General features: G+C 44.5%; 3 protein-coding genes and 1 pseudogene across 6 annotated transcripts in view; 2 read left to right on the top strand and 2 right to left on the bottom strand.

Moving 5' to 3' along the window:
- The window catches only part of LOC112259069, an 11836-nt gene extending 9709 nt beyond the window's left edge, over window positions 1–2127 (bottom strand). The window contains exon 1 of the mRNA XM_042317188.1: window positions 1903–2127. Coding sequence (XP_042173122.1) covers window positions 1903–2020 — 118 coding nt within the window. The 5' untranslated portion in view covers window positions 2021–2127. The remainder of the gene's footprint in view (window positions 1–1902) is intronic.
- Window positions 2128–6130: 4003 nt separating this feature from the next.
- LOC112259070 lies at window positions 6131–9034 on the top strand. 3 transcript variants are annotated; one of them, XR_006082662.1, is made up of 6 exons: window positions 6131–6291; window positions 6486–6652; window positions 7045–7155; window positions 7326–7478; window positions 7579–8635; window positions 8842–9034. XR_006082662.1 is itself a non-coding variant. In XM_042317187.1 (6 exons), exons 1-5 carry the CDS (start codon window positions 6174–6176, stop codon window positions 8176–8178), a joined length of 1149 nt encoding a protein of 382 aa, XP_042173121.1. In that variant the 5' UTR covers window positions 6131–6173; the 3' UTR covers window positions 8179–8181; window positions 8224–9034. The 3 variants fall into 3 exon arrangements, 2 of the variants coding, with proteins under 2 accessions (XP_042173121.1, XP_042173120.1); XM_042317187.1 differs by having other exon boundaries at window positions 7579–8181; window positions 8224–9034; XM_042317186.1 differs by having other exon boundaries at window positions 7579–9034.
- A 13599-nt stretch (window positions 9035–22633) lies between these two features.
- On the bottom strand, window positions 22634–27750 carry LOC121845619 (mpv17-like protein). 2 transcript variants are annotated; one of them, XM_042317190.1, is made up of 5 exons: window positions 27194–27750; window positions 26468–26898; window positions 26070–26140; window positions 25108–25137; window positions 22634–22912 (listed from the first exon to the last, which is right to left on the bottom strand). In XM_042317190.1, exons 2-5 carry the CDS (start codon window positions 26787–26789, stop codon window positions 22679–22681), a joined length of 657 nt encoding a protein of 218 aa, XP_042173124.1. In that variant the 5' UTR covers window positions 26790–26898; window positions 27194–27750; the 3' UTR covers window positions 22634–22678. The 2 variants fall into 2 exon arrangements, with proteins under 2 accessions (XP_042173124.1, XP_042173123.1); XM_042317189.1 differs by having other exon boundaries at window positions 26468–27750.
- A 6410-nt stretch (window positions 27751–34160) lies between these two features.
- On the top strand, window positions 34161–65729 carry LOC121845620 (annotated as a pseudogene).
- Window positions 65730–71706: the final 5977 nt, after the last annotated feature.

Below are 71706 nucleotides of genomic sequence, written 5' to 3'. Positions count from 1 at the left end.
ACCAAATTGAACATGTTTCATTATTTATTTGAGGCTAAATAGATTTTTATTGGTGTATTATATTAAGTTATATTAAGTGTTCATTCAGTATTGTTGTAATTGTCATTATTACAAATAAAATAAATGTTAAATCGTCCGATTAATCGGTAGCGGCTTTTTTTGGGACCTCCAATAAATCGGTATCAGTATCGGCATTGAAAAAACATAAATCGGTCGACCTCTAGGCCAAACACACCAAAACAGTCGTGAAGAGGGCACGGCAAAATTTTCCCCCTCAGGAGACTGAAACGATTTTTCATGGGTCCCCAGATCCTCAAAACATTCTACAGCTGCACCATCGAGAGCATCCTGACCGGTTGCATCACCGCTTGGTATGGAAACTGCTCGGCATCTGACCATAAGGCGCTACAGAGGGTAGTGCGTATGGCCCAGTACATCACTGGGGCCAAGCTTCTTGCAATCCAGGGCCTCTATAATAGGCGGTGTCAGAGGAAAACACAAGCCATAAGAGTGCTGAACAATTAATCAAATGGCCACCGGAGTATTACATTGACCCCCTCCATTTGTTTTGTACACCACTGCTACTCGCTGTTTATTATCTATGCATAGTCACTTCACCCCTACCTACATGTACAAATTACCTCTAACCTCTACCCCCACACACTGACTCTGTACTGGTACCCCCTGTATATAGCCTCATTATTGTTATGTTATTGTGTTAATTTTGACTTTAGTTTATTTGGCAAATATTTTCTTAACTCTTCTTGAACTGCACTGTTGGTTAAGGGCTTGTAAGTAAGCATTTCACAGTAAGGTCTACACTGTTGTATTCGGCGCATGTGACAAATAGTTTGATTTGACATGATCATAATTGACTGTAGCACATATAAAACGCCCACAAGCTACCAGTGGCTGAAAACACAATTGCAGCGGGATGTACGAGTGACGAATTTCCGGGCAAGGATGGTCCATTTAAAATGAATTCCTTCCTCCCTCCCCCTGCAAGTGTAAACTCGTCAGACGTCATGATAAGTCATCCGAAGTGTCCACTTCATTTGAGGGGAGAGTGTGTTTTGAAGGCAGCCTTTATTGTACAATCCTTACTGTTGACCAATCACCGACGAAGTGGCTTAGACTTCGGCTTGCCTCTAGAAAAAAATGTTGTGTGCCCGAACAACAGACCGAAAGGGTGAACCAGACACGTGTTAGGGGCTATAAAGCTGAAGCGTCCCTTTAGAATGGTAGTGAGAGGAAATCCAGTCGCGGGTAGTGGGAGCGGATGGAAGTAGCGGAAACTGGGCCGACATTCTGCTAATTTTGTCGTCGATGAAACATCTGATCTCAATACAATTTGAACGTCCCAAAAGTACAATATGTTACGAGCACAGTGCGCTAAGTTTTATAGACTTGAAGCTTTGCCGAAGTTAAAAAAAAAAAAAATGCGTTTAGGAGTGCAAGGTCGAATTGAGTTTGTGCTTGGCCCACTATGCTCATACTGTAAACAGCACAGATGAACTAACTTCGTTTTGGAAACAATTTCCAAAACAAACGAGAAAGCCTAAAATGTCATAATATGTGCACGAATTTTCCAAACTGTTCGGCTGGGAAGAATCCCTGGTTCATCGTCCGTGCTTCAGCTGATGACACCGAACATGGAAAGACTGGCTGAGACGGGCAAAACCCCACTCCGTTGCCAGCAACATTGCATCGCAATATTGCCCCCCCAGAAATGGCCAGTGTATCATTAGCCGTCACGTAAGTAACTTAGTTATTTCAACAGTAATTCATGAAAATGTCTAATTTATTGGGCTAGTGTATCATCAGCTTTAGGTCATTTTAGATGAGTAGCAAAAAGTAAGCTACTAGCTACCTAATGTTAGCTATTTAGGCTATATAACTTACCCTTTTGCCCAAAACTTTTGTCCTTTCTCAATGTTATGAATTTCAGTGACGTTTCCAATTCTTGTTCCCGAATGTATTTTGTAATTTCGTCCTCAAACTTGAACTCGAGGTATGCCATTTCGAAAATACGGCGTTTTCCACCATAGATAGTAAGCAGTGTACTGGCACGGTTTCTAAACCTAGAGACGCAACATCGCGATACTTCCGGGAACGCTTGCGGGCCAGGACGACGCCTCGATCACACCAACAGGTTTCCCCTCCCCCGTTTTGAAACACCAGAAGTACATTCATTTCCGATTTAACGCTGTGTATGCATTACAGTATTGCTGAGGCAGTTGTGTGGCGTATTATTTATTTATATATATATATATATAGAGAGAGAAATGTCCTTGTTTTTGAAAGAAAAACACTTTTTTTTGTCCATTAAAATAACATAAAATTGATCAGAAATACAGTGTAGATGTGTAATTGATTCAAACTGTAATTGATGTGTAATTGATTCAAACTGTAATTGATGTGTAATTGATTCAAACTGTAATTGATGTGTAATTGATTCAAACTGTAATTGATGTGTAATTGATTCAAACTGTAATTGATGTGTAATTGATTCAAACTGTAATTGATGTGTAATTGATTCAAACTGTAATTGATGTGTAATTGATTCAAACTGTAATTGATGTGTAATTGATTCAAACTGTAATTGATGTGTAATTGATTCAAACTGTAATTGATGTGTAATTGATTCAAACTGTAGTTGATGTGTAATTGATTCAAACTGTAGTTGATGTGTAATTGATTCAAACTGTAGTTGATGTGTAATTGATTCAAACTGTAATTGATTCAAACTGTAATTGATGTGTAATTGATTCAAACTACATAATAGTAGGCTGATACACAGCCAATACAGTAGGTGGCAGCATGCCCCTAGAACAATTGTTAGAAGAACAACTATAACAACATTTGGCCTCACACTCCAGAACAGTAGGTGGCGCCAAGTGGTTTGTGCTGATTGTACGGAGATTGTGACAGCCTGGTTAAATGGTGTCCCTTGACAAGGCAAGAACAAGATGTATGTCAGTAGTGCAGTATTATCATAAGGAGACTTATACTTGGAAATGGAGGAGGAGTGGAGGGAAAAAGAGTGGCAGAGGAGGTCTAAGAGAGAGATGGAGGAAGAGGGTGAACTTGAGTCGGGTAAAAATGGTGGGGGGAAAAGGAGGTGGTCGGTGTGGTGAAGTTATCGGAGCCCGAGGCGTGCACCGAGAGTCAGGATAAAGATGAGTCTGTGACAGCAGGAGTGAAGTTTTTGGAAAAAGTGGACGCCTGCCTTTTGGCTGATCCATTTGTGGTTTCAGGGTGGGTGAAAACGGAGTTGGGTGCGGGTAACCAGAAGTGGTAATTGTATGTGTTTCTGCTGGTCAGAGGGAGCAGGCGCTACATGTTAAACGAATGGGGGCAAGAGGTGTGAATTGTTTTGCTCTCCAGAAAATGGCGCCATTGAAAGGAGTGATTACTGGGGTAGTGGTAAAAGCTGACCAACTGAAAGGGAAGATTCCCGGTGTTTGTGACGCTCGTCGTTTGATGCGTGAGTGGAGAAACAAGAGTCATTGTCTGTTCTTTTGAGTTTTGATGTTGAGTCTGCCCGACAAAGTGCTGTTAGGATATGTTTTCCTGTACAAACTTTTGTGCCGGTTACATTACGTTGTTTCAGGTGTCAAGCTTGTGGGCATGTGGCAGCAGTGTGTAGGAGGGAGGTTCCGATGTGTGCAGAAGGGCATGAGACAAAGAAATGTGTAGCATTGGGGAAAGTAGTGGTATGTGTTAATTGTAGCAGTGCCCATTGGGCTGGGGATTAGAAATGTCCCGTGCGATAGAGGCAGGTTGAGGTTTCCAGGGTTAGAGTAGTGCAGAAGTTGTCATACACTGAGGCAGTGAAAAAAGTAGAGGAAGATGGGTCAAGGGGGAGGGATCCTGAGAGGAGTGGTGTGAATAGTAGATCTGTACCAGTACAGAGGGATAAACCAACAAGTGATATACAGTTGAAGTCAGAAGTACATACACCTTAGCCAAATACATTTAAACTCAGTCTTTCACAATTCCTGACATTTAATCCTAGTAAAAATTCCCTGTTTTAGGTCAGTTAGGATTACCACTTTATTTTAAGAATGTGAAATGTCAGAATAATAGTAGAGAATTATTTATTTCAGCTTTTATTTCTTTCATCACATTTCCAGTTGGTCAGAAGTTTACATACACTCAATTAGTATTTGATTGCATTGCCTTTAAAATTGTTTAACTTGGGTCAAACATTTCAGGTAGCGTTCCACAAGCTTCCCACAATAAATTGGGTGAATTTTGGGCCATTCCTTCTGACAGAGCTGGTGTAACTGAGTCAGGTTTGTAGGCCTCCTTGCTCGCACACGCTTTTTCAGTTCTGCCCACAAATTTTCTTGTAGGATTGAGGTCGGGGCTTTTTGATGGTCACCCCAATACCTTGACTTTGTTGTCCTTAAGCCATTTTGTCACAACTTTGGAAGTATGCTTGGGGTAATTGTCCATTTGGAAGACTCATTTGCGACCAAGCTTTAACTTCCTGACTGATGTCTTGTGGATATATTGAAGCAACATCTCATCATTTTCCAGCCTCATGATTCCATCTATTTTGTGAAGTGCTCCAGTCCCTCCTGCAGCAAAGCATCCCCACAACATGATGCTGCCACCCCCGTGCTTCACGGTTGGGATGGTGTTTTTCAGCTTGCAAGCCTCCCCCTTTTTCCTCCAAACATAACGATGGTCATTATGGCCAAACAGTTCTATTTTTGTTTCAGCAGACCAGAGGACATTTCTCCAAAAAGTAAGATCTTTGTCCCAATGTGCAGTTACAAACCGTAGTCTGGCTTTTTAATGGTGGTTTTGGAGCAGTGGCTTCTTCCTTGCTGAGCGGCCTTTCGGGTTATATTGAAAAAGGACTCGTTTTACTGTGGATATAGATACCTTTGTACCTGTTTCCTCCAGCATCTTCACAAGGTCCTTTGCTGCTGTTCTGTGATTTATTTGTACTTTTTGCATCAAAGTACGTTCATCTCTAGGAGACAGAATGCGTCTCCTTCCTGAGCGGTATGACAGCTGCGTGGTCCCATGGTGTTTATACTTGCGTACTATTGTTTGTACAGATGAACGTGGTAGCTTCAGGCATTTGGAAATTGCTCCCAAGGATGAACCAGACTTGTGGAGGTCTGCAATTTTTTTTCTGAGGTCTTGGCTGATTTCTTTTGATTTTCCCATGATGTCAAGCAAAGAGGCAATGAGTTTGAAGGTAGGCCTTGAATAAGATCCACAGGTGCACCTCCAATTGGCTCAACTGATGTCAATTAGCCTATCAGAAGCTTCTAAAGCCATAACATCATTTTCTGGAATTTTCCAAGCTGTTTAAAGGCACAGTCAACTTAGTGTATGTAAACTTCTGACCCACTGGAATTTTGATACAGTGTCTGTAATTGTTGGAAAAATGTATTGTGTCATGAACAAAATAGATGTCCTAACAACCTTCCCTAATCTATAGTTTGTTAACAAGACATTTGTGGAGTGGTTGAAAAATGAGTTTTAATGTATGTAAACTTCCGACTTGGAGTTTTGGCATTTATAGTAATCGTTATCAACTGTTCTGCAGGGATGGAACGTAAAGTCGCAGAAAATAGAAGTTGTGGTGGCAGCTGCAGAGAGGTCTTTGGGTGTGCGAGACTTGACATCAGAATAATTACAGGGTGTGTTAAGTGGTGGTATCCCATCCTTTCAGGCTGTTGGCCTGAAGTAGGACTAAATATATATACATTTTATTTTAACTCAACAAGTCAGTTAAGAACAAATTCTTATTTTCAATGACGGCCTAGGAACAGTGGGTTAACTGCCTTGTTCAGGGGCAGAATGACCCATTTGGACCTTGTCAGCCCAGGGATTTAACCTAGCAACCTTTCAGTTACTAGCTCAATGCTCTAACCACTAGGCTACCCTGCCACCCCAATAGTGGAGAATGGTATTTATTAGGATGTATTATTATTTTGTGAGTGTAGTGTGAAATTGTAGGGCATTTGTTGTATATTATATATATATTTTTTAGCAAAGTATAAGGGAGTTACTCCAGTCTATTGGTAGCGGTAGACCTCCTCGGAGAAGAACAGTAGGGGGCAGTGTATGCTGCTAAAGGTTGAATGCGATCCGCCAACCCAATCTCAAAGAAGAAGAACGTAATTCGCTAACGCCGTATTTTCGAAATGGCATATCTCGAGTTCAAGTTTGAGGACGAAATTACTAAATATATTCGGGAACAAGAATTGGCAACGTCACTGAAATTCGTAATATTGGGAAAGGACAAAAGTTTTGGACAAAAGGGTACGTTGTCTTGTCTTATTTAAATTTTATAACTAAGTAGCTAACTTTTGCTACTCTCATCTAAAATGATGCTAAGTTAGCTAGCTAGCATAACAGTCCATTCCAAGCGCTCGACCAGAGAGAAACTTTGTTAGTTTCCCCCACAAGCCTATCATTCTAATAGTAATATATCATATTGTTGACCTTTTTAACAGATGCACAGCCTTTGGCACGGAAAAAACTCAGCTGGGAGAGTAAAAGTATCCCGTTCAATGGTGTTCCGTTTCAAGTTGTTGGCACAAAGACGTATGAATGCCACCAGGGCAAAGACAGACAGACAAAAGCCAAAGAGAAATATGCTGCTGAAAGAGACAAGAAGGAAGTAAGTTCATAGACGGATCACTGTCATTTACACCACACACTTTATATAACATTTTGTTAGAATCATGTTGAAGTACTAACAGTGGAATGTTCCTCAATAAGATGGGACTTTAAAGGGTTGTCCTAACGCTGTGGTCACTAAAGAGGCCATGGGACTTTAATGGGTTGTCCTAACGCTGTGGTCACTAAAGAGGCCATGGGACTTTAAAGGGTTGTCCTAACGCTGTGGTCACTAAAGAGGTCCTAACGCTGTGGTCACTAAAGAGGCCATGGCACTTATTGCAAGAGTATGTAGGTGGGGTTAGGGTGGTGAGTTTCCCTGTACACTGTAAAGAGCTTTGGGTGTCTAGAAAAGTGCTATAAAAGTCAAATGTATTATTATATCTTCCGTAGCTTGAAGACCATGCCTTTGTAAAGAGACGGAAACTGGTACAAAATACCAAAAAGGTGGACTGCAAGGCTATAATAAACATCGCCCACGTTATTCGCTTTCCTGATTTTAAGGTAAACATGAAAACTTATATCAAGGTCTAGGCCTTCTGTTGGTCTGTCTAAAAAAAAAAAAAAAAAATGTATCAGAATTGAGCTGGATATGTACACACAACCTGTGAATCAGCCTAACACCGTACATAGTACCAGTACATATGTAACAAATACCCCTTTTTCATGTCTAGATTGAGGAAGGTACAGTGCGCTCTAAAAAGGAGGCCTCCCAAACTCTGAAGGCAGCACTAAGTGAAACACCCAGCTCCGTGAAGGCAGAGGTTGTCTACTGCGTCAGGTTCCCCTCCCTCTCTGAGCACAGCTCACATGCAGTTGTTGGCGAGGTAAATATAACTATAGAACCTATATAATAGACTGTTGGTTAAGTTACCCCCTGACCCACTGGCCCCTTTATGATAAACCCATGTGTTCTTTCTCCAACAGGCAGCTCATGTTAGGGAAGCTGTAGATGCCAGGCTGAGAGAGAAGATTGAGCAGCTGACTCTGTCTGGTGTGAGAAAGATGACTGAAATGAAGTGTCATCTGAACACCTTTGTAGTGGAAGAGCTTTTCCATGGAGAGCAGCCCCCTCCACCTACTCGCAGGCGCTATTACCCCACTGACAGTGACATAAGAAATGTCATGTTTAAGACCAAGCGGGCCACCGGAGACTCCAACATTGACCGTCCATACGAAGGTCCATCTGGAAGAGGAAAGAAGAGGTCCTCTAGGAAGCTGTTGCGGTTACGGAGGCAATGTGCAGGATATCTTAAAGAGATCACAGAACTCACTTATCATCTCCAAGAGGAACAGTACGTGACTGACCTGTCTTCACAGCTCAGAAGTGTGCTGCTGGATATGAAGGCCCATGTTCCACAGGATAAAGACCTTCCACTGACCTTTTCTCCAAGGAAGAGAAAAGCTGAGATGGACATGGACCTCATTCCAACCAAGAGTGCATCACACCCTTTCATAGATGGGTTAGAACAGCATACAGAGGACATAGTGAGTGTGGATACCTTGTTGGCATTGAGCCTAGGTTAGTAGGGCTGAGTGGATACCTTGTTGGCATTGAGCCTAGGTTAGTAGGGCTGAGTGGATACCTTGTTGGCATTGAGCCTAGGTTAGTAGGGCTGAGTGGATACCTTGTTGGCATTGAGCCTAGGTTAGTAGGGCTGCGTGGATACCTTGTTGGCATTGACCCTAGGGTAGTAGGGCTGAGTGGATACCTTGTTGGCATTGAGCCTAGGTTAGTAGGGCTGCGTGGATACCTTGTTGGCATTGACCCTAGGGTAGTAGGGCTGAGTGGATACCTTGTTGGTATTGAGCCTAGGTTAGTGGGGCTGAGTGGATACCTTGTTGGCATTGAGCCTAGGGTAGTAGGGCTGAGTGGATACCTTGTTGGCATTGAGCCTAGGTTAGTAGGGCTGTGTGGATACCTTGTTGGTATTGAGCCTAGGTTAGTAGGGCTGAGTGGATACCTTGTTGGTATTTAGCCTAGGTTAGTAGGGCTGAGTGGATATGTTGGTATTTAGCCTAGGGCTGATGACTGTGTGGATACCTTGTTGGCATTGAGCCTAGGGTCATAGGGCTGCGTGGATACCTTGTTTACATTGAGCCTATGGTAGTAGGGCTGCGTGGATACCTTGTTGGCATTGAGCCTAGGTTAGTAGGGCTGCGTGGATACCTTGTTGGTATTTAGCCTAGGGCTGATGACTGTGTGGGTTCTGCCTCCAATTGAGTATATTTTGGGTAGTGTAACTTTTATTTCAACTAATGTTACTGTAACGGATGTGAAATGGCTAGCTAGATTAAAGTTATACTGTTACATTAACAACTTCATTAAAACATGTTTTCTCATCTGTACAACAAATACATGACTATAGTACGTCATTTAGGAGGCATATATAAACACACGGTTCCACTCATCTGCAGCTACTCTGCACTTTATTGTATTCTGGTCTGTCCTGATGCCTAGTCACTTTACCCTGCACATTTATCTCTTTGATCTGGTACTTCCTGTATATAGCTGCACATTGATCTGGTACTGGTAATCCCTGTATATAGCTGCGCATTGATCTGGTACTGGTAATCCCTGTATATAGCTGCACATTGATCTGGTACTGGTAATCCCTGTATATAGTTGCACATTGATCTGGTACTGGTAATCCCTGTATATGGTGTTATTATTGTGTATTCTATTCCTCTTGTTACAATCCCCATGTTTTTTTAAAAACTTTGAATCGTTGTGAAGGGCTGTAAGCAAGAATTTCACGGTTAAGTCTACACACCTGTTATATTCGGCGCATGTGACAAATAAAATTTGTTTTTGAAGTGCCCAAATAAAGTAACAGGGTTGACCTTAAAAGTGTTGACGTTTAATCTTAAATCAGACCATTTCTAAATATGCATTAATGACAGTTTCTTTGAAGCTGTGTATGTTTTACTTGTGGATTTTTTTTAAACAAAAATTTAAAATCAAGATGTATCAATTTGTTTTTATTTTTATAATGGCATGTACATATTGGAGTAAACCTATTTTGGGTTAAAACAACTAACACTCGAGTAAGGGCCAACATGATTAGCTTGCAACCTGATTGAGTGGTTGATCTGGTTGAGTGCATTGTTTTACAACTAAGTATTCCCTTTCCTTGAATAAGCAACCTGGTCTCAGAGCATTTGGTATTATTCTGTACGTAAATCCAAGATACTCATTTTACTATATGTTTCATATGGTATATATTAATCTGGAGATGTCCACCCATTCCGTATGATATCTTACGAAGTACAATTAATATTCTATTTTACGAATTTGCAGAAAATATGCTATGTTATGAATTCAAGCTAGGTGGGTAATGTTCGCCAGGCTAGGGGTTAGGTTAGGGGAAGGGTTAGCTAACATGCTAAGTAGTTGCAAAGTAACTAAAATGCTAAAGTTGTCCGTGATGAGATTCAAACTCGCAACCTTTGGCTGTGTGTTCATACACCTACCCAGCCCCCTGACTTCAGTAACTATACCAAACGTAACATACGGTGCATTCAGAAAGTATTCAGACCCCTTCCCTTTTTCCACATTTTGTTACGTTACAGCCTTATTCTAAAATTGATTAAATTAAATGTTCATCAATCAACACACCTTACCCCCTAATGACAAAGTCTAAAAAAAATAAATGCTAATGATAAAGCGAAAACAGGTTTATATACATTTTTGTTAATTTATTTTTAAAAAAATAAATCTAAAATGGATACCTTATTTGCAGAGGTTTTCAGACCCTTTGTGATGAGTCTTGAAATTGATCTCAGGTACAGCCGGTTTCCAGTGATCAGCCTTGAGATGGTTCTACAACTTGATTGGAGTGCACCTGTGTTAAATTCAATTGATTGGACATGGTTTGGAAAGGCACACACCTGTCTATATAAGGTCCCACAGTTGACAGTGCATATCAGAGCAGAAACCAAGCCATGAGGTCGAAGGAATTGTCCGTAGAGCGCCGAGACAGGATTGTGTCGAGGCACAGATCTGCGGAAGGGTACCAAAACATGTCTGAAGCATTGAAGGTCCCCAAGAACAGTGGCCTCCATCATTCTGAAATGGAAGAAGTTTAGAACCACCAAGACTTTTCCTAGAGCTGGTTGCCCGGCCAAACTGAGCAATCGGGGGAGAAGGGCCTTGGTCAGGGAGGTGATCAAGAACCTAATGGTCACTCTGTCAGAGCTCTAGAGTTCCTCTGTGGAGATGAGAGAACCTTCCAGAATGACAACCATCTCTGCAGCACTCTACCAATCAGGCCTTTATGGTTGAGTGGCCCAGCCAGAACCTGGACTTGAATTCGATCAAACATCTCTGGAGAGACCTGAAAATATATCTGCAGAGATTAATGGGAGAAACTGCCCAAATACAGGTGTGCCAAGCTTGTAGCATAACAAGAAGACTGATCGCTGCCAAAGGTGCTTCAACAAAGTAATGAGTAAAGGGTTTGAATACTTATGTAAATGTGATATTTCAGTTTTTTTCATAAATACATTTAGCCAACATTTCTAAACCTGCTTTTGTTCTGTCGTTATGGGGTTGGGGGAAGAAAAAAACAGTTATCAACTTTAGAATAAGGCTGTAAAGTCAAGGGTTCTGGATACTTTCTGATTGCACTGTATCATACTAATTTGAGTGTCCTGGACTTCCACGTACTATGTTACGTCTAGTCTTTGAGACCAGGCTGGAATAAGACATCCGATTACCACTTTTGCATTTAGAACAGGCCACCGTTGGTTTTATTGTAGCTAATAAATAACCAAATCAATGAGGTAACGGAAACGTATGGCCTTTCTCTCAATTGGATTTTGCTCAACTCCTTCGTTCTCGCTCTCTTGTCACTTTTTTGATGAAGATCATATGTAAACGACGAGAGGGAATTGGGATGAAAAATGTGCTTGTATGAAATTCTCCACTCGCGCATCATCATGCAAATGAGGTTTAAAGTGGTGGATTCCGAAATAAATTAGGAAAGTGATACAACCCAATTAAGTTAGTTGTGCAAGACGCTTTGTATGTAACCAATACTTTTCTTAATCAACGTGGCAGGTTAGGAGAATGAGGTTATCTTAACCTGCTATGTAAACGTACCATCAGTATTGCCTTGTTCACGTGCTAGTCGGAACAAGGCAGTTAACCCACTGTTCCAAGGCCGTCATTGAAAATAAGAAATAGTTTCTTAACTGATTTACCTAGTTAAAGGTTCAAAATAAAATTTAAAAAATACACGGGATAATGCCACTACATTGGCATGCGTGTCATCACACTCCATCTGATTGGTCGGGTAGATGGGCCTTGCGGTGTGTTAACTAGTGACGACCGTTTCACTGGTACCGTAAAATCATTTTTCATCAGACTATTTATTGCTAAAGTTACTGATTGGGATTAAATAATCTGATTTCTAGATCTTTAGGTAATAAAGTTATATTTTTTTAGTCCACTGAATGTGATCACTGGAATACATTCTTATGTCCTACTCTTCTAGCACACCTACCTGTTTTGTCATGAGCCTGTCCATGTTGTTATGAGCCTGTCCATTTTGTTATGAGCCGAGACTGTCCATTTTGGTAGGAGCTGAGACTGTCCATTTTGTTATGAGCCGAGACTGTCCATTTTGTTATGAGCCGAGACTGTCCATTTTGTTATGAGCCTAGTCTAGCCTGTCCATTTTGTTATGAGCCTAGTCTGTCCATTTTTAAAAGCAGCCCAGAATATTTCAGTCACTATCTCAGAGGATGTGGGCTAGAAAATAGAGGTTGCGTGCGGTTATGCAATGATCTTTGCCTATCCATGTGTTGTCAATGACATACGAGGAGACTGCATGCCTAAACATATCCCAATAAAATGTTTTTGCTGACAGTGAGGAGACTGCATGCCTAAACATATTGCAGAAACTGTTAGGGGACAGTGAGGAGACTGCATGCCTAAACATAATGCAGAAACTGTTAGGGGACAGTGAGGAGACTGCATGCCTAAAGATATTGCAGAAACTGTTAGGGGACAGTGAGGAGACTGCATGCCTAAAGATATTGCAGAAACTGTTAGGGGACAGTGAGGAGACTGCATGCCTAAAGATAATGCAGAAACTGTTAGGGGACAGTGAGGAGACTGCATGCCTAAAGATATTGCAGAAACTGTTAGGGGACAGTGAGGAGACTGCATGCCTAAAGATATTGCAGAAACTGTTAGGGGACAGTGAGGAGACTGTAAAGGGATATTGCAGAAACTGTTAGGGGACAGTGAGGAGACTGCATGCCTAAAGATATTGCAGAAACTGTTAGGGGACAGTGAGGAGACTGCATGCCTAAACATAATGCAGAAACTGTTAGGGGACACTGCAGAGACTGCATGCCTGTTTAGTGGGGCAGATGTCTCCACCTGTAGCCGAATGGAAGAAACTACAGTTAATATTGAATATAGCATTCTGTCAAGATTATTTCAATGAAATAATGAGAACTCTCCAATACCTTTAACTTTAAATCCCTTTATTTGGACCCACTGTTAATCTGTTCATTTATACAATGGGTGTCTTTCCACAAACCATCGTAAGAAAATGTGTTACCAAGGCATTTCCATTCTTTTCACGAATCACACACGGATCATCGTTAATAGTCAAAACACACACTGTTCATCATTATAGTCAAAACACACACTTGGATCATCATTATAGTCAAAACACACACTGTTCATCATTATAGTCAAAACACACATGGATCATCATTATAGTCAAAACACACATGGTTCATCATTATAGTCAAAACACACACTTGGTTCATCATTATAGTCAAAACACACACTTGGATCATCGTTATAGTCAAAACACACACGGATCATCATTATAGTCAAAACACACACGGTTCATCATTATAGACAAAACACACACTTGGTTCATCATTATAGTCAAAACACACATGGTTCATCATTATAGTCAAAGAACTTGTTCATCAACTTATAGGTCAAAATTAAATAAATGAAAACAACGGTTCATCGCCTACACTGGTTAATAGTCAAAACACACACTAATCATTAAGTCAAAACACACACGGTTCATCATTATAGTCAAAACACACACGGTTCATCATTATAGTCAAAACACACACGGTTCATCATTATAGTCAAAACACACACGGTTCATCATTATAGTCAAAACACACATGGTTCATCATTATAGTCAAAACACACATGGTTCATCATTATAGTCAAAACACACATGGTTCATCATTATAGTCAAAACACACATGGTTCATCATTATAGTCAAAACACACTTTGCTTTTAAACAACAAATTATAAAATCCCAATGTCGATGCATTCATTGGGACAGTATCAGATGAGCAGTATTGCATTCTCCATGTCGGCAGAGAGTAGACAGTAGGCCTTCTCTAGGGCCCTAGACCACAGAGAGTAGACAGTAGGCCTTCTCTAGGGCCCTAGACCACAGAGAGTAGACAGTAGGCCTTCTCCAGGGCCCTAGACCACAGAGAGTAGACAGTAGGCCTTCTCTAGGGCCCTAGACCTCAGAGAGTAGACAGTAGGCCTTCTCTAGGGCCCTAGACCAGAAACAACACAAACAGCCCAGAGACCATAACTCATTCATGCGGTGATGTCAGTGGGAGACTAAATGGAAATGTGACCTAAATGGAAGTCAGGGTTGAGACCAACCTGCTGACCGCTATCCATTCCTTTCAGAATGACATGACGTGGTTAGGCCATGGGTAGAGGGGTTAGGGGCTGTTTCTGGACAGGGCCCCGCCAGGTTCTAGGAGTTCAAATACTTTATTTTCCAGGGGTCGGAGGTCAGCCAAGCAGGGATGTCTGGGTCACTTTGCGCCTTCAGAGATTACCAATGTGATCCTGGTTAATCCACATGCTAACTATCAGCAGGCAGGGCCCCACACTGTTCTCTCTCTCACTCACTCAGCGTAGCCTAGTGGTTAGAGCGTTGGACTAGTAACCGGAAGGTTGCAAGTTCAAACCCCCGAGCCGACAAGGTACAAATCTGTTGTTCTGCCCCTGAACAGGCAGTTAACCCACTGTTCCTAGGCCATCATTGAAAATAAGATTTTTTTATTAACTGACTTGCCTGGTTAAATAAAGGTAAACATTTTAAAAAACTCACTCACACACCAAGAGAAATCTACAGGATCTGCTCTCTCTCTCTGAATAGAATAGATGATGTTTACACCACAGTAAACCATGACGTCTGGTCTGGGCCACCGTGTTGGCATCACCACCACCAGCAGATTAAACAGATCAGTGCCTGTCTTCACCTGTCAATCACAGACGCATGGCACCCTATTCCCTTCATAGTGCACTACTTTAGACCAGGTCCTTGGCACCCTATTCCCTACATAGTGCACTATGTTAGACCTGGGTCCTGGTCCTGGGTGCCATTTTGGATGCACTCTTAGTGACCTTCAGTGCGAGAGCAGTTGAGGTCAGAATGAAGTTGTTTAGCTTCACGTCCACCACACTAAGGGCTCAGATTACGCGGTTGCCAGGGGATTCCAATATCACAAGGTAAAAGAACACTACACACTGATCGACTGATGCTCCTGTGTGGTTTATTGAAACAATGTGAGGACTGGGAACACACTGTAACGAGACTCCCATTAGTGACCCTCAGAGACATTTAGAGTTGGGACGTTGACACGACACCACAATATTCTAAAGGCAGCCATGTTGGTTCTCCATTAACATTTCACAGGGAATATTTAAACACGATGCTATATAACTGGATGTCTAGAATTTAGAACAATATTCAAAGAGTTCTTTAAAAAAGCTAACTGAGCTTTTCTAAATATATGGCTCTGCTGTCCACTTCATTCATCGCCCTTTGACCTCTTCCTACTGCGCAGCACCCTGACTGTGTGATCTATCCAGGTCACGGCAGTGGCACCGCTGTCAGAGTACATTGTGTTCTACCCCAAGCTAGCCTGCGTGCCAATCTGCTTCGGCTCTTCTGCCCGAATACTCCTGGTGTTGTCATGCCAACAATGACAACGGAGGAGCAGGCCAAATCTCAACCAGATCTGGGGACCAGGCTGACGCCAAGCGGAGCTGGAACTCACAACGTTGGACCTAATGGGCAACATCACACGTCACTCGTAGTCAGCCGACAACAGTCTTCGCCAACAGAGCAAGAGATTAGTCTGTCTCTCCATGACAGATGGCTTTACATCTCAGTGAAGGTCACTGATGAACTCCAGCCAACATGCTACACCAGTGGTCCCCAATCCTGGTCTTAGGAACCCAAAGGAGTTTCCCCCCTGAGCACTAATACACTTCATTCAACTAATCAACAAGCTTTTTATTATTTCAATCAGGTGTGATAGTGCAAAAACAAAAATGGTTCCCAAGGACCAGGATTGGGAAACACTGACTACTACACCATGTTATGGTGAGCCTTCACCCTGCTGACTACTACACCATGTTATAGTTATGGTGAGCCTTCACTCTGCCGACTACTACACCATGTTATGGTGAGCCTTCACTCTGCCGACTACTACACCATGTTATGGTGAGCCTTCACTCTGCCGACTACTACACCATGTTATGGTGAGCCTTCACTCTGCCGACTACTACACCATGTTATGGTGAGCCTTCACTCTGCTACTACTACACCATGTTATGATGAGCCTTCACTCTGCTACTACTACACCATGTTATGGTGAGCCTTCACTCTGCTACTACTACACCATGTTATGGTGAGCCTTCACTACTACTACATGTTATGATGAGCCTTCACTCTGCTGTTATGGTGAGCCTTCACTCTGCTACTACTACACCATGTTATGGTGAGCCTTCACTCTGCTACTACTACACCATGTTATGGTGAGCCTTCACTCTGCTACTACTACACCATGTTATGGTGAGCCTTCACTCTGCTACTACTACACCATGTTATGGTGAGCCTTCACTCTGCTACTACTACACCATGTTATGGTGAGCCTTCACTCTGCTACTACTACACCATGTTATGGTGAGCCTTCACTCTGCTACTACTACACCATGTTATGGTGAGCCTTCACTCTGCTACTACTACACCATGTTATGGTGAGCTTCACTCTGCTACTACTACACCACCATGTTATGGTGAGCCTTCACTCTGCTACTACTACACCATGTTATGATGAGCCTTCACTCTGCTGACTACTACACCATGTTATGGTGAGCCTTCACTCTGCTGACTACTACACCATGTTATGGTGAGCCTTCACTCTGCTACTACTACACCATGTTATGATGAGCCTTCACTCTGCTACTACTACACCATGTTATGGTGAGCCTTCACTCTGCTGACTACTACACCATGTTATGGTGAGCCTTCACTCTGCTGACTACTACACCATGTTATTGTTATGGTGAGCCTTCACTCTGCGACTACTACACCATGTTATTGTTATGGTGACGGTAGGCAATTAAGGTCACAGTTATGAAAACTTAGGACACTAAAGAGGCCTTTCTACTGACTCTGAAAAACACCAAAAGAAAGATGCCCAGGGTCCCTGCTCATCTGTGTGAACGTGCCTTAGGCATGCTGCAAGGAGGCATGAGGAGTGCAGATGTGGCCAGGGCACTAAATTGCAATGTTCGTACTGTGAGACGCCTAAGACAGTGCTACAGGGAGACAGGACGGACAGCTGATCGTCCTCGCAGTGGCAGACCACGTGTAACAACACCTGCACAGGATCGGTACATCCGAACATCACACCTGCAGGACAGGTACAGGATGGCAACAACAACTGGCCGAGTTACATCAGGAACACACAATCCCTCGATCAGTGCTCAGACTGTCCTCACAAGGCTGAGAGAGGCTGGACTGAGGGCTTGTAGGCCTGTTGTAAGGCAGGACCTCACTGGCAACAACGTCGCCTATGGGCACAAACACACCTTCGCTGGACCAGACAGGACTGGCAAAAAGTGCTCTTCAGTGACGAGTCGCGGTTTAGTCTCACCAGGAGGGGATGGTCGTATTCGCGTTTATCGTCAAAGGAATGCGCGTTACACCGAGGCCTGTACTCTGGAGCGGGATCGATTTGGAGGTGGAGGGTCCGTCATGGTCTGGGGCGGTGTGTCACAGCATCATCGGACTGAGCTTGTTGTCATTGCAGGCAATCTCAACGCTGTGCGTTACAGGGAAGACATCCTCCTCCATCATGTGGTACCTTCCCTGTAGGCTCATCCTGACAATGCCACCAGCCATACTGCTCGTTCTGTGTGTGATTTCCTGCAAGACAGAAATGTCAGTGTTCTGCCATGGCCAGTGACTAGCCCGGATCTCAATCCCATTGAGCACATCTGGGACCTGTTGGATCGGAGGGTGAGGACAAGAGCCATTCCCCCCAGAAATGTCCGGGAACTTGCAGGTGCCTTGGTGGAAGAGTGGGGTAACATCTCACAGCAAGAACTGGCAAATCTGGTGCAGTCCATGAGTAGGAGATGCACTACAGTACTTAATGCAGCTGGTGGCCACACCAGATACTGACTGTTACTTTTAATTTTGACCCCCCCCCCTTTGTTCAGGAACACATTATTCCATTTCTGTTAGTCACATGTCTGTTGGAACTTGTTCAGTTTATGTCTCAGTTGTTGAATCTTATGTTCATACAAATATTTACACATGTTAAGTTTACTGAAAATAAATGCAATTGACAGTGAGAGGAGGTTCCTTTTTTTGCTTTTTTTTTAGTTTAGTAACAAGATGCACAGCATTAGTCAACAATCTCACACTGATATGCTAAAATCTATATATCATTATGTTAATGTCCTTTGTGTTTACATTGTGCATGCTGACAAAGCATGAACATTTGAATCCTGATCTTAGCCTGTGAGGTTTGAGGCTAATATACCTCTGTCTGTACAGTAAGTACCTCTACTAACGTGATAACTTCTACTTGAAGAGGCGAAGAAAAGGAGGTATGACTTGAGCTTGGATTTTTATTTCTCTATCTATTCATTCAATGTAATGCCATGACACAACTGTTCTATGTAACAGTAAACACAGGTCACAAATGTTGAGTCCAATATGTGTAATATTAACATCTTTTATGTAGATTATACAGTAGGGTGGAACTGAGTAAATCCGAGTGTCCCCGGATTTCTTTCTTATAACCTTCAGATTCCAGGAATATTTCAACCGGGATTTGTGGAAAACCTGGGAATTTGGGGAAAATTCCACAGTAAGGTTTGACTTAAGTAAAGAATGTTGCAGATCTTCACTACCTTGATGGGATGCAAAATTCCTGAACATTTCCCAGACTCCCAGGGTTGGAAAAACAAAAACTGGAATTGGCAAGGAATAAGGAGGAAATCCGGGAATCCTCCAATGGGTATTTCTGGAAAACCTAGGAATTTGGGGTATTTTGCAGCCCTAATGGTATGTATACCTCTTGTTCATGGATATGTGTACGTTATAAGGTAACCGGGTCGATGGCAACCTGGTAGGTTAAAATAAATAAATAGACAATTCAAGTAACAGGACAGCGTAGCACTTTATCCTTCAATGGTCAATCTGGAGATGAGTTATACAACACAGTACCAGTCAACAGTTGGGACACACCTACTCATTCTACGAATTTAATTTAATTTTTTATAACATTTTTAATTTTAATTTTATTTTTTTTACATTGTAGAATAATAGTGAAGACATAAAAATGATGAAATAGCACATATGGAATCATGTAGTAACCAATGTTGTGTTAAACAAATTAAACAGATTCTTCAAAGTTGCCACCCTTTGCCTTGTTGACAGCTTTGAACACACTTGGCATTCACTCAACCAGCTTCATGAGGTAGTCACCTGGAATGCATTTTAATTAACAGGTGTGCCTTGTTAAAAGTTAATTTGTGGAATTTCTTTCCTTCTTAATGCGTTTGAGCCAATCAGTTGTGTTGTGACAAGGTAGGGGTGGTATACAGAAGATAGCCCTTTTTGGTAAAAGACCAAGTCCATATTATGGCAAGAACAGCTCAAATAAGCAAAGAGAAACGACAGTGATTTAAAGGCACACGTAACCAGCATGGCTACCACAGCATTCTGCAGCGATACGCCATCCCATCTGGTTTGCGCTTAGTGGGACTATAATTTTTTGACCCCAGGCTGTGTAAGGGCTATTTGACCAAGAAGGAGCGTGATGGAGTGCTGCATTAGATGACCTGGCCTCCACAATCATCCAATCTCAACCCAATTGAGGTGGTTTGGGATGAGTTGGACAGCAGAGTGAAGGAAAGTAGCCAACAAGTGCTCAGCAAATGTGGGAACTCCTTCAAGACAGTTGGAAAAGCATTCCAGGTGAAGCTGGTTGAGAGAATGTCAAGAGTGTGCAAAGCTGTCATCAAGGCAAAGGGTAGCTACTTTGAAGAATCGAAAATATAAAATATATTTAGATTTCTTTAACACTTTTTTGGTTACTACATGATTCCATATGTGTTATTTCATAGTTTTGATGTCATCACTATTATTCTACAATGTAGAAAATAGTAAAAATAAAGAAAAACCCTTGAATGAATAGGTGTGTCCAAACTTTTGACTGGTAATGTATAAATATATATATACACACACACACACACACACACACACACACACACACACACACACACACACACACACACAACAAAAAAAAACATGCAAAAACACACACAGTTTCTCTGAGTAAGAACTAACTAAATCTAGAGCAGAACATGAAGGGCTCTTGTTACCAACAGAAGGCACAACCGATGGGACATAGAAATTGAGAGCATAGAATAAACACATTTTACATATATACATGAACATCAAATACACACCCTGAAGAACCTCTCTACAAATCACAACATCTAACACCTCCTCTCCCTGAGGAACACCCCTGCAAATCACAACATCTAACAACTCCTTTCCCTGAGGAACATCCCTGCAAATCACAACATCTAACACCTCCTCTCCCTGAGGAACATCCCTGCAAATCACAACATCTAACACCTCCTCTCCCTGAGGAACATCCCTGCAAATCACAACATCTAACACCTCCTCTCCCTGAGGAACATCCCTGCAAATCACAACATCTAACACCTCCTCTCCCTGAGGAACACCCCTGCAAATCACAACATCTAACACCTCCTCTCCCTGAAGAACCTCTCTACAAATCACAACATCTAACACCTCCTCTCCCCGAGGAACATCCCTGCAAATCACAACATCTAACACCTCCTCTCCCTTAGGAACATCTAACACCTCCTCTCCCTGAGGAACATCCCTGCAAATCACAACATCTAACACCTCCTCTCCCTGAAGAACCTCTCTACAAATCACATCTAACACCTCCTCTCCCTGAGGAACATCCCTGCAAATCACAACATCTAACACCTCCTCTCCCTGAAGAACCTCTCTACAAATCACAACATCTAACACCTCCTCTCCCTGAGGAACATCCCTGCAAATCACAACATCTAACACCTCCTCTCCCCGAGGGACATCCCTGCAAATCACAACATCTAACACCCCCTCTCCCTGAGGAACACCCCTGCAAATCACAACATCTAACACCTCCTCTCCCTGAGGAACATCCCTGCAAATCACAACATCTAACACCTCCTCTCCCTGAGGAACATCCCTGCAAATCACAACATCTAACACCTCCTCTCCCTTAGGAACATCTAACATCTCCTCTCCCTGAGGAACATCCCTGCAAATCACAACATCTAACACCTCCTCTCTCTCTCTCATCCACCCAACATGTTTGTCTTCCAAACAACTTCAGGGGACGTCCATGTATCTCAGAGTAACTTGTTCTGTTTCACGTAATGTATTGCACTTCTACACCTGTACAGTCTGAATGTCTGTAAGCAGTGTGTTCCGTGTCCGACTGTTGTTTTCTGGGTTGCCCCTGACGGGATTGATAAAGTTGCATTGAATTGAATCAGTGATGTAACGTCTGTAATGTAGGCCCACTGTACGTGTTGCTGGTATAGTATTATGTGGAGGTATTAGGCCCACTGTACGTGTTGCTGGTATAGTATTATGTGGAGGTATTAGGCCCACTGTACGTGTTGCTGGTATAGTATTATGTGGAGGTATTAGGCCCACTGTACGTGTTGCTGGTATCGTATTATGTGGAGGTATTAGGCCCACTGTACGTGTTGCTGGTATAGTATTATGTGGAGGTATTAGGCCCACTGTACGTGTTGCTGGCATAGTATCATGTGGAGGTATTAGACCCACTGTACGTGTTGCTGGTATATTATTAGGTGGAGGTATTAGGCCCACTGTACGTGTTGCTGGCATTGCAATAGATGGATGTATTTGTATATGTACAGTAGGCTTAAATTATATAACTGTGCTCCAACGATGCCTCTTCCTCGCCCCTGAGGATATCAATAAAGTTATTTTCACTCGTCCTCGCCCCTGAGGATATCAATAAAGTTATTTTCACTCGTCCTCGCCCCTGGGGATATCAATAAAGTTATATTCACTCTTCCTTGCCCCTGAAGATATCAATAAAGTTATATTCACTCTTCCTTGCCCCTGAAGATATCAATAAAGTTACATTCAATCCAACTGATTCATTTCTCACTATGTGTTTTTGTTTTGTTTTTTGTAAGGTGTGAGAGCCTGCCCTGGCCTCACATGATGACGTTGTGTTCCCACCCTCTAACCAGGCCCTCGTTCCTTGTCTTGTTGCCCTTGAAGACAGGGAGATATAACAACGTTTTGTTGAAATTCAATTGAAATAACATTTTTAGCAGTTCAGTTCTCAGGTCCTCTTCTGTTTCCTGTTTCCTGAATTGAATCGAATCTCATTGAACCAATTCAGTTCAGTTCTCAGTGCTCAGGTCCTCTTCTGTTTCCTGTTTCCTAAATTGAATCGAATCTCATTGAACCAATTCAGTTCAGTTCTCAGTGTTCAGGTCCTCTTCTGTTTTCTGTTCCCTGAATTGAATCGAATCTCATTGAACCAATTCAGTTCAGTTCTCAGTGCTCAGGTCCTCTTCTGTTTCCTGTTCCCTGAATTGAATCGAATCTCATTGAATCAATTCATTTAGTTGCCAGTGCTCTGCTGCTGTTCCTCCTCTTCTTTCTGTTTCTGGCGGGCGAGGTGGGCCTCCCGGGCGGCCTGCAGCCTCTGTTTGGGATACAGGACGAAGGCGAGGGCCACGCTGGCCGTACCGTCCCCACTCTGCCGGGAGAAACACAGGAAGGTGGCCCACAGGAACGCACAGCAGCCCATGAAGACTGTCCTCAGGTACAGAGGCATCAGGATGAAGTTTAGGAACTGGGGAGGGAGGGTGAGTGAGAGTGAGTGAGTGGGGGGGGGGGAAGGAGAGGGAGGGGGTGAAGAGGGAGGGAGAGTGAGGGGGTGAAGAGGGAGGGAGAAGCAGAGGGAGAGGGTGAAGAGGGTAGAAGAGGGAGGGAGAAGCAGAGGGAGAGGGTGAAGAGGGAGGGAGAGTGAGGGGGTGAAGAGGGAGGGAGAAGCAGAGGGAGAGGGTGAAGAGGGTAGAAGAGGGAGGGAGAGAGGAAGGGGGAGATAAAAACAGGTGTCAGATTGAAGTGCTTCAGAAAAGAACACTAGTATTGTATTACAGCACATGCACCACTGACTGACAGACCAATACTGGTTCATAACATGTGACAGACCAACACCTCACGAGGCTTCTTCTCTCTAAGCTGAGACCTTGAAACTGAGGTATCTTTCGTTCTCAAAACAAAGGTCTGGGCGTACTGACAAATTGCAGCTAAAGATAGTGAGAATTCTTTCAGTCAGTCACTTACATGAACACAGACATTAGTTATTAGAACATCACATGAATAGAACACAGACATTAGTTATTAGAACAGCACATGAATAGAACACAGACATTAGTTATTAGAACAGCACATGAATAGAACACAGACATTAGTTATTAGAACAGCACATGAATAGAACACAGACATTAGTTATTAGAACAGCACATGAATAGAACACAGACATTAGTTATTAGAACAGCACATGAATAGAACACAGACATTAGTTATTAGAACAGCACATGAATAGAACACAGACATTAGTTATTAGAACAGCACATGAATAGAACACAGACATTAGTTATTAGAACAGCACATGAATAGAACACAGACATTAGTTATTAGAACAACACATGACTAGAACACAGACATTAGTTATTAGAACAGCACATGAATAGAACACAGACATTAGTTATTAGAACAGCACATGAATAGAACACAGACATTAGTTATTAGAACAGCACATGACTAGAACACAGACATTAGTTATTAGAACAGCACATGAATAGAACACAGACATTAGTTATTAGAACAGCACATGAATAGAACACAGACATTAGTTATTAGAACAGCACATGAATAGAACACAGACATTAGTTATTAGAACAGCACATGAATAGAACACAGACATTAGTTATTAGAACAGCACATGAATAGAACACAGACAGACATTAGTTATTAGAACAGCACATGAATAGAACACAGACATTAGTTATTAGAACAGCACATGAATAGAACACAGACATTAGTTATTAGAACAGCACATGAATAGAACACAGACATTAGTTATTAGAACAGCACATGAATAGAACACAGACATTAGTTATTAGAACAGCACATGAATAGAACACAGACATTATAACAGCACATGAATTATTAGAACAGCACATGAATAGAACACAGACATTAGTTATTAGAACAGCACATGAATAGAACACAGACATTAGTTATTAGAACAGCACATGAATAGAACACAGACATTAGTTATTAGAACAGCACATGAATAGAACACAGACATTAGTTATTAGAACAGCACATGAATAGAACACAGACATTAGTTATTAGAACAGCACATGAATAGAACACAGACATTAGTTATTAGAACAGCACATGAATAGAACACAGACATTAGTTATTAGAACAGCACATGAATAGAACACAGACATTAGTTATTAGAACAGCACATGAATAGAACACAGACATTAGTTATTAGAACAGCACATGAATAGAACACAGACATTAGTTATTAGAACAGCACATGAATAGAACACAGACATTAGTTATTAGAACAGCACATGAATAGAACACAGACATTAGTTATTAGAACAGCACATGAATAGAACACAGACATTAGTTATTAGAACAGCACAAACAGAAAAAATTCCAGCACCCTATTATGACATCAGATCATCACTTCCGCAGAAGAAGGTGGTTATCTCTAACAGTAAATAAACCATCATACTGAAATAGAACTCTGTGTGTGTGTGTGTGTGTGTGACATTACTGTATTGACACAGCACAGGGTCAACCTGATGTTTATAGTAAATTCCGTTGCATGTGTATAAATTGGTGGGGACATTTCAGAGCATGATGTTATGTCTTCACACAATATAGTTTATCATCAATACACTGGGATATTTACAGGACAGTGATACACTGTCTGTCAATAGCATCCTTATCATTTACCTGCATGAAAGGCCAGTACATGAGTCCAGTCTGAAATTCAAAGAGACAAGACACATGTTAATAATCAAACCAAGTCTAATAAAGTATTCCAAGAGCTCCGTTCTAGCACAGATCCTTCACATCATAAACTGACTAGCAGGTCTGGTCAGTCTGCCTCTCATGTATGTCTGTCTTCCTTCCTGTCTTCCTGTCTGTCTGTCTGTCTGTCTGTCTGTCTGTCTGTCTGTCTGTCTGTCTGTCTGTCTGTCTGTCTGCCTGCCTGCCTTCCTTCCTTCCTGCCTGCCTGCCTGGTTCATCTCTCCGGTTGTATTTCCTTCATAAAGTGGATTGTGAGACTGTGAAAACAAAGCAATTTAAATAAAGCTTGATTTTCCACTCATATAACAATCAGAGACTTCTATTCTATATGTCCAGATCTATAGATCTACCACTCAGATCAATGGGACTTCTTCTAGCAGCATCCCTCTCTATATGTCCAGATCTATAGATCTACCACTCAGATCAATGGGACTTCTTCTAGCAGCATCCCTCTCTATATGTCCAGATCTATAGATCTACCACTCAGATCAATGGGACTTCTTCCAGCAGCACCCCTCTCTATATGTCCAGATCTATAGATCTACCAACTCAGATCAATGGGACTTCTTCCAGCAGCACCCCTCTAACGTTCTACACTGCCCTTTCATTTGATTTCAATAGGGGGAATATGTTCTACCCAGATGTCAGTATTATTTTACAAAGGTTGTTTGGGCCTGGAAGAGTTGGGCTCGACTGGCAGTAATAGTCATGCATTGCCGTATCCCTGGCCGCCTGCCCATTGCTGCGCAAAAGCGGTGCCATAATCTGGGTTAATCGGGGGTGAGCTCACACCAGGCGGGCGGAAGGTGACTTTCCTTCTCTGTCTGTATGCGTGGGCCGGCCGGCCTCTCGGCCGGTTCCGGTTCGTTCTGATTTCATCTTACCTTGTACGTGTTGAGGAACTTTTCTCTCCAGTCCTCGAAGACGTCGTCTTTATTCTCCAAGAAACTCACTCCTGCAGATGAAGACGGCGAGAGAGTACAAACTGTAGGTCACACTTGTGCCCATTTCACGCATCACTCAAACCTCGTGCATTTTGCACGACCTTTTGAACGAGTACACGTTAGAGCACTGTCCGTTCATCACGTTCAGCATTTACAAATACACACATCCAAAATTAGGCTATAGGAGAGTAGCCTAACCTAGGCCTATTACCCAATGGACATAACGCGATGGTCTGTTTCTCTATATAAGGTTATTCTATGTAGGACACATTAAACAATTGTTGTAGGCTACAATAGATACACTTCAATTCAACTCCCCACATTAAAATGCACGTTACCTGTGTAGAAGACACTCGTTGCCAAGGGTGATGCAAAACTTTGGTCCAGGAGCAGTTTGCGGAAGAGCATTCCGGGAGATTTTCCCGGGAAACGGCTTTCCAAAGCCCGTAACCAGAAATAATTAAAGTTTCCATGGAAGCTGATGGCCACTATGGCAACATTTCTGGTGTGTTTCCAGTCCATCTCTTCTCTTTGTGCGATCATTTGATGAACAAAGTCGCCGCCGGCAAACAGGCAGCCATACAGAGTAACGTTGGCAAGCCATGGAAAGCGTTTAACCGCTTCTTTTAATACGACTTTCCTAATTTTCAACACGTTCATTTTGAACTGCGGTGTTCTACGACAACAGAACAGAGTAGAATATAATCGTGCAGTCCATTGTTGGGTGAAACTTCAAAAGTAAAGTTGTCTTCTGCCTTTCCAAACCCTCCTAGGTGAAGAAACACACACGTTGAGAGAGGCACCGGTCGGTCAGTGGCAGAACAGCGGCCCTGGAGCAGGTTATAGGTTAAAGTGCCCTACCCAAGGGCACAATGGCGGGATAGATATTTTAAAGTTCCTACTATTCACACACTTGGCATGCCAGCTAAATGTAGTCTACGCTTGTATACCTGAGATTATTATCTGATGTTAGTGAGCAAGCAGAACTCGACAATACATTCATTTTAGCCAAAAGGTTTAGATGTTACTTCCAACCATTAAAGTACCGTTACACGCATTCTTACATCTGCTTGTTTAAGTGAGAAAGTTAAACGGCTCCATCACAAACGTCCCACAAGATCGTGTTGTAAATCACCAAATCTGCCACCATTCCGTTGGGTCTCTTCATTTCGGTATCGAAACAGGAATGGTCCATATTTAGCTCTCCGGTCATAGCTCATCTAGCCTATTTAAAGATTAGGACTACACACATTCTATCCTTATAACGACGGACTAATTTGATAATAGGAAGAGTATCGAAATAGGTTACATTTAAAGCATTTCATTCGTCCATTCTAGATCATCCCGTCCCTGTATACCGACGTCCCTGTATACCGACCAGTACCGTACAGTATCAGGTTGCTATCTACGAAATCCATCCTCTGCGTCAACCGCTAATCTAGAGGATTGTCCCGTGAGGCGCTCAGATGTATAGCGCGCTTCAACAACTCCACAAATCACAATGACCCCTGTTAGTTTTTTAGAGTGGTGGGCATGCGGATTTTAAACCAATCAAATGTGTTGTTAATCTGTGAAGCTGCGAGCACTGGACACCGTACTTCACTTTTACGCGCATGTATGGTGGCCGGCGGGTACTTTTACGCACAGCTTGTTCGCTCTACCTCTACCCCTCCCTCTACCTCTCAGATGTTTGACATCGGAAACATATATTTACATTGCCAAAGCAAGTGAAAGGGATAATAAATACAAGTGATATAAACAATGAAAAATGAAAAGTAATCATTACACTCACAAAAGTTCCAAAGGAATAGATACACTTCAAATCTCTCTGTCGCGCGCAATCAACATGTAAAACCACCTTCTATATTATTCTGATTGGATAAGCATACCAAGTTGTTGTTTTCTAAGAGGTTTTCTGCCTGAAATGCTTTAACCAACGATGACAAGTTTTGACAACAGTTTGATTTATAAAACCTTAGAGCTCAAATAAATACAATGTCTTTTGCCGACCTATCATCGATAGGTGGTCTTGAAACGGTATACAGACAGAGAGCCATTTCTGTCTATCACCACTAGGGGGTGCTCTTGAAACGGTATACAGACAGAGAGCCATTTCTGTCTATCACCACTAGGGGGTGCTCTTGAAACGGTATACAGACAGAGAGCCATTTCTGTCTATCACCACTAGGGGGTGCTCTTGAAACGGTATACAGACAGAGAGCCATTTCTGTCTATCACCACTAGGGGGTGCTTTTTCTCATCACAGACAAAAAATACTTTACGATTGACAAACATTTCAGAACGTTAATATGTCGGGGAGAGGGGTTGTGTTGTGAGATGTTGTTTTATTCGTTTAAAAAAAGAAGAAGCTAATTTAGCTGTTTGTTTTGACTTACTAATAAAACAAATGTAGACTGAACTGTATGCTATTTTGATACCATAATAATAGCATTGTGTTTTAGTCCACGGATTGATAAAGCCTCATGGTGATGCACCATCGAGAGCCATCCTGACCGTTTGCATCACCGCCTGGTATGGCAACTGCTCGGCATCTGACCGTAAGGTCGCTACAGAGGGTAGTGTGTACGGCTCAGTACATCACTGGGACCAAGCTTTCTGCCATCCAGGACCTATATAATAGGCGGTTTCTGAGGAACGCCCAAAAAATTGTTAGAGACTCCAGTCATCCAAGTCATAGTCTCTTCTCTCTGCTACAGCACGGCAAGCAAAACCAGAGCACCAAGTCTAGGACCAAAAGGCTCCTCAACAGCTTCTACCCCCCAAGCCATAAGACTGCTGAACAATTAATCAAATGGCCACTGGACAATCTACATTGACCCCCCCTCTTGTACACTGCTGCTACTTGCTGTTTATTGTCTGTTTATTGTCTGATGCCCCTGTATCAGTCACTGACTCACCCCCACACCTCACATGTACAAATGACCTCACTGACTCAACCTGTACCCCTGTACACTGACTCAGTACCTGTACACTGACTCAGTACCTGTTCAGTACACTGACTCAGTACCTGTACCTCAGTACCTGTACCCCGCACACTGACTCAGTACCCCCGGACTCACCTGTACCCCTGCACACTGACTCAGACTCAGTACCAGTGCTTTTTATTATTTTTTACTTTAGTTTATCAGTAAAGCATTTCACTGTGAGGTCTACACTGTTGGTTAAGGGCTTGTCAGTAAAGCATTTCACTGTGAGGTCTACACTGTTGGTTAAGGGCTTGTCAGTTTTCACTGTGAGGTCTACACTGTTGGTTAAGGGCTTGTCAGTTTCACTGCATTTCAGTAAAGCATTTCACTGTGAGGTCTACACTGTTGGTTAAGGGCTTGTCAGTAAAGCATTTCACTGTGAGGTCTACACTGTTGGTTAAGGGCTTGTCAGTAAAGCATTTCACTGTGAGGTCTACACTGTTGGTTAAGGGCTTGTCAGTTAAGGGCTTGTCAAAGCATTTCACTGTGAGGTCTACACTGTTGGTTAAGGGCTTGTCAGTAAAGCATTTCACTGTGAGGTCTACACTGTTGGTTAAGGGCTTGTCAGTAAAGCATTTCACTGTGAGGTCTACACTGTTGGTTAAGGGCTTGTCAGTAATTTCACTGCATTTCACATTTCACTGTGAGGTCTACACTGTTGGTTAAGGGCTTGTCAGTAAAGCATTTCACTGTGAGGTCTACACTGTTGGTTAAGGGCTTGTCAGTAAAGCATTTCACTGTGAGGTCTACACTGTTGGTTAAGGGCTTGTCAGTAAGCATTTCACTGTGAGGTCTACACTGTTGGTTAAGGGCTTGTCAGTTAAGCATTTCACTGTGAGGTCTACACTGTTGGTTAAGGGCTTGTCAGTAAAGCATTTCACTGTGAGGGTTAAGGGCTTGTCACATTTCTGTTGGTTAACTGTTGGTTAAGGGCTTGTCAGTAAAGCATTTCACTGTGAGGTCTACACTGTTGGTTAAGGGCTTGTCAGTAAAGCATTTCACTGTGAGGTCTACACTGTTGGTTAAGGGCTTTCACTGTGAGTCTACACTGTTGGTTAAGTAAAGCATTTCACTGTGAGGTCTACACTGTTGGTTAAGGGCTTGTCAGTAAAGCATTTCACTGTGAGGTCTACACTGTTGGTTAAGGGCTTGTCAGTAAAGCATTTCACTGTGAGGTCTACACTGTTGGTTAAGGGCTTGTCAGTAAAGCATTTCACTGTGAGGTCTACACTGTTGGTTAAGGGCTTGTCAGTAAAGCATTTCACTGTGAGGTCTACACTGTTGGTTAAGGGCTGGTTAAGGGCTTGTCAGTAAAGCATTTCACTGTGAGGTCTACACTGTTGGTTAAGGGCTTGTCAGTAAAGCATTTCACTGTGAGGTCTACACTGTTGGTTAAGGGCTTGTCAGTAAAGCATTTCACTGTGAGCATTTCACTTTCACTGTGAGGTCTACACTGTTGGTTAAGGGCTTGTCAGTACTGTGAGGTCTACACTGTTGGTTAAGGGCTTGTCATTTTCACTGTGAGGTCTACACTGTTGGTTAAGGGCTTGTGAGGTCTAGTTAAAGCATTTCACTGTGAGGTCTACACTGTTGGTTAAGGGCTTGTCAGTAAAGCATTTCACTTTCACACTGTTGGTTAAGGGCTTGTCAGTAAAGCATTTCACTGTTGTTGTTAAGGGCTTGTCAGTAAAGCATTTCACTGTGAGGTCTACACTGTTGGTTAAGGGCTTGTCAGTAAAGCATTTCACTGTGAGGTCTACACTGTTGGTTAAGGGCTTGTCAGTAAAGCATTTCACTGTGAGGTCTACACTGTTGGTTAAGGGCTTGTCAGTACACTGTTGTTGTTAAGGGCTTGTCAGTAAAGCATTTCACTGTGAGGTCTACACTGTTGGTTAAGGGCTTGTCAGTAAAGCATTTCACTGTGAGGTCTACACTGTTGGTTAAGGGCTTGTCAGTAAAGCATTTCACTGTGAGGTCTACACTGTTGGTTAAGGGCTTGTCAGTAAAGCATTTCACTGTGAGGTCTACACTGTTGGTTAAGGGCTTGTCAGTAAAGCATTTCACTGTGAGGTCTACACTGTTGGTTAAGGGCTTGTCAGTAAAGCATTTCACTGTGAGGTCTACACTGTTGGTTAAGGGCTTGTCAGTAAAGCATTTCACTGTGAGGTCTACACTGTTGGTTAAGGGCTTGTCAGTTGTCAGCATTTCACTGTGAGGTCTACACTGTTGGTTAAGGGCTTGTCAGTAAAGCATTTCACTGTGAGGTCTACACTGTTGGTTAAGGGCTTGTCAGTAAAGCATTTCACTGTGGTTAGGGCTCAGTACTGTGAGGTCTACACTGTTGGTTAAGGGCTTGTCAGTAAAGCATTTTACTGTGAGGTCTACACTGTTGGTTAAGGGCTTGTCAGTAAAGCATTTCACTGTGAGGTCTACACTGTTGGTTAAGGGCTTGTCAGTAAAGCATTTCACTGTGAGGTCTACACTGTTGGTTAAGGGCTTGTCAGTAAAGCATTTCACTGTGAGGTCTACACTGTTGGTTAAGGGCTTGTCAGTAAAGCATTTCACTGTGAGGTCTACACTGTTGGTTAAGGGCTTGTCAGTAAAGCATTTCACTGTGAGGTCTACACTGTTGGTTAAGGGCTTGTCAGTAAAGCATTTCACTGTGAGGTCTACACTGTTGGTTAAGGGCTTGTCAGTAAAGCATTTCACTGTTGGTTAAGGGCTCTACACTGTTGGTTACACTGGGTTAAGGGCTTGTCAGTAAAGCATTTCACTGTGAGGTCTACACTGTTGGTTAAGGGCTTGTCAGTCAGCATTTCACTGTGAGGTCTACACTGTTGGTTAAGGGCTTGTCAGTAAAGCATTTCACTGTGAGGTCTACACTGTTGTTGGTTAAGGGCTTGTTGGTTAAGTTGTCAAAGCATTTCACTGTGAGGTCTACACTGTTGGTTAAGGGCTTGTCAGTAAAGCATTTCACTGTGAGGTCTACACTGTTGGTTAAGGGCTTGTCAGTAAAGCATTTCACTGTGAGGTCTACACTGTTGGTTAGGCTTGTCAGTAAAGCATTTCACTGTGAGGTCTACACTGTTGGTTAAGGGCTTGTCAGTAAAGCATTTCACTGTGAGGTCTACACTGTTGGTTAAGGGCTTGTCAGTAAAGCATTTCACTGTGAGGTCTACACTGTTGGTTAAGGGCTTGTCAGTAAAGCATTTCACTGTGAGGTCTACACTGTTGGTTAAGGCTTGTCAGTAAAGCATTTCACTGTGAGGTCTACACTGTTGGTTAAGGGCTTGTCAGTAAAGCATTTCACTGTGAGGTCTACACTGTTGGTTAAGGGCTTGTCAGTGAGGTCTACACTGTTGGTTAAGGGCATTTCATTTCACTGTGAGGTCTACACTGTTGGTTAAGGGCTTGTCAGTAAAGCATTTCACTGTGAGGTCTACACTGTTGGTTAAGGGCTTGTCAGTAAAGCATTTCACTGTGAGGTCTACACTGTTGGTTAAGGGCTTGTCAGTAAAGCATTTCACTGTGAGGTCTACACTGTTGGTTAAGGGCTTGTCAGTAAAGCATTTCACTGTGAGGTCTACACTGTTGGTTAAGGGCTTGTCAGTAAAGCATTTCACTGTGAGGTCTACACTGTTGGTTAAGGGCTTGTAAGTCAGCATTTCACTGTGAGGTCTACACTGTTGGTTAAGGGCTTGTAAGTAAGCATTTCACTGTGAGGTCTACACTGTTGGTTAAGGGCTTGTCAGTAAAGCATTTCACTGTGAGGTCTACACTGTTGGTTAAGGGCTTGTCAGTAAAGCATTTCACTGTGAGGTCTACACTGTTGGTTAAGGGCTTGTCAGTAATTTCACTGTGAGCATTTCACTGTTGGTTAAGGGCTCTACACTGTTGGTTAAGGGCTTGTCAGTAAAGCATTTCACTGTGAGGTCTACACTGTTGGTTAAGGGCTTGTCAGTAAAGCATTTCACTGTGAGGTCTACACTGTTGGTTAAGGGCTTGTCAGTAAAGCATTTCACTGTGAGGTCTACACTGTTGGTTAAGGGCACTGTGAGGTCTACACTGTTGGTTAAGGGCTTGTCAGTAAAGCATTTCACTGTGAGGTCTACACTGTTGGTTAAGGGCTTGTCAGTCAAGCATTTCACTGTGAGGTCTACACTGTTGGTTAAGGGCTTGTCAGTAAAGCATTTCACTGTGAGGTCTACACTGTTGGTTAAGGGCTTGTCAGTAAAGCATTTCACTGTGAGGTCTACACTGTTGGTTAAGGGCTTGTTTTTCACTGTGAGGTCTACACTGTTGGTTAAGGGCTTGTCAGTAAAGCATTTCACTGCATTTCACTTTCACTGTGAGGTCTACACTGTTGGTTAAGGGCTTGTCAGTAAGCATTTCACTGTGAGGTCTACACTTTCAAGGGCTTGTCAGTAAAGCATTTCACTGTGAGGTCTACACTGTTGGTTAAGGGCTTGTCAGTAAAGCATTTCACTGTGAGGTCTACACTGTTGGTTAAGGGCTTGTAAGTAAAGCATTTCACTGTGAGGTCTACACTGTTGGTTAAGGGCTTGTCAGTAAAGCATTTCACTGTGAGGTCTACACTGTTGGTTAAGGGCTTGTAAGTAAAGCATTTCACTGTGAGGTCTACACTGTTGGTTAATTTCACTGTGCTTGTAAGGGCTTGTCAGTAAAGCATTTCACTGTGAGGTCTACACTGTTGGTTAAGGGCTTGTAAGTAAAGCATTTCACTGTGAGGTCTACACTGTTGTCAGTTAAGGGCTTGTCAGTAAAGCATTTCAGGGTCTACTGCAGTACATGTATTCTCAATCACATGCAGATTTTGGCGATGATAAAAATGTCCAAACAATAAAATCGCACAGTTAGAAAGTACATTTATTTGGTTGAGACTTGACTTGGGATGTTTATGCCAATGCATCATCCGAGTTTCATCAGTGGTTTTAACTATTACACAGCAAGGCTATTGTATCACATTTGCAACTCAGAGGGCGGGCACACGGAGAGGAAGACTGGGCGATATCCTTCTTCTATTGGTTAGTTGAGCTGTCGATCAGCAGAATTTTTTTTGGGGGACTGGCGCAAGAACGTCTTTGCTTTGGTCGGTAGCCGAAACGGCATCGAACTTTAGAATGACCAGAAACTAAGTCCGAATCAGGTAGGATTCGTTACCGCATTATTTAATAGGCTACATGAAGCGTTTACTAATGTCTTGAATATTACTTTTGATGGACTATGAACTGGCTTACTTGGGTGTTTTCTTTGACATTTTCTGGAAATGTATTGTTTCCTGAGGGTTGGGGAAAGCCAAGCCCTCGATGCTTTACTTTCATTCATCATCAACAATAACCTCAATGGTGTGAAGTGCATATGTATCGATAAAGGCATGTTGGGTGATGACTTCTCGTGAAACGGGGGTGTTTTAGAATTACGGAAGTTGATTTTGAGCGAGTATGGGCATGTTTTTCTGTTGTGCAAAGTTGCGCTGCATCTCCGTGTCATCCGCTCGCTACGTGATAATAATAGTTGCGGTCGAAGCTCCACACTCGTCTTTACGTGATCATCTGTCATAACTTTCCACGTTGAACACACAATGACAGACAATGTCATTACACGTCGGATGTAGGATTCTAATGATTGTAGTAGCCTACTGCTGGATATGGTGAAATTAAATGAAAGGTCTAGAAATAACTATCAGAATGGCAGTTGTCCAAAGTGATGAGATTTTGTAGGTTACTAAATCAATCAATCCATCAAATAAATACAATTTGATGTATAAAGCCCATTTTACATCAGCTGATATCTCAAAGTGCTGTACAGAAACCCAGCCTAAAACCCCAAACAGCAAGCAATGCAGGTGTAGAAGCACGGTGGCTAGGAATGATTATACTGGATAGTGATTATGGAATAACATTTGTTACTTTCCTTTCTTGACTTAGCTATCAGTAACACTCATGGAATTAAAGTGTAGACATGCCAGTAGGATTGTTTCCTAGCAACAGATCAAGACGTATCTATAGGTCAGTGGTCTATGTTCATAACAAGTCCGAAAGCCAAACCCACTGTATGGATTTCCGTGCATACGCGAAGTCCTGAAAAACAACGTATGCGTCCCAAATAGCATCATATTCCCTACATAGTGCATTACTTTTGACCAGGACCGTAGCAGACTTTGTTTCAGCTGGAGTGAGGGTGATTTCATGCTTCACTGACAGCATCTTCTCAACAATAGTCTGAGGCTTTCTGCGATCAACATTGTGTGTGTGTGTGTGTGTGTGTGTGTGTGTGTTTATCCATGTGACCTGAATGTTCCTCCCACGCTGGGGGGAATCTGTTATATTGCTCCAAGATTACTGCCTTTAAATCCTGTGTGTGTGTGTGGAGGGAGGGAGGGGGGTCTAGTCTTAGAAGTGGGGCATACACATTCACGTCATACTATCTCTGTCACACACACTATCTCTGTCACATGTAAATGCATGTGACAGAGATGAGAGAGACCAGGGCCAATAGGGATCAGACCCAACAGTAGTGCACTACATAGGGACTAGGGTTCTATTTGTGATGTAGCCAGTGTGTTCAGGCAGGAGGCCCGGTCTGAATCTAGGTCACCAGCAGCAGCAGCATCATCAGCGGCAGCAGCATCATCACATAGACAACACTGTAGCATACACCTCTAACACACACGCCTATACACACGTTCGTACACTCTCAAGCGAACACACACAAAGTTCTCCATCTTTCTAGTCCCAACATCGGTGCTAACTCGGTCCTAACCAACGTTCCCTCTAAACTGAGCGCGGCGCGCAGTGGCCTGAGAAGCACGAGATGGAACTTTACTCAACTTCCTGGAGTGTGTTAGTTAACACCAATCTACATTTCACTTTACTGTGGCGACAGTGGCCAATTTCAATGCAAACATACCTGAAACAAAACTACCTATGCAAGAGATTTTGTTGAAGGCAGAACGTGTCACAGTAGGATTCTATTGAGCACGACTCAGCCCGTACTCTACACAGACTGGTGGGGCATAACCAATCAGAACTGCAGTTAGGCCTATATGCAAATAGATCATTGCCATATATGGATCTGTGCCAGGGGGGTCCTTTTGTCAAACAGAGCAGCAGTAGGTACTGTTCTGTGTGGTAAAGTTAGTACATCTGAGCATGGGGGTGGGGGGTCCTTTTGTCAAACAGAGCAGCAGTAGGTACTGTTCTGTGTGGTAAAGTTAGTACATCTGAGCATGGGTGGGGGGGGTCCTTTTGTCAAACAGAGCAGCAGTAGGTACTGTTCTGTGTGGTAAAGTTAGTACATCTGAGCATGGGGGTGGGGGGGGTCCTTTTGTCAAACAGAGCAGCAGTAGGTACTGTTCTGTGTGGTAAAGTTAGTACATCTATGGGACAGGAGATCTATCTATGGGGCATGGTACTGTAGGTACTGCTGTAGGTACTGTTCTGTTACAGTGTGGTGTTCATCACATGGTCAAAACCAAACTGTTTGAACCTCTGGATTTTTACCTCTTTTGTTGTTGTTTTTTATCTCAAAAGTAAATATTTGTGTTTATTGGGTATGTGTTATAAAATTGTTAGATTAAAAACAAATATCTTGTTAGATATTACTGCACTGTTGGAGCTAGAAACGCAAGCATTTCGCTACACCCACAATAACATCTGCTGAACACGTGTATGGACCAATAACATCTGCTAAATATGTGTATGGACCAATAACATCTGCTAAATATGTGTATGGACCAATAACATCTGCTAAATATGTGTATGGACCAATAACATCTGCTAAATATGTGTATGGACCAATAACATCTGCTGAACACGTGTATGGACCAATAACATCTGACTTGATAGTGAGTAGATGTGCTTGCTTTGAGATCAAATCAAGAGCTGCATGTAGCCACGTGTCCACATTTGAGTTCATATCCTTTACTAGTCAGTGAGTTATTAGCCCAGTTATAGATCATTAGTAGTCAGTAGTAGGGGAGTGATTGCTTCCTACAAGAGCACAAAACATTTCTAGACAAGTAGGTCAGATAAAGAGCTTTCCTTTGTCTTTAAAGGGGCAGTGTTGTATTTTGAGACAGGCGTGAATAAACTAAGTAGCCAATAGGCAGAGGGCAGCATCATGTGTCTGATTCTCTGTAATAATGCTATGGGAATAATAATGCATTTTATTTTGTAAAGTGTAAACAACACAACAACATTGTCAGTCACCTCCTTGTCTGAAGGACAAGTAGATAAACAGGTTCATGTGAAGCCCTGTATGTTGTTGTTTTTTTTCTTTCAAAAGTCTCATGGAATGTCGGCCGACATTGAACAGCACACATTGGCTGCTACTGTAGGCTGAATGACAGAACAGCTGTTTACATGTTGAAGTGTTATTGGATGCATTTTCTCTATTGTTGTTGATGGTAGACCCCTCTGGTAGACCCCTCTGGTAGGCCACCCCTCTGGTAGACCCCTCTGGTAGGCCACTCTGGTAGACCCCACTGGTCCCCTCTGGTAGGCCCCTCTGGTAGACCCCTGGTAGGTCTGGTAGGCCCCTCTGGTAGACCCCTCTGGTAGACCCCTCCCCACTGGTAGGCCACTCTGGTAGGCCACTCTGGTAGGCCCCACTGGTAGACCCCTCTGGTAGCCCCTCTGGTAGACCCCACTGGTAGGCCCCTCTGGTAGACCCCTCAGGTAGGCCACTCTGGTAGACCCCTCTGGTAGACCCCTCTGGTAGGTAGACCCCACTGGTAGACCCCTCTCCCTCTGGTAGACCCCTCTGGTAGGCCACTCTGGTAGACCCCTCTGGTAGCCCCTCTGGTAGACCCCTCTGGTAGACCCCTCAGGTAGACCCCTCTGGTAGGCCCCACTGGTAGACCCCTCTGGTAGACCCCACTGGTAGACCCCTCTGGTAGACCCCTCTGGTAGACCCCACTGGTAGACCCCTCTGGTAGACCCCTCTGGTAGACCCCACTGGTAGACCCCTCTGGTAGCACTGGTAGACCCTCTGGTAGACCCTCTGGTAGACCCCTGGTAGACCCCACTGGTAGACCCTCTGGTAGACCCCTCTGGTAGGCCACTCCCTGGTAGACCCCTCTGGTAGGTAGGCCACTCTGGTAGACCCCTCAGGTAGACCCTCTGGTAGACCCCACTGGTAGGTAGAGGTAGACCCCTCAGGTAGACCCTCTGGTAGACCCCTCTGGTAGGTAGACCACTCCCCTCTGGGTAGACCCCTCTGGTAGGCCCCACTGGTAGACCCCTCTGGTAGACCCCACTGGTAGGTAGGCCCCTCTGGTAGACCCCTAGGTAGGCCCCACTGGTAGACCCCTCTGGTAGGCCACTCTGGTAGACCCCTCTGGTAGACCCCTCTGGTAGGGTAGGCCCCCACTCTGGTAGACCCCTCTGGTAGACCCCACTAGACCCCTCTGGTAGGCCCCTCTGGTAGACCCCTCAGGTAGGCCACTCTGGTAGACCCCACTCTGGTAGACCCCTGGTAGACCCTGGTAGGTAGGCCACTCTGGTAGACCCCTGGTAGACCCCTTGGTAGACCCCAGGTAGGCCCCTCTGGTAGACCCCTCTGGTAGACCCCCCCTCAGGTAGGCCACCCCTCTGGTAGGCCCCTCTGGTAGACCCCTCTGGTAGGCCCTCTGGTAGGCCCCTCTGGTAGACCCCTCTGGTAGACCCCTCTGGTAGACCCCTCTGGTAGACCCCTCAGGTAGGCCCCTCAGGTAGGCCACTCTGGTAGGCCACTCTGGTAGGCCACTCTGGTAGGCCACTCTGGTAGGCCACTCTGGTAGGCCACTCTGGTAGGCCTACATTATGATCACATAGCCATAGTAGCCTACTTGACCACTGTTAAAACTAGAGGTCGACCGATTAATCGACATGGCCGATTTAATTAGGGCAGATTTCAAGTTTTCATAACAATCGGTAATTGGCATTTTTGGACGCCAATTATGGCCGATTACATTGCACTCCATGAGGAGACTGAGTGGCAGGCTGACCACCTGTTACACGAGTGCAGCAAGGAGCCAAGGTAAGTTGCTAGCTAGCATTAAACTTATCTTATAAAAAACAATCAATCTTCACATAATCACTAGTTAACTACACACGGTTGATGATATTACTAGTGTAACTAGCTTGTCCTGCGTTGCATATAATCAATGCGGTGCCTGTTAATTTATCATCGAATCACAGCCTAATTCGCCAAACGGGTGATGATTTAACAAAACCGCATTCGCGTCAGGGTATATGCAGCAGTTTGGGCCGCCTGGCTCGTTGAGAACTGTGTGAAGACCATTTCTTCCTAACAAAGACCGGAATTAATTTGCCAGAATTGTACATAATTATGACATAACATTGAAGGTTGTACAATGTAACAGCAATATTTAGACTTGGGGATGCCACCCGTTAGATAAAATACAGAACGGTTCCGTATTTCACTGAAAGAATAAATGTTTTGTTTTCAAAATGATAGTTTCCGGATTTGACCATATTAATGACCTAAGGCTCGTATTTCTGTGTGTCATTATATTATAATTAAGTCTATGATTTGGTAGAGCAGTCTGACTGAGCGGTGGTAGGCAGCAGCAGGCTCGTAAGCATTCATTCAAACAGCACTTTCCTGCGTTTGCCAGCAGCTCTTCGCAATGCTTGCTTCACAGCGCTGTTTATGACTTCAAGCCTATCAACTCCAGAGATTAGGCTGACAATACTATATTACCTATTAGAACATCCAATAGTCAAAGGTATATGAAATACAAATGGTAGAGAGAGAAATAGTCCTATAATTCCTATAATAACTACAACCTAAAACGTCTTACCTGGGAATATTGAAGACTCATGTTAAAAGGAACCACCAGCTTTCATATGTTCTCATGTTCTGAGCAAGGAACTTAAACGTTAGCTTTTTTACATGGCACATATTGCACTTTCACTTTCTTCTCCAACACTTTGTTTTTGCATTATTTAAACCAAATTTAACATGTTTCATTATTTGAGACTAAATAGATTTTATTTATGTTTTATATTAAGTTAAAATAAGTGTTCATTCAATATTGTTGTAATTGTCATTATTACAAATATATATATATATATAAAAATCGTCCGATTAATCAGTATCGGCTTTTTTTGATCCTCCAATAATCGGTATTGGCGTTGAAAAATCATAATCGGTTGACCTCTAGTTAAAACTGTAACCTAAAGCAGGTACAGCCTCAGTGTTCACAGTAAAACTGTAACCTAAAGCAGGTACAGCCTCAGTGTTCACAGTAAAACTGTAACCTAAAGCAGGTACAGCCTCAGTGTTCACAGTAAAACTGTAACTTAAAGCAGGTACAGCCTCAGTGTTCACAGTAAAACTGTAACCTAAAGCAGGTACAGCCTCAGTGTTCACAGTAAAACTGTAACCTAAAGCAGGTACAGCCTCAGTGTTGACAGTAAAACTGTAACTTAAAGCAGGTACAGCCTCAGTGTTGACAGTAAAACTGTAACCTAAAGCAGGTACAGCCTCAGTGTTGACAGTAAAACTGTAACCTAAAGCAGGTACAGCCTCAGTGTTGACAGTAAAACTGTAACCTAAAGCAGGTACAGCCTCAGTGTTCACAGTAAAACTGTAACCTAAAGCAGGTACAGCCTCAGTGTTGACAGTAAAACTGTAACCTAAAGCAGGTACAGCCTCAGTGTTGACAGTAAAACTGTAACCTAAAGCAGGTACAGCCTCAGTGTTGACAGTAAAACTGTAACCTAAAGCAGGTACAGCCTCAGTGTTGACAGTAAAACTGTAACCTAAAGCAGGTACAGCCTCAGTGTTGACAGTAAAACTGTAAGCCTCAAAAAACTGCAGCAGTACAGCCTCAGTGTTGACAGTAAAACTGTAACAGGTAAAGCAGGTGTACAGCCTCAGTGTTGACAGTAAAACTGTAACTTAAAGCAGGTACAGCCTCAGTCAGTGTTGAGGTACAGTAAAACTGTAACTTAAAGCAGGTACAGCCTCAGTGTTGACAGTAAAACTGTAACCTAAAGCAGGTACAGCCTCAGTGTTGACAGTAAAACTGTAACCTAAAGCAGGTACAGCCTCAGTGTTGACAGTAAAACTGTAACTGACAGTGTTGACAAAAACTGTAACTTAAAGCAGGTACAGCCTCAGTGTTGACAGTAAAACTGTAACTTAAAGCAGGTACAGCCTCAGTGTTGACAGTAAAACTGTAACTTAAAGCAGGTACAGCCTCAGTGTTGACAGTGACAGCCTAAAACTGTAAAACTGTAACTTAAAGCAGGTACAGCCTCAGTGTTGACAGTAAAACTGTAACTTAAAGCAGGTACAGCCTCAGTGTTGACAGTAAAACTGTAACCTAAAGCAGGTACAGCCTCAGTGTTGACAGTAAAACTGTAACCTAAAGCAGGTACAGCCTCAGTGTTGACAGTAAAACTGTAAAAAGCAGGTACAGCCTCAGTGTTGACAGTAAAAAGCAGGTACAGCTGTAACCTAAAGCAGGTACAGCCTCAGTGTTGACAGTAAAACTGTAACTTAAAGCAGGTACAGCCTCAGTGTTGACAGTAAAACTGTAACTTAAAGCAGGTACAGCCTCAGTGTTGACAGTAAAACTGTAACCTAAAGCAGGTACAGCCTCAGTAAAACTGTAACTTTGACAGTAAAAAACTGTAACCTAAAGCAGGTACAGCCTCAGTGTTGACAGTAAAACTGTAACTTAAAGCAGGTACAGCCTCAGTGTTGACAGTAAAACTGTAACTTAAAGCAGGTACAGCCTCAGTGTTGACAGTAAAACTGTAACCTAAAGCAGGTACAGCCTCAGTGTTGACAGTAAAACTGTAACTTAAAGCAGGTACAGCCTCAGTGTTCACAGTAAAACTGTAACCTAAAGCAGGTACAGCCTCAGTGTTCACAGTAAAACTGTAACCTAAAGCAGGTACAGCCTCAGTGTTCACAGTAAAGCGGGTACAGCCTCAGTGTTCACAGTAAAACTGTAACTTAAAGCAGGTACAGCCTCAGTGTTCACAGTAAAACTGTAACCTAAAGCAGGTACAGCCTCAGTGTTCACAGTAAACGCACCCTGGAAGTTACACAGAATTTTCACAACGTTCAAGTTTGTGCTCAGCAGACCTGAAACCTGAAATTTGCTTAGTGCCTAAAAATGTTTGAGGTAACTCGGTGCTAACTCTGTGCTAAGACAGACAGGGAAAGGAAGCTGCTGTAGCAGCCAATAGCCAGATCTGCAGAGTTATATCGACTTTTTGACATCACTGTGACACTACTAACACCTTCCTGTTTGGTTTTCATGTTGGCAGCACACAGGTACAACAGGAATATATGGAATGGAAAATATGACCTGAATATATTAATTGATATGAATCTGAATATTGTATCTGTAACCCCCAACTAAAAAAGGACCAAATGAATATAAAATGTGGTCTGTAGTGGAAATGTCCTGTATTTACCAAATCATGAGACCAAACCACCACACAAGTCAGAGTTATCATAAAGTCCATCTTTAATTATTATGAGTTCCATCACAACCCTGTGACTCTCAGATCAATTCAGTGTCTATAAATTAATTCTCTGAGAGTCCCTTACACATTGCAACTGAGATCCTTTATAGCAAAGACACACATAGCCAGACAGCATTGGCTATAAATTATCGTTCAGCTTTGTCTCCTAAACTGTGTTCTTATCTCGCTCTTGGTACCACTCAGGACCATAAAACAAATCCTCATATCAACAGGCATATATCAAATACACCCCTCCTGGACAAGACCACAGAGACACAGTGACTGGCACACAGACATTGTGGAGCCAAGAGATAATTGGTTCCCCCTCAATCATCCCTTAACATGGTTTAAAAGATATGTTTACATATGAAGACAAGCTTGACCTCCCCCTTCTGAGACAGGTGTTATAACTGACCCCAGGACAGATAAAGGATAACTGCAACCGGCCACCACTATAGTACAACAAGATACATTCTGATGAGAAGTAACTCACAAGCATATCATGAAAATAAAACATCTTATCTATGTTACCCAACTATTCTGATTCATCCCCAACAGGTCACACAAATGAGGACTTTTTTGTTGATTATCTTTAGGAGCCCTGAGAGAGACAGAGACAGTGTGTTATAATCTGTAGGGTTCTAGAGACAGAGACTGTGTGTTATAATCTGTAGGGTTCTAGAGACAGAGACTGTGTGTTATAATCTGTAGGGTTCTAGAGACAGAGACAGTGTGTTATAATCTGTAGGGTTCTAGAGACAGTGTGTTATAATCTGTAGGGTTCTAGAGACAGTGTGTTATAATCTGTAGGGTTCTAGAGACAGAGACTGTGTGTTATAATCTGTAGGGTTCTAGAGACAGTGTGTTATAATCTGTAGGGTTCTAGAGACAGTGTGTTATAATCTGTAGGGTTCTAGAGACAGAGACAGTGTGTTATAATCTGTAGGGTTCTAGAGACAGTGTGTTATAATCTGTAGGGTTCTAGAGACAGTGTGTTATAATCTGTAGGGTTCTAGAGACAGTGTGTTATAATCTGTAGGGTTCTAGAGACAGTGTGTTATAATCTGTAGGGTTCTAGAGACAGTGTGTTATAATCTGTAGGGTTCTAGAGACAGTGTGTTATAATCTGTAGGGTTCTAGAGACAGTGTGTTATAATCTGTAGGGTTCTAGAGACAGTGTGTTATAATCTGACAGTGTGTTATAATCTGTAGGGTTCTAGGACAGTTCTAGAGACAGAGACAGTGTGTTATAATCTGTAGGGTTCTAGAGACAGTGTGTTACAGTGTGTTATAACCTGTAGGATTCTAGAGACAGTGTGTTATAATCTGTAGGATTCTAGAGACAGTGTGTTATAATCTGTAGGATTCTAGAGACAGTGTGTTATAATCTGTAGGATTCTAGAGACAGTGTGTTATAATCTGTAGGATTCTAGAGACAGTGTTATAATCTGTGTGTTATATAATCTGTAGGATTCTAGAGACAGTGTGTTATAATCTGTAGGATTCTAGAGACTGAGAACAGCTACCAACAACAAACCACACCCTTTTAGAAAGCTTTCTGAAAAACATACACTAGTTATTTTCTAACAGATCAGTGACAAAGAAGCAGATCTCAATATGCTGTGTCTGTGTGGTTCTGTTAACTGTGTCTGTCTGTGGTTCTGTTAGATTGTCCGTGTGGGTCTGTTAGATTGACTGTTGTCTGTTAGATGGTTCTGTTGGTTCTGTTAGATTGACTGTGTCTGTGTGGTTCTGTTAGATTGACTGTGTCTGTGTGGTTCTGTTAGATTGACTGTGTCTGTGTGGTTCTGTTAGATTGACTGTGTCTGTGTGGTTCTGTTAGGACTGTGTCTGTGTGGTTCTGTTAGTCAGTCAGTCAATCTATCTGTTAGGTCTGTAGATTGAACCAAAGATGTCTGCAGGGGGAGATGGAACCACTGTCTGCATCCCAAATGGCACCCTATTCCCTAAATACTGGACTCTGTTTTACCAGCGGGAGTTCTTTAAGGGACAGACCATGTGTTTTGTTTTATCCGTCTGGAGGGAAACCGGTGGGTTCAGCCCAGTGGGTCATGTGGTTCCACTGGTGTTGTTGTCCTGCAACACTAACTCTGACCCTCCCGGTGTCTGTGTGTGTTTGACAGTCGTACCGTGACCCTTTGAACAGTCTCACTCAATCACTCAATCAATCATCAATCAATCAATCAATCAACCTCCCAGATGTCCACACTAAGGTGTGTGTTTGGGGGCAGGGTAGGACACATTGTGTACACTGGGATGGCTTCTAGTGAAAACCTGTCCATCTCCTCTTTCTGCCTCTGGTGAAACCAGTTTTTATACAGTCTGTGTGAAACCAGTCTTTATACAGTCTGTGAAACCAGTCTGTATAAACCAGTCTGTCGATGTGTGAAACCAGTCTGTGTAAAACCAGTCTTTATACAGTCTGTGTGAAACCAGTCTTTATGTCTTTATACAGTCTGTGTGTGAAACCAGTCTTTATACAGTCTGTGAAACCAGTCTTTATACAGTCTGTGTGAAACCAGTCTTTATACAGTCTGTGTGTGAAACCAGTCTTTATACAGTCTGTGTGAAACCAGTCTTTATACAGTCTGTGTGTGAAACCAGTCTTTATACAGTCTGTGTGTGAAACCAGTCTGTGTGAAACCAGTCTTTATACAGTCTGTGAAACCAGTCTTTATACAGTCTGTGTGAAACCAGTCTGTATACAGTCTGTGTGTGAAACCAGTCTTTATACAGTCTGTGTGTGAAACCAGTCTGTGTGAAACCAGTCTTTATACAGTCTGTGAAACCAGTCTTTATACAGTCTGTGAAACCAGTCTTTATACAGTCTGTGTGTGAAACCAGTCTTTATACAGTCTGTCTTTATACAGTCTGTGAAACCAGTCTTTCTACAGTCTGTGTGTGAAACCAGTCTTTATACAGTCTGTGTGTGAAACCAGTCTTTATACAGTCTGTGGCAAAAACAATGCAGTCTGTGAGATGGAGGTTTTAGACAAGACTGTGTGTAAACCAGTCTTCTATCCTGTACCTTCAGTCAAACTACCTCAGCTGTTCTGGTCTGGTACAGGCCGTCTTTACCTTCAGTCAAACCAGTCTTTATCATGTTCTGGTCTGGTGCAGGCCGTACTCTACCTTCAGCCAAACTACCTCAGCATGTTCTGGTCTGGTGCAGGCCGTACTCTACCTTCAGCCAAACTACCTCAGCATGTTCTGGTCTGGTACAGGCTGTACTCTACCTTCAGCCAAACTACCTCAGCATGTTCTGGTCTGGTACAGGCTGTCTTTACAGTTCAGCCAAACTACCTCAGCATGTTCTGGTCTGGTACAGGCCGTCTCTACCTTCAGCCAAACTACCTCAGCATGTTCTGGTCTGGTTCAGCCAAACAGGCTTCTGGATCTAGGTTCCTGTACCTTCAGCCAAACTACCTCAGCATGTTCTGGTCTGGTGCAGGCCGTACTCTACCTTCAGCCAAACTACCTCAGCATGTTCTGGTCTGGTACAGACTGTACTCTACCTTCAGCCAAACTACCTCAGCATGTTCTGGTCTGGTACAGGCTTCTTCTATCCTGTACCTTCAGCCAAACTACCTCAGCATGTTCTGGTCTGGTACAGGCCGTACTCTACCTTCAGCCAAACTACCTCAGCATGTTCTGGTCTGGTACAGGCCGTACTCTACCTTCAGCCAAACTACCTCAGCATGTTCTGGTCTGGTACAGGCTTCTTCTATCCTGTACCTTCAGCCAAACTACCTCAACATGTTCTGGTCTGGTGCAGGCCGTACTCTACCTTCAGCCAAACTACCTCAGCATGTTCTGGTCTGGTACAGGCTTCTTCTATCCTGTACCTTCAGCCAAACTACCTCAGCATGTTCTGGTCTGGTGCAGGCCGTACTCTACCTTCAGCCAAACTACCTCAGCTATGTTCTGGTCTGGTGCAGGCCGTACTCTACCTTCAGCCAAACTACCTCAACATGTTCTGGTCTGGTGCAGGCTGTACTCTACCTTCAGCCAAACTACCTCAGCATGTTCTGGTCTGGTACAGGCCGTACTCTACCTTCAGCCAAACTACCTCAGCATGTTCTGGTCTGGTACAGGCCGTACTCTACCTTCAGCCAAACTACCTCAGCATGTTCTGGTCTGGTACAGGCTGTACTGTACCTTCAGTCAAACTACCTCAGCATGTTCTGGTCTGGTACAGACTGTACTCTACCTTCAGCCAAACTACCTCAGCATGTTCTGGTCTGGTACAGGCTTCTTCTATCCTGTACCTTCAGCCAAACTACCTCAGCATGTTCTGGTCTGGTGCAGGCGTACTCGAACCCATAGCGTCAGTAGAACTCTTTTGTTTCATACCCATGGATTTCTGTTTGTATCTGCTATGAAGTCATCTTGAATGTGAATAGCGACGATCTGCTTGAAGCTGGTTGCTGCTAGTGTCTGGTCTCTGGTTGGCTGGTTGCTGCTAGTGTCTGGTCTCTGGTTGGCTGGTTGCTTTCCTCCAGTTAAAGGGAAGTGGTTTGATCTGTTTTGCACATCATCGTCAGACATCCTCTACTCTCCTCTTATCTCCCAGTCTCTCCTCACTGCTGTCTGTCTGGTCTACAAGCTACTGTCTCTTGACTGGTCTACAGGCTACTGTATCTTCAGCAAACTGCATGTCTGGTCTGGTACAGGCTACTGTACCTTCAGCCAAACTCACTGCTCTCTGGTCTACAAGCTACTGTCTCTCTCACTGCTGTCTGTCTGGTCTACAAGCTACTGTCTCTCCTCACTGCTGTCTGCTACTGGTCTGTCTGGTCTACAAGCTACTGTCTCTCCTCACTGCTGTCTGTCTGGTCTACAAGCTACTGTCTCTCCTCACTGCTGTCTGCCTGGTCTACAAGCTACTGTCTCTCCTCACTGCTGTCTGCCTGGTCTACAAGCTACTGTCTCTCCTCACTGCTGTCTGTCTGGTCTACATGTCTGTCTCTCCTCACTGCTGTCTGCCTGGTCTACAAGCTACTGTCTCTCCTCACTGCTGTCTGTCTGGTCTACATGCTACTGTCTCTCCTCACTGCTGTCTGCCTGGTCTACAAGCTACTGTCTCTCCTCACTGCTGTCTGTCTGGTCTACAAGCTACTGTCTCTCCTCACTGCTGTCTGTCTGGTCTACAAGCTACTGTCTCTCCTCACTGCTGTCTGTCTGGTCTCTCCTCACTGCTGTCTGTCTGGTCTACAAGCTACTGTCTCTCCTCACTGCTGTCTGTCTGGTCTACAAGCTACTGTCTCTCCTCACTGCTGTCTCTGGTCTACAAGCTACTGTCTCTCCTCACTGCTGTCTGGGTCTACAAGCTACTGTCTCTTCTCACTGCTGTCTGTCTGGTCTACAAGCTACTGTCTCTTCCTCACTGCTGTCTGTCTGGTCTACAAGCTACTGTCTCTTCTCACTGCTGTCTGTCTGGTCTACAAGCTACTGTCTCTCCTCACTGCTGTCTGTCTGGTCTACAAGCTACTGTCTCTTCTCACTGCTGTCTGTCTGGTCTACAAGCTACTGTCTCTTCTCACTGCTGTCTGTCTGGTCTACAAGCTACTGTCTCTTCTCACTGCTGTCTGTCTGGTCTACAAGCTACTGTCTCTCCTCACTGCTGTCTGTCTGGTCTACAAGCTACTGTCTCTCCTCACTGCTGTCTGTCTGGTCTACAAGCTACTGTCTCTTCTCACTGCTGTCTGTCTGGTCTACAAGCTACTGTCTTCTCACTGCTGTCTGTCTGGTCTACAAGCTACTGTCTCTTCTCACTGCTGTCTGTCTGACCATCCTTGTTGTAGTACTGTGGTGGTGCAGAGCGTCAAACTGACTTCAGGGGAAATACACACGTTCCAGTCTGAACGCTGTCAGAGTGCAGAGTATCAGACCACAGGGACATGAAGTTACAAACATCCGCTAATGACGTGTGTGTGTGTGTGTGTGTGTGTGTGTAGGAGCCAGGCGGTACAGCAGGATGTCTATAGAAGCTGAGGCGTTGCTGCAGGAGGCTAAGGAGAGTATAGAAGCAGCTCAGAATTACAGGAGCGAACTACAACAACGCCTACATGGACTCAGCCAAGCACGCAAACAGGTAACAACACAACTACACTGGTCCAACCCTCACACAACCAGGTAACAACACAACTACACTGGTCCAACCCTCACGCAAACAGGTAACAACACAACTACACTGGTCCAACCCGCACGCAAACAGGTAACAACACAACTACACTGGTCCAACCCTCAGGTAACAACACAACTACACTGGTCCAACCCTCACGCAAACAGGTAACAACACAACTACACTGGTCCAACCCTCACGCAAACAGGTAACTACACAACTACACTGATCCAACCCTCAGGTAACAACACAACTACACTGGTCCAACCCTCACGCAAACAGGTAATAACACAACTACACTGGTCCAACCCTCACGCAAACAGGTAACAACACAACTACACTGGTCCAACCCTCACGCAAACAGGTAACAACACAACTAACTACACTGGTCCAACCCTCACGCAAACAGGTAACAACACAACTACACTGGTCCAACCCTCACGCAAACAGGTAACAACACAACTACACTGGTCCACAAACCCTCCAACCCTCACGCAAACAGGTAATAACACAACTACACTGGTCCAACCCTCAGGTAACAACAGGTAACCTCAACACCAGGTAACTGGTCCACCCTCACGCAAACAGGTAACTACACAACTACACTGGTCCAACCTCACGCACAGGTAACAACACAACTACACTGGTCACCCTCACGCAAACAGGTAACAACCTACACTGGTACACCCAGGTAACAGGTAACAACACAACTACACTGGTCCAACCCTCATTCAGATTTCAGATTAGAGGTCGACCTACGACATGGCCAATTAATTCGTTCCGATTTCAAGTTTTCATAACAATCGGTAATCTGCATTTTTGGACACCGATTCTGGCCGATTACATTGCTCTCCATGAGGAGACTGAGTGGCAGGCTGACCACCTGTTACGCAAGTGCAGCAAGGAGCCAAGGTAAGTTGCTAGCTAGCATTAAACTTATCTTGTAAAAAACAATCAATCTTCACATAATCACTAGTTAACTACACATGGTTGATGATATTACTAGTGTAACTAGCTTGTCCTGCATTGCATATAATTAATGCGGTGCCTGTTAATTTATCATCGAATCACAGCCTAATTCGCCAAACGGGTGATGATTTAACAAAAAACCGCATTCGAAGTCAGGGTATATGCAGCAGTTTGGGCCGCCTGGCTCGTTGAGAACTGTGTGAAGACCATTTCTTCCTAACAAAGACCGGAATTAATTTGCCAGAATTGTACATAATTATGACATAACATTGAAGGTTGTGCAATGTAACAGCAATATTTAGACTTGGGGATGCCACCCGTTAGATAAAATACAGAACGGTTCCGTATTTCACTGAAAGAATAAATGTTTTGTTTTCGAAATGATAGTTTCCAGATTTGACCATATTAATGACCTAAGGCTCGTATTTCTGTGTGTCATTATATTATAATTAAGTCTATGATTTGGTAGAGCAGTCTGACTGAGAGGTGGTAGGCAGCAGCAGGCTCGTAAGCATTCATTCAAACAGCACTTTACTGCATTTGCCAGCAGCTCTTCGCTGTGCTTCAAGCATTGCACTGTTTATGACTTCAAGCCTATCAACTCCAGAGATTAGGCTGGCAATACTAAAGTACCTATTAGAACATCCAATAGTCAAAGGTATATGAAATACAAATGGTAGAGAGAGAAATAGTCCTATAATTCCTGTAATAACTACAACCTAAAACTTCTTACCTGGGAATATTGAACCACCAGCTTTCATATGTTCTCATGTTCTGAGCAAGGAACTTAAATGTTAGCTTTTTTACATGGCACATATTGCACTTTTACTTTCTTCTCCAACACTGTGTTTTTGCATTATTTAAACCAAATTTAACATGTTTCATTTATTTATGTGAGACTAAATAGATTTTATTGATGTATTATATTAAGTTAAAATAAAAGTGTTTAATTGTGCTTTCAGTATTGTTGTAATTGTCATTATTACAAATATAAATATTAAAATCGGCCGATTAATCGGTATTGGCTTTTTTGGTCCTCCAATAATCAGTATCGGCGTTGAAAAATCATAATCGGTCGACTTCTAGTTGATATGGTAAATATAAAGATAAATCAATGCCCTGAATAATCAGGGCCGGAACTAAAGACTACACAGACCAGGACCTCATCTAGTATCAGGAAGATGTTACAGCCTTCCCTCTCCCCTCCCCCTTCCTCTCCCCCCACCCCTTCCTCTCCCCCCACCCCACTCCCCTCTCCCCCTTTCCCCCCCCACTCCCCTCTCCCCTCCTCCCCCCTCCCTCACCCCCACTCCCCTCTCCCCCTTCCTCCCTCCCTCCCTCCCTCCTCCCTCTCCCCCTCCTCCACCCTCCTCCCTCCACCCTCCCCCTCCTCCCTCTCTCCCCCTCCTCCTCCTCCCTCAGGCTAATTGTAAACAATGTTGTTATTTCCTGCTCCTCTAAAAGTAAAACAGAGAAAGAGAGGTATATGAAAAGAGAGAGAGAGACTCCCCCTCCTCCTCCCTCCCCCTCTAAAAGTAAAACAGAGAAAGAGAGACAAACACGACTCATTGGCCAAACCGGAGGCGGAGTCGTCCTACTCCCAAACTTAAAAGCCCATTCTATTGAAAAAAGGCTGTTTAGTTCAGGTGAGGACTTCATCTGAGTCTGTAACATCCATCCATCTGGCGACAGATCAGAATGTTCTAAAATCCTGATTAAAACCAAGATGTCTCTGTTTCCCCCCCCCCCAGAGAGATGTTTCCATCCAGCTGACGTGTTGCAGGTGAAAGGCAGTGTGTGATGACGTAGTGTGTGTATAAAACAACTACTTCTGTGGTTCAATTCCCATCTACTGAATAGGGGGTGTAACGGTACACGTATTGGCGCTGAACCGTTCAGTACCTGGCCCTCGGTTCGGTCTGCACTGTGAAACCCGGAACACATTAAATCTCTCTATATATTTTTAGATACACGAGGTCTATAGGCTGTGACGATGCTGGGCTGTAGCTCTCTGCCTCTTGAGTAAATCTGAGCTGAAAAACATTCCAGGCTATTCCGTTTTTTTTAAAAACAGAGTCTATGTGCACATTGTGATCAACATTCAAATGTTAATTGGTTCATTTCAAACTTGTCCTTTTGTGAGGCGTAGCTGGGAACTAGTTGTGTATGATGGCGAGTGGTGGGGCTTCAATGAACCAGGAGGATTCTCCATCCTTTAAATCTACATTTTGGCTTCCCAGTAAATTACAATTTTTTTTTTTTTTTTTTTTAAACCTTTATTTAACTAGGCAAGTCAGTTTAAGAACAATTTCTTATTTACAATGACGGCCTAGGAACAGTGGGTTAACTGCCTGTTCAGGGGCAGAACAACAGATTTGTACCTTGTCAGCTCGGGGGTTTGAACTTGCAACCTTCCGGTTACTAGTCCAACGCTCTAACCACTAGGCTACGCTGCCGCCTCTACGCTCTAACCACTAGGCTACCCTGCCGCCCCAATGGCGATGGACAGAGAGTTGTGGCTGAAACCTTCCCTGTACTGTCACCACTGCTCAGCCAGACTTGTCACAGACTCCAGTCACCCAAGTTATAGACTGTTTTCTGTGCTACCGGAGCACCAAGTCTAGGACCTTAAAGGCTCCTCAACAGCTTCTACCCCCAAGCCATAAGACTGCTGTTTTATATACTGCTGCTACTCGCAGTTTATTATCTATGTACAGTCACTTCACCCCTACCTACATGTACAAATGACCTCAACCAACCTGTAAATAGCCTCCACACTGACTCAGTACCGATACCCCCTGTATATAACCTCCACACTGACTCAGTACTGGTATCCCCTGTATATAACCTCCACACTGACTCAGTACTGGTACCCCCTGTATATAACCTCCACACTGACTCAGTACCGGTACCCCCTGTATATAACCTCCACACTGACTCAGTACTGGTACCCCCTGTATATAACCTCCACACTGACTCAGTACTGGTACCCCCTGTATATAACCTCCACGCTGACTCAGTACTGGTACCCCCTGTATATAGCCTCCACACTGACTCAGTACTGACTCCCTGTATATAACCTCCACACTGACTCAGTACCGGTGTATATAACCTCCACACTGACTCAGTACTGGTACCCCCTGTATATAACCTCCACACTGACTCAGTACCGGTACCCCCTGTATATAACCTCCACACTGACTCAGTACCGGTACCCCCTGTATATAACCTCCACACTGACTCAGTACTGGTACCCCCTGTATATAACCTCCACACTGACTCAGTACTGGTACCCCTGTATATAACCTCCACACTGACTCAGTACCGGTACCCCCTGTATATAACCTCCACACTGACTCAGTACCGGTACCCCCTGTATATAACCTCCACACTGACTCAGTACCGGTACCCCCTGTATATAACCTCCACACTGACTCAGTACCTCCACACTGGTACCCCCTGTATATAACCTCCACACTGACTCAGTACCGGTACCCCCTGTATATAACCTCCACACTGACTCAGTATATAACCTCCACACTGACTCAGTACCCCCTGTATATAACCTCCACACTGACTCAGTACTGGTACCCCCTGTATATAACCTCCACACTGACTCAGTACTGGTACCCCCTGTATATAACCTCCACACTGACTCAGTACTGGTACCCCCTGTATATAACCTCCACACTGACTCAGTACCGGTACCCCCTGTATATAACCTCCACACTGACTCAGTACTGGTACCCCTGTATATAACCTCCACACTGACTCAGTACCGGTACCCCCTGTATATAACCTCCACGACTCAGTACCGGTACCCCTGTATATAACCTCCACACTGACTCAGTACTGGTACCCCTTATATAGCCTCCACACTGACAGGTAGTACCCCTGTATATAACCTCCACACTGACTCAGGTACTGTACCCCTGTATATAACCTCCACACTGAACAGGTAGTACCCCTGTATATAACCTCCACACTGACTAGTACCGGTGCCCCTGTATATAACCTCCACACTGACTCAGTACCGTACCCCCTGTATATAACCTCCAGAGAACAGGTAGTACCCGCTCTATATAACCTCCAGAGAACAGGTAGTACCCGCTCTATATAACCGAGAGAACAGGTAGTACCCGCTCTATATAACCGAGAGAACAGGTAGTACCCGCTCTATATAACCGAGAGAACAGGTAGTACCCGCTCTATATAACCGAGAGAACAGGTAGTACCCGCTCTATATAACCGAGAGAGAACAGGTAGTACCCGCTCTATATAACCGAGAGAACAGGTAGTACCCGCTCTATATAACCGAGAGAACAGGTAGTACCCGCTCTATATAACCGAGAGAACAGGTAGTACCCGCTCTATATAACCGAGAGAACAGGTAGTACCCGCTCTATATAACCGAGAGAACAGGTAGTACCCGCTCTATATAACCGAGAGAACAGGTAGTACCCGCTCTATATAACCGAAGAGAACAGGTAGTACCCGCTCTATATAACCAAGAGAACAGGTAGTACCCCTCTATATAACCGAGAGAACAGGTAGTACCCGCTCTATATAACCGAGAGAACAGGTAGTACCCGCTCTATATAACCAAGAGAACGGGTAGTACCCCCTCTATATAACCAAGAGAGACAGGTAGTACCCCCTCTATATAACCAAGAGAACGGGTAGTACCCGCTCTATATAACCAAGAGAACAGGTAGTACCCCTCTATATAACCAAGAGAACAGGTAGTACCTGCTCTATATAACCAAGAGAACAGGTAGTACCCACTCTATATAACCGAGAGAACGGGTAGTACCCACTCTATATAACCGAGAGAACAGGTAGTACCCCTCTATATAACCAAGAGAACGGGTAGTACCCCTCTATATAACCAAGAGAACGGGTAGTACCCCCTCTATATAACCGAGGGAACAGGTAGTACCCCCTCTATATAACCAAGAGAACGGGTAGTACCCCCTCTATATAACCAAGAGAACGGGTAGTACCCACTCTATATAACCAAGAGAACGGGTAGTACCCACTCTATATAACCGAGAGAACGGGTAGTACCCACTCTATATAACCGAGAGACTGACAAAGTTATCAATGAATTGAAACGGACACTTTTATCTACAGAATGGTTCTGTTCTGCTGCTCTCTGGGCCCACTGTTCCCACCCCATTATCTGGCACACATCTCTCTCCTTTCCCAGCTGTAGAGTCCAGTTTTGGGCCATTTTTCCCATAACCCCCTCTTCCCCAGGGATGAGTCATCATCACTGTAATATGAGACAAGGCAGGCAGGAAAAGCTGCTCCGTCACACACACACAGATTACCAGGATGGTGTGACGTCCGTGAGCAGTGTGTGTGCCTTAGATACTGGCTTCTGGAAGAGAGGGAGTCAAAACATCCTGTAGTTGTCTCTCTCTGGTCTCTTTCTCTCTGGTCTCTCTGGTCTCTCTCTCTCTGGTCTGTCTCTCGCTCTCTCTGGTCTGTCTCTCGCTCACTGGTCTCTCTCTGGTCTCTCTCTCGTCTCACTCTCTCTCTCCTCTCACTCTCTCTCATACCTCTTATCTCTCTCTCTCCAGCCTGTATGCCCTCTACTCCCAGTGGACATGTCATTGTATTCCAGATGACAATATTAGCTTTCCCATCCTTCACCGTCCCAAAATATACATGATCTTTGGCCACATCCCAAATTGCACCCTATTCCCTCCATAGTGAACTACCTTTGGGTCCTGGTCAAAATGAGTTCAGTATATAGAGAATAGGCTGCCATTTAGGATACTGCCCTTATCTCCACAAAACTGATAGACACCAGGAAGTGATGCAATGGCTCCAGTGAGGCATTTCCTGTGTCCTGCTGTCCATACACACTGATCTCTGATAGTGTTCCATGTAGGTCTTTCCATCCTCATCCAACTATTCTTTTATCTTGTTTATCAGTGCAGCTCCTCCTTCTCTTCTGTTTCCTTCTCTCTCTCTCTCACTGGTCTCTCGCTCACTGGTCTCTCTCGCTCTCACTGGTCTCTCTCGCTCTCACTGGTCTCTCTCGCTCTCACTGGTCTCTCTCGCTCTCACTGGTCTCTCTCGCTCTCACTGGTCTCTCTCGCTCACTGGTCTCTCTCGCTCACTGGTCTCTCTTTCGCTCACTGGTCTCTCTCGCTCATTGGTCTCTCCCGCTCATTGGTCTCTCTCGCTCATTGGTCTCTCTCGCTCATTGGTCTCTCTCGCTCATTGGTCTCTCTCGCTCATTGGTCTCTCTCGCTCATTGGTCTCTCTCGCACTGGTCTCTCTCTCACTGGTCTCTCTCGCACTGGTCTCTCTCGCACTGGTCTCTCTCGCTCTCTCGCTCTCTCTCTCGGTCGCTTACTGGTCTCTCTCTCTCACTGGTCTCTATCTCTCTCTGGTCTCTCTCTCACTGGTCTCCCCTTCTCTCTCTGGTCTCTCTCACTGGTCTCTTTCACTCACTGGGCTCTCTCATTCACTGGTCTCTCTCACTGGTCTCTCTCTCTCACTGGTCTCTCTCTCTCACTGGTCTCTCTCTCTCACTGGTCTCTCTCTCTCTCATAGTCAGAGTCATAGTGAGAGGAGGACTGTCAGTCAGTGGGTGTGCCCCAAAAAGCTCCCTATATAGTGCACTACTTTTGACCAGAGCTCTATTGGCCCTTCCTCCCTTATGGGCCCCTCCTCTCTATGAGCACTAGTGCACTATAAAGACACTAAGGGTGCCATTTGGGACTGAGACAGTCTGGTAGTTTCATAATGACAGGACTTCAGCTCAGCATGATTGTCTGTTAAGAGGAACTGAAACAGAGACTAAGTTTCACTGCAAACGACTAACCACCAGCTTCCTGTTCCGTTGGGGGACTGGGTACGATTTGGAAACAGTGCGTTTTAGCATTTTTGGTACAAAGTTAGTATATCAATTGAGCCTCTCCCACCCCCTCTCTCTCTTCCTCTCCTCTCCCACCCCCTCTCTCTCTTTCTCTCCTCTCTCTCTCTCTCTCCCTCCTCTCTCTTCCTCTCCTCTCTCTTCCTCTCCTCTCTCTCTCTCTCTCTCTCCTCTCTCTCTCCTCTCTCTTCCTCTCCTCTCTCTTCCTCTCCTCTCTCTTCCTCTCCTCTCTCTCTCTCTCTCTCTCTCTCTCTCTCTCTCTCTTCTCTCTTCCTCTCCTCTCTCTCTCTCTCCTCTCTCTTCCTCTCCTCTCTCCTCTCTCTTCCTCTCCTCTCTCTTCTCTCTCTCTCTCTCTCTCTCTCTCTCCTCTCTCTTCCTCTCCTCTCTCTTCCTCTTTCTCTCCCTCCTCTCTCTCTCTCCCTCTCTCTCTCCCTCCTCTCTCTTCCTCTCCTCTCGCTCCTCCAGGTACGAGGCAGCTCGTCTCAGGCCAGAGAGGGGTTGAAGCGTCATTTCTCAGAGCTCCAGACGGCTGTGACCCGCCTCCTGACGGAGCGTCTGAGCGTGCTCCTTAGCGAGGTGGATGTCATCGAGCAGGACAGCGTTCGACCGCTGGACGACTGCCAGAAACTCATAGAACACGGAGTCAACACTGCAGACGAGCTGCTCCGAGAGGGTGAGGTATAGATAGACGGAGGGACGCATGGTTCAAATCCCGGAGCCCTTGAGCAAGGCACTTAACAAGGTGACCCTGGCCGTGACCCCACTCCCTGAGACTGTCTCAGGGGAGTAGGGATATGCAAAATACACATGTCCCTTACACACTGTGTGTAACAGGACTAATATAATATAATAATAATAATAATATAATAATATAATCACCTCACAAATTATTATGACTCTTACACACCATCAGAATCATGTTTCTCCTGTCCTCCTCTTCCTCCTCTGTACCATCAGAATCATGTTTCTCCTGTCTTCCTCTTCCTCCTCAGTACCGTCAGAATCATGTTTCTCTTCCTCCTCCTCCTCCTCCTCCTCAGTACCATCAGAATCATGTTTCTCCTCCTCCTCCTCCTCTTCCTCCTCAGTACCATCAGAATCATGTTTTCCTCCTCTTCCCCCTCAGTACCATCAGAATCATGTTTTTCTTCCTCCTCCTCTTCCTCCTCAGTACCATCAGAACCGTTTCTCCTCAGAATCATGTTTCTCTTCCTCCTCCTCCTCTCATGTTTCCTCCTCAGTACCATCAGAATCATGTTTCTCTTCCTCCTCCTCCTCCTCAGTACCATCAGAATCATGTTTCTCCTCCTCCTCCTCCTCAGTACCATCAGAATCATGTTTCTCCTCCTCCTCCTCCTCAGTACCATCAGAATCATGTTTCTCTTCCTCCTCCTCCTCAGTACCATCAGAATCCTGTTTCTCCTCCTCCTCCTCCTCAGAATCTGTTTCTCCTCCTCCTCAGTACCATCAGAATCCTGTTTCTCCTCCTCCTCCTCAGTACAATCAGAATCCTGTTTCTCCTCCTCCTCCTCAGTACAATCAGAATCCTGTTTCTCCTCCTCCTCCTCCTCAGTACAATCAGAATCCTGTTTCTCCTCCTCCTCCTCCTCAACAATCAGAATCCTGTTTCTCCTCCTCCTCAGTACAATCAGAATCCTGTTTCTCCTCCTCCTCCTCCTCAGTACAATCAGAATCCTGTTTCTCCTGTCCTCCTCCTCCTCAGTACCATCAGAATCCTGTTTCTCCTCCTCCTCCTCAGTACCATCAGAATCCTGTTTCTCCTGTCCTCCTCCTCAGTACCATCAGAATCCTGTTTCTCCTGTCCTCCTCCTCCTCCTCAGTACAATCAGAATCCTGTTTCTCCTGTCCTCCTCCTCAGTACCATCAGAATCCTGTTTCTCCTCCTCCTCCTCCTCAGTACAATCAGAATCCTGTTTCTCCTCCTCCTCCTCAGTACCATCAGAATCCTGTTTCTCCTGTCCTCCTCCTCAGTACCATCAGAATCCTGTTTCTCCTGTCCTCCTCCTCCTCAGTACAATCAGAATCATGTTTCTCCTCCTCCTCCTCCTCAGTACCATCAGAATCCGGTTTCTCCTCCTCCTCAGTACAATCAGAATCCGGTTTCTCCTCCTCCTCCTCCTCAGTACAATCAGAATCCTGTTTCTCCTCCTCCTCCTCCTCAGTACAATCAGAATCCTGTTTCTCCTGTCCTCCTCCTCCTCAGTACCATCAGAATCCTCCTCCTCAGTACCATCAGAATCCTGTTTCTCCTGTCCTCCTCCTCCTCAGTACCATCAGAATCCTGTTTCTCCTGTCCTCCTCCTCCTCAGTACAATCAGAATCATGTTTCTCCTCCTCCTCCTCAGTACCATCAGAATCTGGTTTCTCCTCCTCCTCCTCCTCAGTACCATCAGAATCCTGTTTCTCCTCCTCCTCCTCAGTACCATCAGAATCCTGTTTCTCCTCCTCCTCCTCCTCAGTGATGTCCTATTTAATGACTCATGCTGTAATTAAACACTGATTAAAGGTTTTAATCCCTCCCCTGTCTCCAGGTGAGGTAGCTATCCGTTGTGGTCTGGGGAGAAGGAGGACCTGCTGGGGTGTTTCACCAAGAAGGCCCTTCAGATCCATCTGGACAGGTGAAGGAGAGAGAGGGAGTTGTCGTACTCTCTTTCACTATGTCATAACTCTAAGACGACAATGTAAAGGTTAACTCGGCGTGTGTGTTTATTTTAACGGTGTGTGTGTGTGTGTGTGTGTCTCAGCCTCCCGGAGGTACCAGTATTAGTAGACGTGCCGTGTGTGTCTGCCCAGCTGGATGACTCTCTGCTGTACGCGGTGAGAGACAGAGTGTCACGACACGGATCAGTCTCTTCACACCCTCCGGTCCAGATAGAGGAGCTCCAGGAGAGACCTGGCAGTGTGTTAGTACGCTGGTGTAAGGTGAGGACACACACACACACTCTACAGGTGTTTTGACACTGATATTAACTAACTACTACTACTGTACTGTGGGGGTGTGTGTTTCATAACATCTCTGTGTGTCTTTCTGTGTGTCTCTCTCTGTGTTTCTCTGTCTCTCTGTGTCTGTGTTTCTCTGTCTCTCTGTGTCTCTCTCTCTGTGTCTGTGTCTCTCTGTTTGTGTGTCTCTCTGTTTCTGTGTCTCTCTCTCTGTCTCTCTGTTTCTCTCTGTGTCTCTCTCTGTTTCTCTGTCTCTCTGTGTCTCTCTCTGTTTCGGTCTCTCTCTGTTTCTCTGTCTCTCTGTGTCTCTCTCTGTGTTTCTCTCTGTGTCTCTCTCTGTGTCTCTCTCTGTCTCTCTCTGTGTCTGTGTCTCTCTCTGTGTGTCTCTCTCTCTCTGTGTGTCTCTCTCTCTCTGTGTGTCTCTCTCTCTCTCTGTGTGTCTCTCTCTCTGTGTGTCTCTGCTCTCTCTGTCTCTCTCTCTCTGTGTGCTCTCTGCTCTGTGTGTGTCTCTCAGGTCAAAAATGATTGTCTCTCAGAACTGCTTCATTTCTCTGTGATGGTATATCAATCGTATTTATTCAAAATTATTATAATGTGTCTCTGTTTTAATGTGTCTAAATCTGTTTCTGAACAAAGGGACCTCTGTCTCTCTGCCTCCAGCTGTCTCTAGGTGGATGATGACTGTTTCAGTGCAGGACTACTGTCTCTCAGTAACAAAGGGACCTCAGTGTCTGGCAACAAAGGGACCCAGGTCAAAAATGATTTAATATCCCAGAACTTCTTCATTTCTTTGTGATGGTATATCAATCGTATTTATTCAAAATTATAATAATAATCTAAGGGACCGGAATGTTTTAAAAAACATGTTTTAAACAAAGGGACACTAACTTTTAACAAAGGGACGGACTGTCTCTTCTGTGCAACAAAGGGACCGCGACTGTCTCTCAGTGCAACAAAGGGACCAAAGGGACGACTGTCTCTTACCGTGCAACAAAGGGACCGGCGACTGTCTCTCAGTGCAACAAAGGGACCAGCGACTGTCTCTTAGTGCAACAAAGGGACCGGCGACTGTCTCTTAGTGCAACAAAGGGACCGGCGACTGTCTCTCAGTGCAACAAAGGGACCGGCGACTGTCTCTCAGTGCAACAAAGGGACCGCGACTGTCTCTTATGGGACCGGCGACTGCAACAAAGGGACCGGCGACTGTCTCTCAGTGCAACAAAGGGACCGGCGACTGTCTCTTAGTGCAACAAAGGGACCGGCGACTGTCTCTTAGTGCAACAAAGGGACCGGCGACTGTCTCTTAGTGCAACAAAGGGACTGACTGTCTCTCAGTGCAACAAAGGGACCGGCGACTGTCTCTCAGTGCAACAAAGGGACCGCGACTGTCTCTCAGTGCAACAAAGGGACCAGCGACTGTCTCTTATGGCAACAAAGGGACCGGGACGACTGTCTCTTATGGCAACAAAGGGACCGGCGACTGTCTCTGCAACAAAGGGACCGCGACTGGCAACAAAGGGACCGGCGACTGTCTCTTAGTGCAACAAAGGGACCGGTCGACTGTCTCTTATGGCAACAAAGGGACCGGCGACTGTCTCTTAGTGCAACAAAGGGACCGGCGACTGTCTCTTATGTGCAACAAAGGGACCGGCGACTGTCTCTTAGTGCAACAAAGGGACCAGCGACTGTCTCTTAGTGCAACAAAGGGACCAGCGACTGTCTCTTAGTGCAACAAAGGGACCAGCGACTGTCTCTTAGTGCAACAAAGGGACCAGCGACTGTCTCTCAGTGCAACAAAGGGACCGCGACTGTCAAACAAAGGGACCGGCGACTGTCTCTTAGTGCAACAAAGGGACCTCTTATGGCGACTGTCTCTTATGGCAACAAAGGGACCGGCGACTGTCTCTTAGTGCAACAAAGGGACCGTGCAACAAAGGGACCGACTGTCTCTTAGTGCAACAAAGGGACGACTGTCTCTTAGTGCAACAAAGGGACCGGCGACTGTCTCTTAGTGCAACAAAGGGACCGGCGACTGTCTCTTAGTGCAACAAAGGGACCGGCGACTGTCTCTTAGTGCAACAAAGGGACCGGCGACTGTCTCTTAGTGCAACAAAGGGACCGCGACTGTCTCTTAGTGGCAACAAAGGGACCAGCGACTGTCTCTTATGGCAACAAAGGGACCGGCGACTGTCTCTTAGTGCAACAAAGGGACCAGCGACTGTCTCTTAGTGCAACAAAGGGACCAGCGACTGTCTCTTAGTGCAACAAAGGGACCAGTCCTGATCCCATGAATCTGTTTGGGCCTGTGGATATGTTGTCCTAACCACAGAATTACATATTAGTACTTTATTAATAGAGCTTAATAATATTAATACTATATTATATTATAACGTGAAATATATTATTAAATGTAATTGTATGAATGGTACATTATAATATGAATAATATGTTTTAATTGAATAGTACTTTATAATATGAATAGTACTTTATCATATGAATACTACGTTCTAATTGAATAGTACTTTATCAAATGAATAGTACTTTATAATATGACTAGTACTTTATAATATGAATAGTATGTTCTAATTGAATGGTACTTTATAATATGAATAGTACTTTATAATTGAATGGTACTTTATATGTATAGTATTAATGTTACTTTACAGTATGAATAGTACTTTATCATATGAATAGTACTTTATCATATGAATAGTACTTTATCATATGAATAGTACTTTATCATATAATAGTACTTTATAATATGACTAGTACGTTCTACTAGAATAGTGCTTTGTTAATGGTAGCCGATGGTCCTAACCTTGGTATCTTCCCCTTCAGGTCAGTACGAGGACACCTACATCGGGCCGGAGCAGGAGTTCCTGGTCCTACACCTGGACCCCCACACTGATCATCTGTTCAGGGTGTGTGCCCGGGGGGAGGGACGTACCGAGTGGAGCCCCTGGAGCGTCCCACAGACAGGATACACCACGCTGGCACCCCATGGTAAACACACACACACCACAGGGTAAACACACACACACAACAGGGTAAACACACACACATACACCACAGGGTAAACAGAGACACACACCACAGGGTAAACAGAGACACACACAACAGGGTAAACAGAGACACACACCCCCCCAGGGTAAACACCCCCAGGAAACTCACACCCCCAGGGTAAACTCTCACCCCCCAGGGTAAACTCGCACCCCCAGGGTAAACTCGCACCCCCAGGGTAAACTCGCACCCCCAGGGTAAACTCACACCCCCAGGGTAAACTCACACCCCCAGGGTAAACTCACACACCCCAGGGTAAACTCAGACACCCCAGGGTAAACTCACAGACACCCAGGGTAAACAGACACACACACACACCCCAGGGTAAACATAAACCCCAGGGTAAACACACACACACCCCAGGGTAAACTCACCCCCCAGGGTAAACACAGACACCCCAGGGTAAACACAGACACCCCAGGGTAAACTCACCCCCCAGGGTAAACTCACACCCCCCAGGGTAAACACAGACACACCTGGAGCAGATACAGGGTGATGCGTTCAGCTCCAGGTTCTGCATGCTGACACAGCGTGGTCTACGAACCTCAAAGTACGTCTCTGATGGTATTTCTGTGTCTCTGATGGTGTTTTTGTGTCTCTGATGGTATTTCTGTGTCTCTGATGGTGTTTTTGTGTCTCTGATGGTGTTTTTGTGTCTCTGATGGTTTTTGTGTCTCTGATGGTGTTTCTGTGTCTCTGATGGTGTTTCTGTGTCTCTGATGATGTTTCTGTGTGTCTGATGGTGTTTCTGTGTCTCTGATGGTATTTTTGTATCTCTGATGGTATTTTTGCATCTCTGATGGTGTGTGCTCGCGTAACCTGTAGACGTTTGTTGGTCTCGTGTATCATGAGTCTCTAGCTCTGGTCCAGGGCATCAGTGTGTTAGGCACATAATAGTCAGGGAACTAGCTCTGGTCCAGGGTGTAATGTTAACCATTGTTGCTTGTGCAGCTAGCTAGTACGCACACACTAGCTACTTAGTACACACTAGTTACTTAGCACACACTAGCTACTTAGCACACACTAGCTACACACTAGCACACACTAGCTACTTAGCACACACTAGCTACTAGCTAGCACACACTAGCTACTTAGCACACAGCTACTCACTAGCTACTTAGCACACACTAGCTACTTAGAACACACTAGCTACTTAGCACACTAGCTACTTAGCACACACTACACCTACTAGCTACTTAGCACACACACTAGCTACCTAGTACACACTTGCTACCTAGCTTGTAATTTCACCTCCCGTGCTGTTGGTGTCAGTAAAGCACCGTCCTCTCTGGCAACACTCAACCTCCTGTCTCATCTCCTGTGTCTCAGTGTCTGTGGCGTGAGAAGGTGTGTCTCCTGGAGCCAGACCTGTTGAAATGCAGTCGGCCTCGACTGAAGATGTACTGTTGTCATGGTTCCTGTCTTCTTCTCGGTGGTGTGTGTTTCTCTGACTGTGTGTTTCTCTGACTGTGTGTGTGTGTGTTTCTCTGACTGTGTGTGTGTGTGTGTGTTCCAGAGTGGTGTCCAGGCAGTGAGGGCTACATCCTCAGCAGTAGAAGGAACATCGCCATGCGGAGTGACTCGTCCCCCTCTAAAGCTGGGGTTCTCTACTCCAACGCCCCGACCTACTTCTGTGGACAGACGCTCACCTTCAAGTCAGTACACACACACTCCCTCTCTCTCTCTCCATCACAATCTCTAGCGTAATGTTATGCTGTGATTAATGTGTGTTTTGTGTGCTTGCGTAGGATCTCTGCGACGGGCCAGGTGGACAAGCGGGACAGTATCGGGGTGTGTGTGGGGTGTGAGGGAGGCGGAGTCTCTGCAGAGGGACCAGGCTGTCTGCATCTCCACCAACGGTACGCTCACAATCACTTTTTATTTTGGGTAAAGCGTACAATTGCAGAGTAGCAGCAGCGTTAAGGTAGCAAAACATATATTTTTTTTCTCACCTTCTCTCTCTCCCTCCCTCTTCTCTCTTTCCCTCCTCTCTCTTTCCCTCCTCTCTCTTTCCCTCCCTCTTTTCTCTCTCTCCCTCTTTTCTCTCTCTCCCTCTCTTCTCTCTCTCCCTCTTTTCTCTCTCTCCCTCTTTTCTCTCTCTCCCTCTTTTCTCTCTCTCCCTCTTTTCTCTCTCCCCCTCTTTTCTCTCTCTTTTTTCTCTCTCTCTCTCTTCTCTTTTCTCTCTCTCCCCTCTTTTCTCTCTCTCCCTCTTTTCTCTCTCTCCCCCTCTTCTCTCTCTCCCCTTTTCTCTCTTCCCCCTCTTTTCTCTCTCTCTTTTCTCTCTCTTCCTCTTCTCTCTTTTCCTCTTCTCCACCTTCAGGAGCAGTGTTTGTCAACGGTAAAGAGATGACCAACCAGCTGCCTTCCATCACCCTCGGCTCTGCTGTGACCTTCGATATGGAAGTGGTCAACCTACTTCCTATTAGCAACAACAACAACCTTAGCGACGGAGGCAACTTCAAGCTGAGGGTTACGATTGGCTCAGGGAACCGGGAAGTGGTGTTTGATTGGCTGCTGGACCAGGGGTGGACTGCCTGTTCTTTGGCTGCTCCTTAGCCCACCCTGGTTGGAAGGTGCTGGTGTTCTGAGGCTGCTGATTGGACAGCAGCCCTGTCAGTCAACACAAAGGGACAAGCAGGGTAACAGTCCTGTCTGCTGGAGTTGTCCTGTCCCAAATCAACCCCTAGACCCAACCCCTTAGACCAGTGCTATTCAAACTTTTTTAGCAGGGACCCTGTTTTGTTGTGTGCAATTTCTCATGAACCCAACCCCAAAAATAATAAAAACCAGTACATTTTAGATTTTTACATCAACGAATAACCCTTGATTCATTACATTTACAAGAAACCAAAATAAATGTACTCAATTTTATTTTTCAAATACGTTTGTATATTGTCTCATACAATAATCTGTACTCTACTTTTTGTTTAGTGGGGGTTGCGATCCTGGCCTTTTGAATACCACTGCCTTCGACACTTAGCCTCTACCCCTATAGCAACTGTTCAGTGTTGGGGTATTTCTAAATGTGCATTCCACTGTTGTTTACAGTAAAATGTACCCCTCTTTTACCCACTGTGACTCATCTGGTCCTTTCACCCTGGGAAAGGTTTCATCTGGCCCAGCGATCTGTGCTTCCTCCAGGTATGACTGGTGATGGTTGAGAGTTGTGTGCTCTGGTATCAGAACATCTCAGCTTTCTCCTCTTGGGCACCTGGATGGACAATGTACACAAAGCCCTTTCTGACCTGTCTGATAAGATATCCTGCCATTTGATACAGACTGGTGTACCAGAACTGACCAATTATTATTCCTTTTCAAGACACACTCAGGCTGTGCATGAAATGGCACCCTATTCCTTACATAGTGCTATGGGCCTTGGTCTAAAGTAGTGCACTATAATAGGGAATAGGGTGTCATTCCTGTGCCCTATTTCAGATGCACATTCTTTCCAAACGTCCTAAAATGGTGTTTTTAAACTTTTGAATGTGAGAACAATAAGGGGTGGTCTCGCTCAGAGAAGTGATCAGAGAGCGAGACGTTGCCTTTCATCAAACACTTGAGCTGCAAAGCATGCTGGTCTGGTTTACCGCAGAATAAAACACCATCACTGTGAAAAACGACTCACTCCAGAGATCGTAACCTCTTCTTCGTCGGTCTCTCCTCTCCCTGTCGACCCGTTTTCAGTTCTCTAGCTCGGTGTGAGCAGAACTCATGCGGTGTTCAGATTCTGTAAGTGTTCTGAATCAGATTCAGATCAGATTTCATGCTCTTAATGTGCTTTTTAAAAACTTTTTTTTTTTTTTTTTTTGCTAACAGTATTCACAACCATGTAATGTAACTTCACTTGTAGACATTGATGTACTTTCTTGTGAATTTTGGGGGAACTTGTGAGGTGAATTCATATTTTAAAACGGCATCCCATTTCCTCTAGACCACTATAGGGACTAGGGGGCCGTTTTGGGTTGCTTCCTGTGGTTCGGCAGAGATGGTATGGTTGCTGTGGTTACAGAGCGCTCTTCAGCAGACTGACTGTTGAGTTCGATGGTTCAAATTTAAATGAACCTTTATTGAAATAGGCAAGTCAGGAAAGAACAAAATGTTATTTACAATGACTGCCTACCCCCCTCCCCTAACCCGGACGATGCTGGGCCAAACCCTATGGGACTCCCGATCATGGCCGGTTGTGTGACAGCCTGGAAACGAACCAGAGTCTGTAGTGACGCCTCTAGCACTGCAATACAGTGCCTTTGACCGCTGCGCCACTCGGGAGTTTAACAGTGGTCATACATACTGTAAGACACTGCTAGATAAAAGCTATAGCTTGGATACAGTATATAGCTGTATAGTTACTCTGTGGCAGTGTTGCTTCACATCCAAATCATCTGATATCAGTGAAAGGCTGCCAATGGCGCAAGGGTAGGGTTGTGGGGTTGGAAATGGAACCAGGCCACCTGTTATAGTGGGGTCGTCCTCAGCTGTCTGTCATCCACCACCCTCTTCATGCAAACATCCGTCTCCGATTCCTTTAACTGTGTAGGAGTCCCAAATAGCACCCTATCCCCTATCTAGTGCACTACTTTTGACCAGGATCCATAGGGCTGGTCAAAAGAAGTGCATCAGATAGGTGCCATTTGGAATGCTGACTGTGACTTGTAAATCAGGGTTGGGGGCTCAGTTCCATTTCAATTCGGGAGATTAACTGAAATTCCAATTTGCGTTAAAGTGGAATGTGAGTCGACTTCCTAAAATGGCATTGACCCCAGTCCTGCTTGTTATTGACATCTGTGTTTGTGCCTTCCTTCAGTACAGAACAAATGCCCCAGAAACATCCAATAAATTGCTTAGTCATCCATTTTTGGTTATATTTTTTTGTCTGAAATATGAAACAATCCAAAATTGGAGCTACACCAAGAGATGGGCAGAAGTCAGGATTTTGGGTCAGCCAGGCTAGCAGACCATTTCTACTAGCCAGGGTAACAACGGGGTCCAAAATGTTCCGGCCCGTGTCATGTTTGGAAATACAACATTTGGCTGGTCTGACGGGCTAGTTGGGCACATTCCTACCGGCCCCGTCTGAAAAGTTCTATTCTCGAGCTCATTGAAGGTCTATCCACTATCCTAACATGTGAATGAGATAGAACCGTATCAATGAGACAGTAACGTGACCAGTAGTGTTAGATCTGGCCTTTTGACCGTATCCTGAAACAGTGACCAGTAGTGTTAGAACATCCACTGATAACGTGACCAGTGTTAGAACCGTATCCGCTTTTGACCCAGTGTTAGAACCGTATCCATGACCTTGTTAGAACCGTGTGACCGGTAGAGATCCGTATCCATGTGTTCAGATCTCAGCTTTGACCCTAGTGTTAGGCACCTGGATGGACAATGGTACAGTAACCAGTAGTGTTAGAACCGTGACCAATCCGCGTGACCAGTAGTGTTAGAAACGTGACCAGGTATCCGTAGAACGTGACCGGTGTGTTAGAACCGTATCCGTGAGAACGTGACGGGTAGTGTTAGAACCGTATCCGTGAGAACGTGACGGGTAGTGTTAGAACCGTATCCGTGAGAACGTGACGGGTAGTGTTAGAACCGTATCCGTGAGAACGTGACGGGTAGTGTTAGAACCGTATCCGTGAGAACGTGACGGGTAGTGTTAGAACCGTATCCGTGAGAACGTGACGTAGTGTTAGAACCGTATCCGTGAGAACGTGACGGGTAGTGTTAGAACGTGACGTGACTAGTAGTGTTAGAACCGTATCCGTGAGAACGTGAGAGAACGTGACCAGGTAGTGTTATCAGAGACGTGGCCTTTCATCAAACACTTGAGCTGTGAAATGCGTGAGAAGAAAACGGCACTCGTAGAGAACCGTATCCGTGACCAGTAGTGTTAGAACCGTATCCGTGAGATGACTGTGTGAGTGTATCCGTGAATCAGTGTGAGAACCGTTCATGTGAGAACGTGAAAACCGGTAGTGTGAAACCGTATCCGTGAGAACGTGACCGGTAGTGTGATGTGAACCATTGAGAACGTGACCGGTAGTGTGAGAACCCGTGAGAGTTGAGAACCGTATCCGTGAGAACGTGACCGTGAGAACCGTATAGAACGTTACAGAACCTATCCGTGAGAACGTGACCGGTAGTGTGAGTAGTGTTAGAACCGTATCCGACCGCTGAGATAGTTACGTGTAACCAGAAATAGTGTTAGAACCGTATCCGTGAGACCGGTAGTTAGAACCGTAGTGAACCAGTAGTGTTAGAACCGTATGACCGTGTGTGAGAACCTGACCAGTAGTGTGAGAACCGTATCCGTGAGAACGTGACCGGTAGTGTGAGAACCGTATCCGTGAGAACGTGACCTGTAGTGTGAGAACCGTATCCGTGAGAACGTGACCGGTAGTAGAACCGTATCCGTGAGAACGTGACCGGTAGTGTGAGAACGTGACCACCGTAGTGTTAGAACCGTATCCGTGAGAACGTGACGTGGGTAGTGAACGTTAGAAACCGTATCCGTGAGAACGTGACCGTAGTGTTAGAAACCGTATCCGTGAGAACCTTTGTGAGAACGTGACCCAGTAGTGTTAGAACCGTATCCGTGAGAACGTGACCGGTGAGAACGTGACCAGTGTGAGAACCGTGTGAGAACGTGACCGGTAGTGTTGAGAACCGTATCCGTGAGAAAGTGACCGTAGTGTGAGAACCGTATCCGTGAGAACGTGACCGGTAGTGTTAGAACCGTATCCGTGAGAACGTGACCGGTTGTTGAGAACCGTATCCGTGTGTTAGTGTGCCGTTCCGTGAGAACGTGACAGAAACCGTATCCGTGAAACGTGACCAATAGTGTTAGAACCATATCCGTGAGAACGTGACCGGTAGTGTTAGAACCGTATCCGTGAAACGTGACCGTGAGAGATCCAGAGAACGTGACCAGTGTGAGAACCGTTTCCGTGAGAACGTGACAAGTGTAGAACCGTATCCGTGAGAACGTGACCGTGAGAACGTGACCACGGTAGTGTTAGAACCGTATCCGTGAACGAACGTGACCCGTGTTAGAACCGTGAGAACGTGACCAGTAGTGTTAGAACCGTATCCGTGAGAACGTGACCGGTAGTGTTAGAACCGTATCCGTGAGAACGTGACCAGGTAGTGTTAGAACCGTATCCGTGAGAACGTGACCAGTAGTGTTAGAACCGTATCCGTGAGAACGTGACCAGTAGTGTTAGAACCGTATCCGTGAGAACGTGACCGGTAGTGTTAGAACCGTGAGAACGTGACCAGGTAGTGTTAGAACGTGACGTGACCGGTAGTGTTAGAACCGTATCCGTGAGAACGTGACCGGTAGTGTTAGAACCGGTGAGAACGTGACCGGTTGTTAGAACCGTATCCGTGAGAACGTGACCGGTAGTGTTAGAACCGTATCCGTGAGATAGTTACGTGACCAGTAGTGTTAGAACCGTATGACCAGGTAGTGTTAGAACCGTATCCGTGAGATAGTTACAGTCCAGTAGTGTTAGAACCGTATCCGTGAGAACGTGACCAGTAGTGTTAGTTCCGTGAGAACCCGGTAGTGTTAGAACCTTATCCGTGAGAACGTGACCGGTAGTGTTAGAACCGTATCCGTGAGAACGTGACCAGTAGTGTTAGAACCGTATCCGTGAGAACGTGACCAGTAGTGTTAGAACCGTATCCGTGAGAACGTGACCAGTAGTGTTAGAACCGTATCCGTGAGAACGTGACCGAGTGTTAGAACCGTATCCGTGAGAACGTGACGGTGTTAGAATCCAGTAGTGTTAGAACCGTATCCGTGAACGTGACGTATCCGTGAGATAGTGTTAGAACCGTATCCGTGAGAACGTGACGGTAAGAACCAGTGAGTGTTAGTGTTAGAACCGTATCCGTGAGAACGTGACCGGTAGTGTTAGAACCGTATCCGTTGACCAGTAGTGTTAGAACCAGATCCGTGAGAACGTGACCAGTAGTGTTAGAACCGTATCCGTGAAACGTGACCAGTAGTGTTAGAACCAGTAGTGACCAGTAGTGTTAGAACCGTATCCGTGAGAACGTGACCGGTAGTGTTAGAACCGTATCCGTGAGAACGTGACCAGTAGTGTTAGAACCGTATCCATCCAATTAAAACCATAGGAGGCGTTTATGGTAATAGCACAAAACATCTTTATTCTTTTAAATAGAAAACATTTTCTATGACTCCTTGATTACTAAATTCCAAGGTCCAGCTGGTTTTAGGATGTTGGTGAACAAAAGTCCTGTTTTTCTTTTGCATTTTCCATTCTGGGTTCGCTAGAGCAAAATGTTGCTCCTTTTTCCTGAAGTGATATATATATATATATATACACACAAACCTGGGTCATGTTCACTGAGGCGCACTGTAGCAAAACGTTTTGCAACAGAAGATAAGTGTTTTATTGGATTAGTACAGAGAGTACCTCCAACTCCCTCGTTTTGAGTGCTTTCTAACGTTTTGTGCCAAAATGAACATGACCCTCGTCAACATACTGCACACAGCTACAGAACGTAGGAACAGCTTCCTTTGTTTGGGTCCTGATTGATTGCAATTCAAGTTCACACCTGAAAAGATCCACCCCATCACTGGAGAAGCAATGACACCCTGTTTCCTATATCTGAAATGACACCCTATTTCCTATATAGTGCACTCCTGTTGACCAGGGCCCTTACCAGTGGAGGCTGCTGAGGGGAGGACGGCTCATAATGGCATCAAACACATGGAAATCACATGTTAGATACCATTCCGCTCCAGCCATTACCACGAGCCCGTCCTCCCCAATTAAAGCTGCCACCAACCTCCTGTGGTCCATGCTACTTTTGACCAGGGCCCTATGGTACACTATATATATATATAGGAAATAAGATGCTAATTGGGACAGTTTCACAGGTGAGGAAAACAGTAGAAAATCTGCAGCAGATCCAACTCCCTTTGGCCAGGAAACTCAACAACATTTAACTCTCCATTGTAATACTTACTACAGTTGATGTCCAGCAGGTCAACATGTCACCTTTCTAAAGACGTCAA

The sequence above is a fragment of the Oncorhynchus tshawytscha genome, unplaced genomic scaffold (assembly GCF_018296145.1).
Source record: "Oncorhynchus tshawytscha isolate Ot180627B unplaced genomic scaffold, Otsh_v2.0 Un_contig_993_pilon_pilon, whole genome shotgun sequence".
Classification (NCBI taxonomy): domain Eukaryota; kingdom Metazoa; phylum Chordata; class Actinopteri; order Salmoniformes; family Salmonidae; genus Oncorhynchus; species Oncorhynchus tshawytscha.
Note: the sequence above shows the minus strand (reverse complement) of the source record. Positions and strands in the feature narration are given on the sequence as shown.

What these genes read in the sequence shown, in the direction of transcription:
- LOC112259070 (XM_042317187.1), top strand. Translation starts at nt 6,174, where the DNA reads ATGGCATATCTCGAGTTCAAGTTTGAGGACGAAATTACTAAATATATT. An exon ending in TTCGCTTTCCTGATTTTAAG is followed by an intron (nt 7,156 to 7,325) that starts GTAAACATGAAA and finishes TTTCATGTCTAG; the next exon opens with ATTGAGGAAGGTACAGTGCG. An exon ending in CACATGCAGTTGTTGGCGAG is followed by an intron (nt 7,479 to 7,578) that starts GTAAATATAACT and finishes TTTCTCCAACAG; the next exon opens with GCAGCTCATGTTAGGGAAGC.
- LOC121845619 (XM_042317189.1), bottom strand. Translation starts at nt 26,789, where the DNA reads ATGAACGTGTTGAAAATTAGGAAAGTCGTATTAAAAGAAGCGGTTAAA. An exon ending in AACGAGTGTCTTCTACACAG is followed by an intron (nt 26,141 to 26,467) that starts GTAACGTGCATT and finishes CTTCATCTGCAG; the next exon opens with GAGTGAGTTTCTTGGAGAAT. An exon ending in AGTTCCTCAACACGTACAAG is followed by an intron (nt 25,138 to 26,069) that starts GTAAGATGAAAT and finishes TTTGAATTTCAG; the next exon opens with ACTGGACTCATGTACTGGCC.